Source organism: Cupressus sempervirens, chromosome 3 (genome assembly GCF_028749045.1).
Source record: "Cupressus sempervirens isolate cs-2001-9-10 chromosome 3, ASM2874904v1, whole genome shotgun sequence".
NCBI lineage: Eukaryota > Viridiplantae > Streptophyta > Pinopsida > Cupressales > Cupressaceae > Cupressus > Cupressus sempervirens.
Window position 1 is genome coordinate 367,676,026 of NC_143120.1, and position 72,089 is coordinate 367,748,114.

Genomic DNA, 72,089 nt, shown 5'->3' on the forward strand with positions numbered 1-72,089 from the left:
TAGATATATAAACTAAGTATGAAATACATATAATATAATCCAGTAACCAAGTACCGATAATCATAAAACACAATCAAAAAATTGACCTAAAAGAATTTGACAATAAAATAGAAAATTTAAGTAGGGGTAGGCATTACATCCACTCCCCCTAGACTTAAGCTGTCTCCTAGAAGCCTACAAGAAAGATAAAACTAAACTAGGGGTAGGTATTACATGCACTCCCTATAGAATTAGGCTCACTCTTGGAAGCCTACTACCATGACTAGGGTAACTAAAAGTGAAAGAGTACTATCTACAATGCCAAACAAAAATCTTATTTAACAAAATAATACAAATAAGTTAACTATGTATACATTTTTAGTCACTTAGAGCAATATGATTCTAGTTTAATAAAAAACCAAAAACCATATTGATCCAACATTCATCTTTTTAGAAATTATTGAAATAGATCGCCTAAAACACTCCAAATAGAAGAACAACATCTCTAATTCCATCAGATAACATAAAAGTTATAATGTATAGATATAAATTGAAAGTCCAGAACAACAGAAATACTCACAAAATCAATCAAAGGCATACCACCTTAAAGAATAACCATAAGCAAATATGTTTGAAATCCAACTTAAGTTATATGCAAGTTTCACCTTTTTCTATGTTTCAAGTATCAAGTCTAAAATTTTCAAGTTTCAAGTTTCAACTGTTCAAGTTTAAAGTTTCCAAGTGTTAAAGTTGCAAAAGATACATAACATTATTTACATTTAATTTTAGTAATGTTAAAGTTTGTAATATCTACACATAATAGTTCATGTTTTCTTTCTTAGTTAACTTGTTCAAATGTTCAACTTTGCAATAAATACATATAATAGTTCAAGTTTCATTTTAGTTCAACTAGTTATCAACTGGTGACATTTCAATATATCTAGAGAACCCAATATAGAAACTTAGGCTCTAATACTAGATGTAACATTCCACTAGCCCACATAAAGTTTCTAAAAGTTTGCCAAATATATATATATATATATATATATATATATATATATATATATATATATATATATATATATATATATATAAAATAAACCTAATAGAGAAAACAGAATTAACCAATTGAATATTACAATTAAATTTTGATTACTTTCCCAAATCCTAATCCCTTTTTCTAATCAATCAGACAAAGATTTCAAAGCTATAATCATTCATAGATGTTCTAGAAATAAAGAATAATAAATCCACTATGAGGTTTTAAATTAAATCATAGAAATTTTTTTGAGATCATATTGAAAAGATCATTATTGAGGGAGATTGTTGAAAGTAGATTGAAAGAAGGAGATTATTGAAGAAGATTATGTGTTTCAATCATTGTTTTTTCACTGATGTCAAACCTTCTATTTTATGGTAAGACAACTACTTATAAGATTTAAGTTTAGAAGAACAAGTTACGCAAAGTTTATCTACCAAGTTTGAACGAGTGGATAGTAGGCATCGAGCAAGGTCAGAGAAAGCTGAGTGAAAAATTAGTTGGAGCTAGTAAAAGTTCATTTTAGTGTATGCCAAGAAGAATAGTGGATGTTGAGTAAAGTTTTGTTGACATCAAGCACCAGTAAACTTTACTTCATGCTGAGTAGTTTCATACTGGATGTGAAGAAACATAGTATGTGCCAAGCATCAGAAGCTTGATAATACCAAGCTACTACATTATTTAAAAGATCATGAATTCGATGGATCTAAAAAAAAAGTTTCTTTTCTTGGAATATGTGAACCAGGTGGAAGATAAGGTTGATGAGTTGGTGGCACAAAATTCAAGGTGAACCATTTTTAGGCAAATTCAAAAAGGATTCTAGGAGAAGTTTCTAGAAGAGATATGAAATATGGGATAGATACATTGTATCCTACCTAATCCATCCAAACCCTAAATTGGATGATGGAGAATGAATGACAAAATATCTTAATTTCCTATTTATAGGAATGGTTGGTCATGAAGTAAGGTTGTCATGTGCAAGAACCTAAGGAAGACAAGGAGTCAAGGGTTTTGCTTCATCTAGTGACCTAAGAGATGAGTCTCCAATGGCATGTTAAGCAAGAAGTCTTAAGGGTATGAACACTTGAAGGGAAAACAAGCTATTAGAGTTGTAAAGTATGAAGGCCAAGAAGAATTGAGGAATGAATAGAGATCTTTAATCTACAACTAAAGTTGTAAGTTGTATTAGAGCAAAGCCTTACAATTACTCTCTAACAATTGTATTAGTCTAGGGTAAATCCTTTGGATTAAGGTTGACCTAACAGTCATATGTAAATCCTTTGACTAGGTGACATTCTAAGTGAATGGTCTAAATTCCACTAACAAGGCTCACTCCTAATAGGGTGATTGAAATCCTTTAACATGGTCACATTTAATAGTGTGTGTTGTAACCTTTAATAGGGTTGGCCTTTCATAGGCCATTACTTCATAAGAGTGAAAAGAGTAGCATGTCATTGGTGTTTTTTCCCAAATTGGATTTCCATGTAAATCGTTGTGTCAAGTGTTTTGCTGAATCTATTATGTTTCATGCTTTACATTTTTACAAGTTGATTTGATAGTAACCTAAAAGTTTTAAGTGATTGCACAATCTTATGGATGCAATCATGAGTATAAATGTTTTATGGGTTCACTAAGCTGTGAAAAGTTTTATTTATACATCTAGACCTTGGATAACTAATTCCTCCCCTCCCACTCAATTATTCTAAAGTATTGCAACACAATTCTATAACAAAAAATCATTTTTTCAAACAAGGGTTTTAATCCCAAGAAAATTTTGAAAGCACAATAGACATGAAGAAAATAGAAGATTGAAGAATAAAAACTACTATACAAATAAACCACAAGATCCTACTTGGATATGATGCTAAAATGAAAATTGCACAAAACACGCAAACAATCCTCTTTCTCTGAAAAACACCTTCTCCGAAATTACTCCTCCAATACATGTGTCATTGCAACATGAGCTCTAGATCTTTGATAAAGAGTTCTCCCTAAATTTGAGGCTCTGACTATGCAATCATGCAAGGGAACTCGATGATCATTATCTTTAATTACTTTATTATGATTTTACATTTTTGTGCACCAACTTTTAGATACTTAATTACAAAATATCTTTATTTAAATAATTAGATTCCTCTATTTAATTAATTTTTGAAGTATTTTTAATAAAATATTAATTAATTCAATCAAAACACTATTTATAGTTTATTATTAAAATAAAATTCCTTAATAATAATCATTAAATTAAATAAATATAACTACTCCAAATTAGAACCATTAGTTTATCTTTAAATTTCATCTTTTATTTAATTAATACATAAGATATTTTTAATAATATATTTATTAACTTAATTAATAATATTATTTATAATTTATTAATAAAATAAAAGATCTAAATAATTATCATTAAATTAAATAAATATAAATACATCAATAGTATAATTTTAATATAATCTTTTAAATTTAATTCTTTTATTTAATTAATTTCCCAATTAATTAAATATAGTTAAATATTGAATTTTCTTTATAAATTTCCATTAAATTAAATAATTAAAATATCTTTTAATTTGATTTAATATAATAGAAAATAATCACAGACCTACAAGATTGAATGGAAACCCATAATAAAGTATATAACACCAAATCAAACTCAAAGGTTATAATCATGCATTTACATCAATTGACAAATTTGAAAGGTATACAACTTAGATTCTTGCACTAATTTTTAGGTCAAATGATTTAGGGATAGCATTCAGATGCAAGAGTTATTTCCCCTTTCTTACCATTGAAATATTGTGATAGGTTATGCTCATTCTAGCAATTCAAGGAAGTTGATACTCAACACCTGCACTCTGCATAAAATCTGTGCATGTACAAACACAATATTTTAAATAAAACATGCAATGGCAGTAAGTGGTACGTCGTGTAGATCTTGACTAGTAGGTGACTATGACTCCCTTCCTCAACCACATTAGAAATGTCAAACATGAATAAAACATGTACACATACCATACACATGCAAGTATGGAGTAAGTATCCATAAAAATTGCATAAAAATCATTGATTTAACTAACATCACTAAATAAATAAAAGTCACTACATGAACATATATATCATCATCAAAAAATATAAACATCAAAAATAACTAACTCACATATATAAACTGAGTACGAAATACATTTTATCTAATTTGGTAACTAAGTACGGATAATCATTAAAAACGATTAGAAAATGGCCTAAAAGAATTCGATAACACAATAGAAAAGTTAAGTAGGGGAAGGCATTACAAAAAAGGTGTAGGGGTATGATTGGTGACATTATTTAGAGAGCAGACTTGGGAGTAGGTACTTATATGGAACAACACCCATAGAGGATGATCGGGGGTGAATTGGGTAATTGTAGCCATTTCTATTTAAGTCATCCCATGACCTTGGTAGAGTGCATATCCTCGAGGCTTGCTGGGATTAGTATAAGTTAATCCTCTTTCTCTATACTTTGGACTTAGAAAAATCATTTCTACATAAAATGTCCATTTCCTAAGATTTTGGCCTAGATATTTTGTATTCAAAGAAATTAATTGCCAAAAAAATTACAAAATCCCTAATCTTTCTGGAACATATTTTGCGAGAAGATAGGGTGGTTGAGGGCATTTATGAACCCTAATGACTGCATATTCTTTAAAAAGAAATACACTTCCCCAGTCATGCCCTATTTTCTTTCCCTCATCATAATAGAAATTGGGCTCAACCAATTTCCTAACACTACTAGGTACTCTCTCTACTATAGCACCTAATTGTAAACTTAACTAAACTTTGATCAATAGATTATACATTCTTATCCTTAATTAGGTGCATGAGTAGTGAGTAATGATAGAATTTTAAAATTTTCATCCTTCCCTCCTATGTTGTATTGGGACTCAAAATTGTATTCCCTAATTTGAGTACCATTTTGAAAATTGAGCCCTATAAGTGCATGTAATGCATGTGTACTCGATTTTCCTTTTGACCCCTAAAAGATGCTTATTATTTCTATCACATTTTATTTAGTATATCATGTGTCCCATATTGATAAATTTTCATACCAAGTTATTTCATGAAGCTTCGTTTTGAGCAATGCTCAAATTTGCATTTTTTAATTAAGTGTTAAACAATGATAAGAAGCCTACTTTGCAATTGAATATCTTGAACTTGCTCATGTTTCATGACTTGTTTCTTTGTGAGTGCTTAGTATGCATATCAAGGAATCTATGTTTCAAATTTTCAGTTGTTTCAATATGTGTTGACTAGGTTTTGAATCCCTCAAAGTCAGTTGTTTATTGTGGTCATCCTGATGTAAATTGTTGAAAAATTTTGGAGGCCTTGTTTGACCCAATTGATTAAAATGAGAAAATTCTTTTTGGATTACATTGTATAGGTCATAGGCTTGTTATGTTTTAGATTTGATATTTTGATGAATCGATTTGACTAGTTCTCAAATGCAATTTCAAATACAATTTGTAAAGATTTACTGGTGTCATAAATTGCAGATTGATCACTACCCCTATTCAAGATGTCATAATTTTGAATCTATGATTTCTTCAACCAAATGGATTATACCATTTTTTTCTATCCTAAAAATAATTAATATATGAAATTTTTTAAATCTTGTTGAATCCATCTTTACACTTTCCTAGGTCCATTCCTTTTGCAATACTCATTTCTCTACCATTGTTTCTAGTCCTACGATTCCAAGTACCATACTTTGACTACTTTCCAAATGCACCCATTTATTCACCATGAGCCCAATATATAGATTTATACTCTCCTCATGACAGTGAACTAATGCCCTAGATTTTGTACCCCCAAGTGTTAGTTTAACCCATTTTCAAAGCCAAAATTGAATGGATTTTCTTGTTTTCTAAAATGTTTGCTTGCAAACAGTTTCACAAAGGCAACTTTGATAGTCAATATATTTTGACTAAGAAATCTTCATGAGGTGAGAATTTTTCAAGATGCAAGAAGTTGGAACAAAGAATCAACATGTCAATTTTTAGAGCTTAGTTAGGTTTTTAAGTCAGTTTTTAAGGTTAGTAGGAGGACCTCTTGGCACGAAATTGGCAGTTTTTAGATAAGTGGTCAAATTTGATTTTAATAAGTGCCAGATGCTCATTGGATCATTTTGAGGGTTCATTTTTTCGACTATTATGTGTGACCTTGTTGAAGGATTTAAATAACTCTATTAGGAGTGTCCTAGTTAGGGGATTTTAGATCATTCCCTTAAAATTTCACCTTGGTTAAAGGATTTCAGTAGGCCAACCTTTATTAAAGTATTTTATTGTTACAATGGTTAGAAATTAACAACTAGGTTGATCTAATAAAATACAAATCACTTAAAAAATTTAGATCTCTATTTTTCTCATTCTTGGTTCATTCACTAGACTTCATCATGTTCTTCATCTCTAATCTTCTTGGCAACTCTCTATGAAATCACAAATCACAAACTTTTTAGTTTTCCTTTACAACTTCATTCTTCACTTGTCCTTCACAAATTTTCCAATCAAGAACTTAGCTAGCTAACAACCAACCTAAAAAATATTATATGACTCCTTAAATAGGAAATTTTGATCATTTTTCTCTTCAAAATCACCATAGATCTTAGAGTTTTATCACATTAAATGAATCTATCCATTATTTTATCCTCCCACTTCTTTCCTTGAAACTTATAGATAGAAACTTTTCATTAAATCCTTACCTTTGATCACTTCAAAAACTCAATTTATGGATTAAATATGTCATCTCATCAATTCTCATCAATCACACATTTTGATCAATTTAAAATTTGAACTATGTTTAACTCAAATCTTGATTCTTCCATAAATTGTTATTTGATTGACACTCTATCATCACTATGTTCTTAAACTTTGTCATCACTATGTAGCTTGGTCTCTACTAATCTTTCTTTGCTTGGTTTGCAGTAGCTTTGTCAGTTGTTTTTCCATTTCACCTTCATCTTGCTCAGCCAAAACTATCACCTAGCAAATACATTTTTCTTATCTATATCTTACATTCCTTAATCTTTTGCTTCAACTCCTTCAATAACCTTGTAATTGATACTCAATCAAGCTTAGTATTTTACTCACCCCATCCATACGTCATTCAATGATCAAACATCACATTATCTTGTCAAAGACTAACTAATCAAGTGCCCATTGTAATTCCATCATAATCACTTCTCTTTACGCAACTACTTCACTATTTCATATAGTTATCTTCTCTTTTCAAATACTCTTCATCAATTAATAGATATGGTACTCAACACTATTAGCAAATCTATTACCAATAAGGTTTGACATCAAAATCAACATAAAAATTGTTCCAATTGTAGTTTCCAAAATTGGTTGCAAAATTAGTAGGCCTCCTTTCTCATTTAGAGGTATATTTGGGACATTGTCCCATATCCAAGAGAAGGCTCTATAAATAAGAAAAATATTTCTTACCATACTTTGAGAACATGACAGTATGATATTTATCTAAAATAGTGGATAGGTGCTAAAATCTTAAAATCAACATTGCTAGTTAAATTATTATTTTATTTAACTTGTGTCTACCAATGGATCAAAATAATAATAATGCATGTTTCAAAAAAAATTCATCCTAGATTACCAAATATTTTGATCGAAACATGTTTCTTAAAAGCCATGTTTTTTAGATAATGGAGTTTTTTTAATGGAGCTTGCTAGTTTTTTCATGTTTGTGTAGTGTTCATGGCTGAAGTTGGTCTTCAAGGTATGACCAAATATTAAATCAAAACCTCAAAATTTTCAAGTTAATGAAGTTACTAAAGGTGATTTGATTCTCACTAGCAAGAATGTTCACCCCATTTTAAGAATTGTAGTTTAGTTTATCCTTGTTTTGCATGTTCGTTGTTGTCTTGCATTGGTTCATTCATTGTTAATAGTTTCCCCATTTTATTCAATAGCATGAAAGTTATCCTAAGATATTTAAAATTTCTCTAAAGAGGGCTCTAATTCTAGAGATCAATTCTCTTAAAGAAAGTACCTTTTCTAGTATAAGGTTATTAAATTTTTTTTTGGTAGACTAGAATTCATGTTTTCAAGGAATTATTGGTACTTAAGTCACTATTTTGAAAAAAATATATAAGTAGAGTGCTAATTGGATAAATTGTTAAAAGGAAAAATTCATAGAAAACTACTTCTCTGTGTCTTTTCATTGCTACATTATTAGATTTTTGAATAAAAGTACCTCCTCTTGGTGTTGAAGTAGGATTCATATTTTCAAGGTTCCATTTTTGAAAAAGATGATAAGTTAGTAAAATTATCTTTTGTATTTGTCAAAATGTTTAATTAGGCTATATTATCTCTTTATATAATTTAAGTTATTAGTAGTGTAATTCTCATTGTTTTTCTCAAATAGAGCTAAACATTTGTTGAGAGAACATGCATATGATACTTTGGAAAGAAAAGAGCCACATATGTATCAGCATACAAACAAGAAAGATTTAAGGTATATTATTTATTGAAGTGGATTCAACTAAATTAAGTTGAGATTTAATAATTTGTGTTTTCACTACACAAAATCTGATGAAATCTTTTTGTCTATAATATTGATCTACCATTGTAAACCAAGGAAAAGGAATTTTATGTCTTTTGGGATGCAAGGTGCTAATGGAAACATGTAATGTAGGAGGTGAAGCACCCTATAGTGGTCTTAATTTGGTTGATTCAACATCATCAAGCTGATATCTATATTTTTGGGTAAAAAATATATTCACTCATCTCATTCCATTCACTTGTATCAACATGAAACTATGTTTACTTATGTTTCTCTAATCAATTTGGTTTCAATTATTTGGCAAGTATTTTTTTAAGTGCATATATGTACTTCTATTGGGATTTTATCATTTAGAGGGTTAGGGTGATTCCTCCTTTGGCTATGATTGTTCAACCTATATTTTGGTTTTCTTGGAAGTGCCCCTTGCTCAACTACCTTTTAGAGATTACCAAGTCTAGAGTCTCATCTCACTATCTTTAATTGTAGGTTTATTATAACAATAGTGAATGTGTAATGAGGGTTTGAGTTCTAAAAGTAAACAAATTTCATTTTTATTTTTATTTTTTTAGTTTGAATACCTAAACATGGGGGATGATAGATGTTACTGCATGCTAACAATCACCAACATCAAGAACTAAAAGGAAACAAATAAAATATAGATTTCACAATCATGGGTAGTAGTTGTCAAATGATTGAATTTCAAGGATTAAAATATGAGTCACATTAATCAAAATTTTGTATTCTTAACAAATAAGATGCCATTAATGAAGTATATATTGAATTTTTTTGGAAATAGGAGTAGTTATATTAAATGTAATGAGTTTCCTATCAAGCAGTTTTCAATTAGGAATGTTATCTTTCTCCTAAACAATATTTTATTGTAGTTTTTCTAATATTCATTTTTTATAGTTCTACCAATAACTACTCAAATAGAGCTACTATCATGTTTTCTACAAGATTAAATTTCCCTATTTGCACTTGGGAGGAAGTATGATTTCATGCTACTCTTTCTATTTAGTGAAATATTCTTAAGCAATCAATGATGTTATTGTAGGAAAAAATTAATTTCTTATTTCATGTTTATGCAATCATATGGAATCTATTACAAGTTAGTTCAATTTTATAAATGTATTTCTTTCAGTCAATATAGCCACAGATCCTAATAATATGGTGGAGTCTTTCCATCCATTCTTCTCCACAATCCATGTACATATTAGACTAGTTAAGAAAACTTGATTGTAGCTCTCTTATTGCCCACATTGAAGATAGTTAGTAAATTTACTTGTACTTCAATTGTGAAGAACTCTTTATAAATAATAGGCATTGTACTGTTAGTAAATTTACTTGTACTTCAATTGTGAAGAACTCTTTATAAATAATAGGCATTGTAAGTTATTTTAAATAAATAGAAAAATGTTGTCTTATGTTGAAGCTTATTTGTTTAGTGTGATAACAAGAAAAAATATTTTTTATGAGCTTGGAAACTATTTATTTGTCTTCTTTGCATCTTAAAAAATTAGTACCAGAGTTAGGCATTTGTTTAAGCTAGTATCATTTTCAAGTTGTAGTTCAAGGGAGAAAATTTAAAAAGTTTTAGCTCTTATATTTGATTTCATTTAAGGGATTTTATCTTTAAAGGAGTTGATTTTGCAGATATGGAACTAAGTAGCAGTGTGTCTTGACCACAAATTTTCATATTTAAAGGTAAGAATTATGAATTTTGGTCTTTTAAGATGAAGAAATTATTTTTCTATTACAATAATTGAGATTTGGTAATAAATGGTTTTGTAGAACCATAAGATTAGGTAGTACCACATTTTATCCCAAACATGAAAAGATTAGCTGAAGTAGAATAGGAAGAAGGATGCTAAGGCCTTATTGATATTGGGAAAGAAATTGATGATTCAATCTTTCCAAGATATAGAAAAAAAGTCAAAGAAATCATGGGATGGACTAGAAATTGATTACTAAGATCATAGGTTTCATCTACCAAAGGAAGAGGAAGATCCAGTTTTAGAGTAAGAGGAAAAGGTAGATCTGGTCAAGATAATATAAATTAAGGAGGAAAGTCTACCTAGTCCAATCATAATTCCAATTTCAGAGGATGAGGAAGAAAAAAATTTCAAGAAAAAGCACAAAGGTTTGATAAGACTCATGCTCAATGTTATTATTGTAAGAAATATGGGCATTTGGCAAATGAATATAAGAAGAAACAATAAGATATGGATACACAAAATAGAAATTATTCAGATTTATCTGATAATAACTCTGAAAGTTTTTTCACAACTTGTAATATAGGACAAGAAAGCACTAAAGATATATGATTTCTAGCTAGTGGGTGATTCTATAAAATATGAAGTAAAACTAGGAAATGATAGTGTGGTTTTTGATATTGGAAAAGATACTATACATGTATTAACTAAAAATGGAGAAAATAATTATGTACCTAATGTTTATTTTGTGTCTGGGTTAAAACATAATCTGATGAGCATGTAATAGTTAATTGAAAAAGGCTACAAAGTTTTGTTTAACAATGATGTTTGTACAATTATAAATAAGAATTCTAATGACAGATCGATTGTAAAAATTGAGATGACTAGGAGTATGTAGTTCATTTAGACCAAAAATAGATTTTGGATTTGAGTTATGGGCATATTAGTTTATGCTGCTATCATTTTCAAGTTTTAGTTCAAGGGAGAAAATTGCATAAAGTTTTAGCTCTTAAATTTGATCTCAATTAAGGAATTTTATGTTTAAAGAAGTTAATTTTGTAGATATGGAACTAAGTAGTAGTGTTTCTCAACCACAAATTTTCATCGCTAAAGGTATAAAATATGAATTTTGGTCTATTAAGATGAAGACATTATTTTTTTATTATGATATTTGAGATTTGGTAGCAAATAGTTTTGTAGAACCACAAGATCAAGCAGTACCACAATTTATCTCAAACAAGAAAAGATCAACTAAAGGAGAATAGAAAGAATGATGGTAAGGCCTTATTTTATATTGAGAAAGAAATTCATGATTCAATATTTCCAAGAGTTTCTATAGAAACAAAGTCAAGAAATCTTGAAATGCACTTGAAACTGATTATCAAGATCACAGGTTTCATCTTGCAAAGGAAGACAGAGATCTAGTTTTAGAGTAAGAGGAAAAGGTAAATCTGGTCAAGCTAATACAAATTAAGGAGGAAGGGCTGCCCAATCCAATCATAATGCCATTTTAGAGGACAAGGAATAAAGAAATTTCAAGAGAAAATATAAAGGTTTGATAAGATGTATGCTCAATGTTATTATTGTAAGAAAATGGCCATTTGGAAAATGAATGTTAGAATAAATAAGAAGATATGAATACACAAAATACAAATTATTCAGATTTATCTAATGATAATTCTCGAAGTTTGTTCATAACTTGTAATATAACACAAGAAAGTAATAACGATATATAATTTCTAGATAGTGGGTGTACTAACCATATGATAGGAAATAAAGATTTATTTGCTTGTTTGGATGATTCTATAGAATATGAAGTAAAACTAGGAAATGATAGTGTTGTTTTCATTATTGGAAAAGATACCATACATGTATTAACTAAAAATGGAGAAAATAAGTGTGTACCTAATGTTTACTTTGTGTCTAGGTTAAAACATAATCTGATGTGTGTGTAATAGTTAACTGAAAAGAATACAAAGTTTTCTTTAACAATGATGTTTGTACAATTAAGAACCCTAGAGATAGGTTGATTGCAAAAGTTGAGATGACTAGGAATATGTAGTTCATTTAGACCAAAAAGGGATTTTGGATTTGAGGTATGGGCATATTAGTTTTGAAGGGTTGAGATTAATGTGAAAGAAGAATATGGTAAAAGTATTTCCACCAATTAATTCTTGTGAAAGTTGTATTTTGGGAAAGCAACATAGACAAAGTTTACCTATAGGAAGTTAATATAGAGCAAGAGTTCCTTTGGAATTAGTCCACACTGACATATGTAGTTAAATGCAAACTACATCTTTAGGAGGAAGTTTCTATTTTATAACATTTATTGATGATTCTAGTAGAGAAATTTTAATACATTTTTAAAGAAAAATATTGGAACCTGCACTAAATTTAAGGAGTTTAAATCAATGGTGGAGAAGAAAAGTGGACAATTTATTAAGCTACATGGAGATCTAATAGAGGTGGTGAATACATTTCTAATGAATTTCTAGATTTTTGCAAAGATAACAGGGTCAAGAAACAATTTACAACAAGGTGCACACCATAGTACAATGATATAGAACAAAGAAAGAACATAACCATAATGGAGATGGAAAGGATATGCTTAAGGCTAAGAACTTGTCTAATGAAATTAGGGCTGAAGTAGTCTCATGTGTAATATATTTTCTAAATAGAAATCCTACAAAAAGTGTTAAAGACATAATTCAACAAGAAACATGGAATGGTAAGAAACATGTTGTATCTCATCTTATAATCTTTAAATTTTTTGCATATGTTTTATTGTAAGCTGAATTAAGAAGAAATGTGGAAGATAAATAGTGAAAATTGTATTTTCATTGGTTATAGTGAGATATCAAAAGTGTACAAATTATTTAATCCCAATTAAAAGAAAATGATCACTAGAAGGGATGTTTTATTGAAGGAGGAAGAAGCATGGGATGGAAAGGTTGATAGTGAAGTTACATCTAGAGCACTAATATTATATGGTGAAGAAGAAGTTTGTCAACTAAATCAAACAAGACCAAGCACTCCTCAAAGTAATATTTTACAAAGCCAATCATCAAGAAAATCTATTCTTAACATAAGTAATAAGTAAAATCATTCACTTTCCTCATCAAAGGTAAGAAAATAAAAAGCTTAAATGATATATATGATCAAAGTGATACTTAAGTTTTGTAAATATTGCTTTATTCTTTCATGATCTTGTGTATTTTCAAGAAGTAGCTAAGGAGGAACATTGCATCCAAGCTATTGATGTGAAGAATGATTCTTTAGAGAAATCAAATATGAAATCTGGAATACCTATCTTAAGGTAAGGATTTTATTGGTGTCAAGTGGGTGTATAAAACCAAATTTAATGTTGAAGGTCAAATTGATGTGAGAACTATTTTATTATTAACTACACATATTGACTAGAAATTTTTCTATATGGATGTTAAATCTACCTTTTTGAATGGTATTCTTGAAGAAAAAGTCAATTTGTAATAATCATCTAGTTATGAGGTATGAGGGAATTAAAACAAAGTGTATAAGTTGGAGAAAGATTTATATGGTTTGAAACAAGCACCTAGGGCATGGTAAAGTTGAATTTATTCATATTTTTTGAGTGATGAATTCAAGAAAATAAGTATTGAACCCACATTATATATGAAAATCAATGAGAAAAATTAGGTCTTGATTGTATTCCTATATGTTGATGACTTGATTTTCACAAGTAATTTACCTATTGACATGTTTAAGAAAACAATGATGAAAGAGTTTGAGACAACTGATTTGGGAATAATGAAATATTTCTTAGATATTAAAGTTTCTCAATATGATAAAGTAATCTTCATTTGTCAAAAAAAGTATGCCCAAGATATATTAATAAAGTTTAGCATGATGAATTCTAAATTTTCTATGATTCAAGTTGCTACATGAACAAATTTAAGTAATTATGAAATGGGGTCATATGTTAATCCAACCTTGCTTAGGAGATTTGTTGGAACTTTATTATATCTAATAGCTACAAGACTAGATATCACACATAGTCCAAGGTTGATTTCAAGGCTTATGGATTCACCACAAGACTCCAATTCAAAAACTGGGGAAAGTATACTAAGATACATTGTAGAAACATAAAGATATGAAATTTGATATTCCAAAGTTAAAAAATTTAATTCAATTTGTTGTATTGGTAGTAATTTTATAGGTGATTTTGAGAAGAGAATAGTATTTCTAGATATGTTCTTTATTGTGGCAGAGGTGCAATCTCATGGATATCAAAGAAACGACCAATTGTGATACTTTCTTCAGCTAAAGATGAGTATGTAGAAGCCACACCAAAATCAAGTCAAGAAAATTAGATCATGAAAATATTGAAGGATCTACTCTAACCAAAAGAGGATCCAACACCACTCTATTCTAGCAATAAGTCAAAATTTTTATTATCAAAGAACCAAGTTTTTCATAAAAGGAGTGAGCCTATTGATGCTAGATACCATTTCATTAGAGAGTTGATCCATAATGGAGAAATATATCTTGATTTTTGAAATATAAAGACCAATTGGATGATGTTTTCACAAAGGCACTACCAAAGGAGAATTTTGAGTATCTAAGAGAAAATGTAGGAATGATTCATGCTAAAGAAAATAATAGAAGAAATTAAGGAGGAATATTGGAGAAAATTAATTTCTTCTACTATGTTTATGGAACCTAATGGAATCTATAATAAGTTAGTTTAGTTTTATCTAAAGTTGTATTCCTTCTATATCATGATTATAAGAATTCATATATATTCTGGATTACATATAGGATTTAACATAAATTTAAACTAGTCCATTCAACCTATATATCAGTATGACATTTTTAATAAATATTATAGTTACCACACCTATTTTATGGATGAATGCACTACACTCACTATGTCATCTCTTGATACATATTTTCATTGCTACTAGACATTTTCTTACCTCACACATTAAAATTATTTTGTACTATAAGACAATTATAGTTTGGAAGTTCTCATATATGTAAACTAGTTCTTATCCTAGTATCAATGCTAGAGAATATTTTAGTGCAAGGTCATCCACCATGCTATTTCCTTCCTGATATATATGTGCCACATGGACATATTGATAATCTTCCTTCATCCTTCATATTTCATCGATAATTATTTTAATCAACAAGCTACATTTTCCCTCTGCCTTAGTAGCTTTGATGATTAGCATAGAGCTCCCCTCTTTGACCAGCTTAGTGACTTTGTAAGTTCTTTCCATTATTAGATCCCAAAAGCATAATCATCTCATCTTTATTATTAGAACCTTCACCATAATTACCTAAATAAGTGGCCACCAACATTTCGATGTTGTTCCAGTGCAGACCCCTCATAGTAGTGCTTTCCATCATGGTCGACCCATCAAAATTTAACTTTATTGAGGACTTAGGGGTGGTGGGGGCATTACCAAACTATTTCCTTTCTTTCTTGGACTTTGGAATTGTTAAACTATGCCACCCTCAGTCTCATGTCAAAAGCCAATGCCCAGTTCCTATAAGTGCTTAGGGGATGGGGGGGGGGGGGGTTTCCAATGCAAGATCCCACTATATTCCTTTAAGAGCTTGATAACTTGTTGAGCCACCCCCAATCTAGTGATGGATTGCTCCTTCAAAATCCATTTTTCCTCTCCTTCCATATTTTTCATGAGACATAAGGTGGGAGAATTGACCAAAGGTTTTTGAGATAAGGGTGGGTATTCAGGCCCTCCTATTGGGAAAATTGCTTCAACTCATTATCCATACACCAACTGACTCCCCATAAAGCAAGAACCTCCCTCCAGACATCCATGGAAAAGGGACAATGGATGAGTAGGTCTGGAATGGATTTAGCATCTTCAAGGCATAAAATGCAATAGTTGGCAAGTTGGTAACTACACCATTGGATGTTGTCAATAGTGAGGATCGACCCATGTAGAGTTGACCACTAAATTAAGTTTATTTTAGGTAGTATCCAAGGGTGCCAAGCTTTTCACCAATCAGCCCATGTCACTTCCCCCACCAACCCGCTAAGATAAGAATACTTAATAGAAAACTCTCCCAAGGGTGTGAGTTTCCACACCAAGGAGTCCTCAACCAAGATGAAGGGAATCTTATAGGTGTGCAAGACATCCTATAGTTCTTGAGCTAAACTCAACTCCCTTGGCTAGAGATTTTAGAAAGTGATCCATTACTTTTAAGGGGTGATAAAGTCCTAGGTCTGAGGGCCATACATTCTAGTGGATATCTCATGTAGAGGGGAAAACTTAATTTTCTTGAGGGGGTCCTTGTGGATCCATTGATCCCCCTAGAAGTCTATTGAATTACCATTCCCCATGATCTAGTGATACTGCTTTTCTAGAATCTTATAGGTGTTAACAATGTTATTCTAGACCTTAGAGCCCTAGAGTAGAGCCTGTGCCCCTATAAATTGGTGGGAAGACAATCCCCCAAAGTATTTGGCCATTATGATGTTACTCTGGCTACCCTAGGAATTCACCAACTTCCAAGAAATTTTGGTTAATATAGCCTTATTCAATTGTCCAATCCTTCTTATATTTAATCCTCCTTGAGCTTTAGGTTTCCAAAATTTCTCCCAACTAACTAGGCTAATTCTTGCCTTCTCTTCAATTTCAGACCATAGGAAATTATGCTGAATTTTCTCAATGATATCTCTGAATCTAGCTAGAAGTTTGATAATAGATAGTAAATACACCAAGAAGCCATGTAGGGAGGATAAGAGGAGTTTAAGTTTCCTATAATTACTCAATATTTTCACTTTACAACCTAACAACTTTCTTTATAGAAATTCCATAAGACCACTCTGGAAATGGTTTGGGATCTCCTTAAAAATGAGTGGTAGACCAAGAAAGGTGTTAGGGAGGGTAATATCTTATAACCCAAGGATACCAATAACCTTTTTCCACAAACTAACAAGAGTGTTGAAAAAATAAACTTTACTTTTGTGGTATTTTATGCATAGGCTAGGGACTATAGCATACATATTTAGGGTGTCCTTGCACTCTCTAGCTTCATGGATGGAGGAGACACCAAATAGAAAAGTATCATCCACAAATTGTTCTAAGACTTGGGGGAGGCACTTAGAAGCAAGATTGATACCCTTAATTTTTATAGAGTTAGATAAAGAGACAAGATTTCTGCCCAAAACTTTCACTACAACAATAATGACATAACGGGATGGGGGTCATATTGATGAAGACCTAGAGAGGAAGATAATAAGTTACTGTGGGCACCATTAACAATCACCAAGAAGGTAAAAAAATTCACAACATTCTTAATGATTTTTAAGACCCTCTCATTAAAGCCTATTTTTGTAAGAATGGAAAATAAAAAATCATGCCTAACCTTATAATAGGCTTTAGAAATATCAATTTTAAAGTCCATACCTAGGTTTTTAGAGTTTTCCATCAAGTGTATCACCTCATGGGTAGTTATTGTTGCATCAAGAATCTGTCTTTTGGGCACAAAGTCGTTCTGATGAGGACTAATGAATTTATCTAGGAGGGGCTTGAGGCAATTCACCATAACTTTATCAAAGATCTTGAAGATAGTATTACAAAGGCTGATGGGTCTGAAGTCTTCCATCCTTTGGGGGTCCTCAGTCTTAGGAATGAGAACAATGAAGGTTTAATTGAGTTCCTTTAGTAGCTTCCCCATTCTAAAAAAGTCCCCTACAACATGAACAACATCATACTTAACAAAGTCCCACAAAACCTAGAAGAATGTGGGGGGAACGCATTAGGGCTTGGGGTTTTGTATTGATTCATACTAAAAAAACCCACTTTGACTTATTACTCTTTGACCTCATGTATGATCCCCTCATTCATCTAGTCATTAATCATAGGTTAGAAAGTCCGTAGGATATCACTCTATAAGTTACTATCACTCTAGGCTAGCGAGAGATTATACATTTCTTGGAAATAGGTGTTCACTCTTTCTTCTATTTGATCCAAATCAGTTACCTCCTCATTATTATCATCCTCTAATAAGTTTATAATGTTCCTCTTTTTTCTCCTTGAGGCTGATCTATGGGAGAGCATCATGTTTTTGTCTCCCTCCTCTAGCCATTGGACCCTAGATCTTTGTTTCCAAAAGACTTCATCCTTATTAAGGAGGGAGTTCCATTTATGTCAGTACTCCCTCTCTTCCTATTGTTGCGCCACCTAGGCTCCACTTTGTGAAATTTTATTTTGGAGGTCAATCGGCTTGTTTAATGCATCATTGTTGTTTTTGGCTACTCCCAAATGACAATTTTCACCATACCTTAACCTCCTTATAGATTCTTTCTAGTTTTTGGGCAATTTGGAACATGGCCATACATTTGACTGGGTCCTTTCACTAGTGAGAAACATAGTCTCTAAAATCATTATGCAAATGCCACATAATCCCATATCTGAGAACCCATTGTCTAGTTAGACTTTGTGTCTAGGAGAACAAAAACATAGAATGATTTGAGATGGTCCTAGGATAAGCCTTTAGGTGATTATATTGAAGAATGTTCCATCTAGCAGAGATGAGGGCCCTATCAAACTTAACCTAGATTAGGTTTTTTCCAATTCTATTGTTAGACTAGGTGAATGTTGAGCCCGTGAGGTCAATATCCATTAGATCATTTCTTCTCAAAAAATCATCCAAATCCTGCATACTATCTGAGAAGTTGTCCAGTCCCCCATATTTTTTGAGGGGTACAAATGGGTGTTGAAGTCCTCCATACATAATATATTTCCTATTCTTATGGTATCATCCATAGAGGTGACCTCATTCCAAATAACAAGCTTACCATTACGAGTATTAGGGGCATAAAAATTGAAAACAAACAAGCTACCATAGTGGTTGGTGAATTTGGTGGCAAAAAGATGGGTGTTGGCAAAGATATCCACTCCTAACACCTTATGAAGATTTCACATCATGGAAATCCCTCTAGAAGCACCATTACCCTCACAATAAGTGTAGCTAGCACCTCGCTAGACATAACTAGCCACTCTCAAGAAGACATGTGTAGTCATTTTAAATTCCTACAAAAGAATCAAATCAGCCTTGAGTTCAATATCTTTTTTTGGTTTGATAATATTTCCTAGGGTTATTTAGCCCTCTCACATTCCAAGATATGACCTTCATCTTTTATGGATTTGAGTTTCCTTAAGGGTTCTCTATTCTCCCTAAGAAATCTCCTTTCCCATTTCCTTTTAATGAATGATCTTGATTGAAGGTCGACCGACCTTCTTGTCAAATTTGACATCCAATTTCTCCCTTCCTCTATTCTTCCTCTTTCAGATTGTCCATTCAAAATCCTTGTTAAAAATATTTGGATCGCTTGAAGTGGGTGAAATAACTTCAATAATGCCTAGCAAGGGAACCACAAGAGTTCCAATTTTCAATAGTGACCTAGCTCCCACATTAGGGAGTGGGCTGCAAGCATTCCCATTTCCTATCAAAGCAATATCATTTCTCAACAATCCCTCACCCAACTACATAATCTCTAGGGTCTAGATATCCAAAATTTTCCCCTCTTTATGCATAATAATCTCCAAAGCCTCAAACAACTTACTTGTTTTCTCCTCCTCTTTCCTCTTGACTTAGGCTTTCAAAGGGATAAGTTACTTTTCTCATTAATATTTAGGGTTTTAATTATCTAAGCATCCCGCAATCCATGTGGTTCCATGCTTTTATGTTTTTGGGGATAGCTTCAATCTCAATAGTTTTTGAGCTTTCCACAACCTCAACACCCAGGGTTGAGACCTTTTTCTTGAGTTTCTCACTTGTTAGGAAGTCAACAAAAATATGTCAAAACCTATTTCATTTATGGCAAAAGGGAGCAATGTTCTCATAAGCTAGTAGTTGCAACCAGGTATCCCATTTAGATCTCAGTCCCCCTATAGTGACAAGGGGTTTATTAATTCCCACATTAACATAAATTCTAGAAAATCTAAGCTTAATCTTTGAGCAAGTCATCGAGTCTACTTTTATGAATGACCTAAAGAAGTTACCAATACTCCAAGGGAAGTCCAGGGAGGCATATCTAGTTTGGCACAAATATGAATAGATCACATTCTTGATTAAATCCTAGTTTCCACTTAGACATCATCAGATGGTGTTTACCAAAGCTTCAAGACCTAGCTGAGATTGAATCCTAGTTTAACTTAGCCATAAATCTTAATAGGAAAAGGGTAACCACCATGGCAAATATGAAAATAGAACATGTTAGTTTTCATATAGTGAAGCACCAACTTTAAACCATGTACATCATGGGCCAAAAAGAGAAAAAATTTCCAAAAAGGGTAAGGGTAAAACTTGAGGAGATCAAATCCACCATTAAATCTAGGAATGAGATTTGGGATCGAGTGGGACTTGAGCAGAATGTGGGTTTTGCATCAAATTCCATAGGCATCTTTGAACCAACAATAGCCCCAAGCCAATTTGGTTTAGAGCACGTTGATGAAGTGGCCCCATTTGAGGGGATGATCAAGATTTTGGGACCCAAGTAGCTACAGTTGTCAAGGATGGAGCTAGAATCCACTAGGATAGCAACATCCTCCTATAGAGGACAATGACTATTTGGGGATTTCACCACTAGTTCCAAATCTAGGCAATCAGGGGTCAGATTTGGAGGGGTGGTGGTGGGGGGATCCATCCCTCCCAAGATTGAGAGGGCATGGAAATGGAATGGTAGATGGTGCCATAGTTATAGGTAGAAGAGGGGGAAAGTTGTAGAGCATGAGGAGCGGGAACTAAAAATGTTAGTTAATCTACCCAAAAAATCTACTTTTCTAATGTATGTAGTTATTCTATTTACCTAATTTTTGTAATGGTTTGTGTACCTAGTTCACACCTTTAGTGTAGGATATGCAAAACTCCATTCTACACATTGAACGTAATGCACCCCCATGTGTATGCCAGATAGAGTATGTGCACTATTGTGTATTATATGTATTGTGCTCCCATCTCTATACATTTTATTTGTGTCATGCATAATGGATGCTAAAATATGCATTGACTGTGTGTGACCATGCACTAGGCATAATTTAACATAAAAAAAGAGAACATAATGATGTCTTGTTTTACCTTGGTGCATCATATTATGAATATTTGAACACTTTCTTTCTTTTTTTCCCAACTCAATTTTTTTCACAACCTAGGTTATCTATCATTCAAAGTAAATTTATATTACCCTTTTAAAAAAAAATACTTTACCATTAGGATACCTATCATGTGAAGATGGGTTTTGGTTCCTCTTTTTTTTCTTTGGTGAGAAATTTCTAGCATTGAGATGGTGGTTTACCTTTTTCTAGTTTTGAGTTATACTTTTGTTAAGGCTTTAGTGCTAGGTCTCTTGGATTTGACAATTGTTGTTTTCCCATATTTATCTCAATGACTTTCTATTGGAAAGAGTTTATAGTTCCGAGCTATATTCATCTAGGTGACATCTCCTTTTTTATGGTTGTCATCCCTATTGAGAGGGATTCTCATTGTTTGGCTTGGAGGTTGTTCTATCCACTGATATCTCCTCAAGGATGCTTCATTTATTTTCTTTTTTAAGTCATAAATACATGAAAACATACACAATTATCATTGCTTCTAAATATGCTTCAATGAGGAAGACTATGCTATAAAGCTTAGTGAACTTTGATGATTGAATACTTTGTGGGTAAGTTATTGAATTATGATGATTTAATACTTTTAGTCTACAAGTTTAGTTATAGTGTAGTTGATTGTTGACTATATGACTACAAATTGTAGAAGCAATATGAAATCTACATGCTTTCCTAATATTCTATCAATACCAAAGCTTTTTATTCAACCTAAAAATGTCTTGATATCTCAAATCAAAATAAAACTGAACCAAGTATGACCATGCTTCATCAAATGTCTACAATCTCACAAGTATCGATTGCCTTGTAGATAGAAGGGTGTGGGGGAGCTGAGCTAATTAATGGTCAAATTTAGATGATAATGTGCTAGGTATGGGCATGGCCTCCTTATATAATTTTCTACCTTCATTTTCTTTTTACAAAATTGAGTAAAATGCACATGTTATTTCTGGATTTGAAGATAGTTTTGCAAAATTCTCAAAAGTTTAATATGTTTATTAAGGAACCAATTTGAACTCTAGCATTGAAAAATGCCTAGTTCTTTAGAGGCAGTCTCAATGAGCCACGGATCAGTGATCTTTTTGTTGGGCTTTCTCAATAGTTCAAGCTTTACACAAGACATTTGTAAGCTTCCAAAACTAAACTTTTCTTATACACACACTCAAAAGAAAAATTTTGCGCTAGACATTTGTAATTTTGTAGTCCCTTCATCTCCCTTTTTGTGCACTTAGATTTTATATAAAAACATTAAGTTGATTTCTATTGAAGAGGATTTAAGAGGATTTAAGAGGATTTAAGTTGATTTATATAAAAGCATTAATTTGATATTATTTAAGAGGATTTGTACATATAGTTATTCTATGATGAGTAATTGTTATGTATCAGATTTAGTATTATTAATATGTGTGTGTGTGTGTGTGTGTGTGTGTGTGTGTGTGTGTGTGTGTGTGTGATTCAACGTCATGGAAAACTTAAGAGAAGTAATATATTTTATGGATCATTTTTATGTATGTGAGTTATTGCTTCCATTATATTATATCTGTTGTTGTTTAATTATTATCTTTCGAAAAAAATGTCTAGCAAACTTAGTGAAACCTAGGTTAATTTCTTTTGGGTTCTCTAGTAGGGTGTTACACATCGTCCTCATGTTAGCTGGAAGATGTTGGTACTTTTAGCTCAAGGGAGCAAATTAGAGCCCTAAAAATTCTATCTACACCTTCCTCTACAAAGGAACTAGAAGACAATGAAGATCCCACTAACCCTACCTCTAATCTTAAAAGGAAAGACAAGGGGAACAAAAAGGGACTTACATTGTTAAAAATGGCACAAGAGATTCTATAAGCTCCTATTAGTATAGTGTTATAGAACGTGGATAGACACTACTATTTGTCAAACTAGGATTTATAAGGCTATCAATTATGGTGAGTTAGGGAGGTGATAATCTTGATATAGTGACATAAGATCTATGATTTTGTGTGATGCTCAATAGGATCAATTGAAACCCCCCAAAAAAATCTTCCTCAAATTACATTCAATTTGATGGGGGTTGAGCTATCTGTGCCTCTGAGACTATTACCTTGGTGTTTCGTGCTTTATTCTATCTATGAACATGACTAGTAAGATAAATTGGTGTCATGGAAGTCCCCACCCTATGATTAGGACAATTTTCTATTTCTCCTAAGCATAGAAGCCTAGGTTGCCATGATCTCTTTGTGCTCTTCTTTCATTTTTGTATCTGAGAAATAATGGGAGCTTTTCTTATTGACACTTTCTTCCTATAGCCCTCTAACTAGTTTTATGTCTCTTTAATAAATTATTTTTGCCTTCACCTTTACCCAAAAAAATTAACATTGATTTGTAATCTTATCACTCCAATTTTAATATCTTAAGCTAAAGTTAAGCTACATACATACATACATACATACATACATACATACATACATATATATATATATATATATATATATATATATATATACGTCTCTTTAATAAATTATTTTTGCCTTCACCTTTATCCAAAAAAATTAACATTGATTTGTAATCTTATCACTCCAATTTTAATATCTTAAGCTAAAGTTAAACTTTATATATATATGTGTGTGTGTGTGTGTGTGTGTGTGTGTGTGTGTGTGTATACACATACATATATGTATAACACACACACACACACACACACACACACACACACACACAATGCTTATTGTGTTCATCCTATGTCTCTATATATGTGTGATGAGTATAATTGAATAAAAAAAAATTAAATGTATAGTTGTATAATATATGATAACAACTATAATTATAATATAAATAATATGTAAGATAAGTAGATAATAGAATAAAATTTTATTGTTAAATTATTTAGATAATAAGTTATATACATTTATACTGAGAGACATTCTATACAATCACAGCACAGGAATATGCTAAAATAGATTCTTTGTCAATAAAAAGAAATGGGAATGGTTACGCACTAATTTAATTAAAAATAATTTTATAAATGCATTTTATTTCATTATGGCCATGTGGCATCTTATAAAATAATAAAACAAAAATTTATTCCCAAAATAATAGGGTGATATATGGCAATCCCAAAATAATAGTGTGACACATAGTCATCCCGAAATAATAGGCCCCAAAATAAAAAATAAAAAATATTTAATAAATCTATAAGAAAAAAGAAAATTCACCTATGTTCATTTAAAATTTTATAAATTAATTAATTTAAACTTTTATTGCTTTGTCAGCAATATTAACCTATATTCATTTAAACTTCTAAATTAAATATTAAATTATTAAATCATAAAATAAAAATATTCTTGAAATAATAGCTGGCAAAAATAATAGGATGCCAAATGGAGGCTGAAATAAAAGGCCCAAAAAAATAGGGCCTAAAAAGTAGGAGCTAAAAAAATAGGCCCAAAAAATATGCCACTAAAAAATAGGGCCCAAAAAAATAGGGGTGAAACAATTTCAATATGATTTATTTTTTGTTAAGTATAATTTTTCATGTAGATTCATGCTTATTTTTTGTGGGGAGAGGGGGAATTTGAAATAAATTTGTGGAATGTGAAGAGACGTCAATTGGGGGAGATAAAGAGTCTCTCACAAGCTATAAAACAAAGGCTCCTCATTTCATTTTCATTTTATGTTTTTTGCAGGAAGGAAGAGGTGGAGATTATTGGAGAATTAGATTGGAGTTTTTGAATAGGAGTAGATCAAAGTTTTCAAGTAATTTTTTTGCTAGTGAGATTTCTATTTTTTATTTAGATTTAGATGTAGATGTAGATTTAGATTCAAAATTAGTTATAATATTCTACTTTGATTTAAATTTCAATTTTAAATAGTTCCATTTAGATTTAGAATTATATTTGAAATTGTTTATGCTTGCATTTAATAGTTCAGTCTTGCATGTTTGATTTAGATTTAGACTTGCATTCAAAATCTTTTGAGTTATAGATTTTATAATACTTTTCATTTGCATATTTTAAAAGTGAATGTTTCAAATTAGTTTTAGATTTTCATATTTCAAAATAATTTTAGTTTGCATGTTTAATATTTGAATGTTTCATAATAGTTTTACATTTGCATGTTTCAAAGTATTTATATTTTCATGTTTCAAAGTATGATTTTATCATTTATGTCGATGACAATGCCACCATATCAATAAAATTTATATTTTATTAAAGTTAATGATTTAGTTAAAGTACATGAATCATATATTTAGTATATATTTTATCATTATTAGATTATAAAATATAGAAAAAAATCTTGAAATAATAGCAGGGCAAAATAGTATGAAGCCAAATATATGTTGAAATAATAGTGCCTGAAAAAAGGGGCCAAAAATAGGACCTGAAAATTAGGACCAAAAAATAGGACTCGAAAATAGAACCCAAAAAAAAGAAGGCTGAAATAATTTTATTAAATTTTTAAATATAAAATATTTTCTTTTTGTTATAATTATTTTTGCATGCACATTCATGCTTATTTTTTGTGGGAAGTGGGGAAATTTGAAACAAATTCGTGGAATGTGAAAAGACATCTGTTGGGGAATATGAGGAGTCTCTCATAGGTTATAAAACAAATTCTCCACATTTCATTTTCATTTTGTGTTTTTATAGGGAGGAAGAAGTGGAGATTATTGGAGTGGATTAAAGTTTTTGAAGAGGAGTAGATTAAAGTTTTGGAGTAATTTTTTGCTTTTGAGATTTCTATTTTTAATTTAGTTTTGCATTTAGATTTAGATTTAGTTATGTATTTAGATTTAATTTCAAAATTAGTTATAATATTCTCCTTTGATTTAGATTTCAATTTCAATAAGTTTCATATAGTTTAGTCTTGCATGTTTGATTTAGATTTAGAATTGAAATTGAATCAAAATCTATTTGATTTAGATATTTGATAAAACATTTCATTTGCACATTTTTAATGTGCATGTTTCAATTTAGAATAATATTTGCATGTTTCATATTAGTTTTAGATTTGCATATTTCAAAATGCTTTTGGTTTGTATGTTTTAGATTTGTATGTTTCATAATAGTTTTATATTTGCATGTTTCAAAATATTTATAATTTTCATGTTTCATAATTAAATTTTATCATTAATGTGGATGGCAAGGTCACCTTATCAATAAAATTTGTATTTTATTCAATTTAATGATTAATTTTAAATAAAAAAATCATATACTTAGTTTATATTTTATCATTATTTAATTATATTAATTATGTATTTTACTAAAATATTTGTCATAGTATATATAATTTTTTATTACTATTTATGTTTGTAATGTTTGAAAAGTGGAAGACAATGCCACCATATTTCAAGCATTACAATCTAACAATTTGATTTGAAACTGTTTTAATTTTTATTTATGTTATTTTAAAAATTATTCATTTGAAAGAATTTGTGTTAATTATGAATACTTTTTTATTCTGATAATTTCTATATGTTGATGTTTGTTTATAACTTTCCAGGTTACTATTTGAGTTATGGATGCCTCAAACAGAGAATCAAACATTAGTTAATACTAGCTTGACTACTTGGATGACCTCAAATGATTTCTTTGAAACCAAGTTTGACAAATGCCTAGAAATAATTATAATTAAAGAGATGTGCACAACTATAATTAAAGTTGTGGAGAACGCAATATTTCCAATTGCCTATGTTGAGGAAATGGAAGTAATGCATATGAAAGATGCATAAAAATTCATGTGTGACACATCTACAAAAGTGGATGGGTTTCCCTCAATGATGAAAGAAGTCTTTCATGATCATTGTTCAAAAAAAGGTCACAAAAGAATCCTAATCATTGAAGAATGTGACATGTATTTACACCATTAAAAAGATTTTTATTTTTTTGTATATGTTTCATTCTTGTCTCCAGTTTTAGAATTTTACTTCTAATTAGTTGTATTGGTAGTTTGTTTCCCCATTGTTCTATGTAACTTTCACGAAGAATAGGACAAGAAAAATAAATATTATTGTACAAAATAGTTCTTTAATGGATGTGGCTACTAAATATTTTAATTAAGAAAGAAAATCATAAGCCTAAATAGATTTCCTTAATGATAAGTATATTTATTGATTACAATTCTTAATCATTGCAATAAAAATTGCATTAGCATTATTAAAAATTTAACAATCTATAATGTTCTCACATTATCATGGAGAAATAATTTCAATAAAATTGATTCTTATATATTCTTTCACACTTTTTACATCATCTAAATAGTTGTGTTGGGAGCTATAATCTCCCTTTCAAGAATTAAAAATTTTCCACTATTTGAGTCATTTGTATAACCTATATCCCAAATGTGACTATAGTTGTACTCCAAATACTCCAACACTACACCTAAATCTCATACTTCCCTTAACCATGTCCCTTATTTTAGTGTAACATTTAACCACTTATTAACCCTAACCATAACATCGAGTGTCATATAAATGAAATTGTAAACCTTTAATCTGAACTCTAACTCTTACTCTATATATGATTGTATTAAGCATTTAATATAGAAACTAGAAATAATATTATATTTTTTATAAGTGGAATATATATATATATATATATATATATATATATATATATATAGAGAGAGAGAGAGAGAGAGAGAGAGAGAGAGAGAGAGATTACATTATTAAAAAGGATAATACCTTGTATCACAATAACACTAATCATGGCCACTATAATAGAACTAACCCACATAAAAATTTAACTTGACAATTACCTTAACACTAAAGCAAACTATAATAATAGTACTAATATAAGCTATAATATGATTAATAACCTATAAATAACCTTAATCACAATCATAACACAAATCCTAACTCTAACTCTAATTCTAACCCTAACCCTAACCTTAACCCAAACTCTAGTTCTACCCCTAACCCTAACCTTTACCCTTTCTAACCCTAACTCTATACCTAATTATAACCCTAACCCTAAGCCTTACTATAACCCTAATCTTAATTGTTATTCTAACTCTAATGATAATTCTAACCCTAAACCTAACCCTAATTTAAGCCCATATTCTAACTCTAACCCTAACTCTAACTCCAACTCTATCTTTGATCCTAACCCTACCCTTAATTCTAACCCTAACACTAACTCTAAGTCTAACCCTAACTATAACTATAACTCTAACTCTAATTGTAACCCTAATCGTAACACTAACCCTAACCCCAACCCTAACCCTAACCCTAGCACTACCCCTCATCCTAACCGTAACACTATATATAACACTAATCCTAACCCTAACACTATATGTAACTCTAACTCTAACCCTAACACTAATTCTAATCCTTACCCCAACCCTAATTCTAACACTAAATCTAACCCTAACTCTAACCCTAAATCTAACCCTAAATCGAACTCTATCTCCAACTTTAATTGTAACTCTAACTTAATCCCTAACTCTAACTCTAACCCTAACCCTAACCCTAACCCTAACCTCAATTCTATACCTAATTCTAACATTAACACTAACCCTAACACTAACACTAATAGTAATTATAACACTAACCCTAATGCCAACCCTAACTCTAACTGTAACCCTTGTGCTAACCCTAACCCTAATTCTAACCCTAACTCTATCTCTAACCCTTCTTCTAACTCTAATTCTAACTTTAACTCTAACTCTAGCTCAAACATTAACTCTAAATCTAACCCTAACCCTAACCCTAATTCTAACTCTAACTTTATTTATAACTTTGATTCTAGCCCTAACACTAATTCTTACTTTTACCCTAACCCTAACTCTAACTCAATCTCTCACCCTAATTATATTTGTAACCCTAATTCTAACCCTAACCCTAATCTTAATTGTAACTCCAACTGTAGCTCTAATTCTACCCCTAATCGTGACCTATATATCCCTAACTCTAATCCTATTTCTAACCCAAATCAATTTCTAGCCTTAACCCTAACCTAATTTTATCTCTAACTATAACTCTAATCCTAACTCTAACCTTAACAATAACTCTAATTCTCACCCTAACCCTAACCCTAATCCTAACACTAATTCTAACCCTAACTCTAACTCTAACTCTAATGCTAATTCTAATCCTAACCCTAATTCTAGCCCTAAATCTATCTCTATCTCTTACCCTAACTCTAACTCTAACTTTATCTCTAATTCTAACCCTATCCCTAATTCTAACCCTAACTATACCTCTAACTCTAACTCTAATTGTACCCCTAACCTTAACATTAACCATAACCTTGACTCTAACTCTAAATCCACCCCTAATCCTAACCTTAACACTATATATAACTCTAACTCTAACCCTTACCCTAATTTAATCCTTATCCCAACCCTAACTCTAACCCTAACCCTAAATCTAACTAGGTAACTCTTACCCTAATCCTAAATCTTAACCCCAACCCCAACTCTATCTCTAACTTGAACTCTAACTTGAACCCTAACTCCAACTCTAATTCTAACCCTGATCCTAACCCTAATCCTGTCCCCAATTTTAACCTTAACTCTAACTCTAACTCTAGCTCTTATACTAACACTAACACTATCACTACCTCTAATTTTAACTCTGACTCTGATTGTAACCCTAACCCTAATGCTAACCCTAATGCTAACCATAACCCTAACACTAACCCTAACCCTAACTCTAACCTTATTTTTAACCCTAAATATAACCCTAACCCTAACTCTTACTCTAACTCTATTTCTAACTCTAACTCTAACTCTAACTCTAACTTTAACTCTAACCATAAGTGTTTTTGTAACCCTAACCCTAGTCCTAACTATATTTGTAACCCTAATTCTAACCCTCGCCCTAATTCTTACCCTTACCCTAACCCTAACTCTAACTCTAATCCTAACTATATATGTAACCATAATTCTAACCCTAACCCTAATCCTAACTCTAACTCTAATTCTAAACCTAACCCTAACTCTAACCCTAAACTCTAAGTCTAGCCCTCACCCTCACTCTAGCTCTAATTGTAACCTTAACCCTAATAATAACCCTAAATCTAATCCTAACTCTAATTCAAACCCTATCCCTCACCCTAATTTTATCTCTAACTCTAACTCTAACCCTAACCCTAACCTTTAAACTATCCCTAACCCTAATTCTAACCTTAACCCTAACACTAACCTTAATCATAAACATAACTCTACCCCTAACTCTAACCCTAAATCTAACTCTACCATAATTGGACTCTAACCATAACCCTAACCCTAACTTTAATCCTATCTCAAACCTTAACCCTAACCGTAACTCTAACCTTAACCCTGACTCAAACCCTAACCCTAACCCTAACCCTATCCCCACTATAACCCTAACCATAACCATAACAATAACTCTAACCCTAACCTTAATAATGAGCATTACTCTAGCCCTAACCTTGACCATAAACATAACTCTACCCCTAACTCTAACCCTAATTCTAACTCTACCATAATTGGACTCTAACTCTAACCCTAACCCCACCCCGAGCTATAAGTGTAACTCTAACCCTAGATCTAACTCTACCCTAATTAGACTCTAACCCTAACCCTAACCTTAATTTTAATCCTAACTCAAACACTAACCCTAACTCTAACTTTAACCTTGACTCAAACCCTAACCCTAACCCTAACCCTAGCCTTACTATAACCCTAACCCTAACTCTAGCCTTAACCTTGACTCAAACCCTAACGATAACCATAACCCTAGCCTTACTATAACCCTAACCCTAACCCTAATCATAACCATAACCATAACTCTAACCCTAACCTTAACCATGACCATAACTCTAACCCTAACCTTAACCATGACCATAACTCTAACCCTAACCTTAAACATAAACATAACTCTAATCCGAACCTTAAACCATAACTCTATCCCTAACCGTAAACATAGCTCAAACCCTAACCCTTACTCCAACCCCAACCCTAATGCTAACCCTAACCCTAATTCTATTTGTAAGGTTAACATTAACCGTAATGATAACTTTGTCCCTAACCATATATCTACGTATGACTATAACATTTTACATTACAATATCCCAAAGATAAAATACATTTTTTAATCTAAATTAAACTCCTTATATTAAATTTGAAAAAAATATTTGACTCAAACCCTAACCCTATCCCCACTATAACCCTAACCATAAGCATAATGATAACTCTAATCCTAACCTTAACCATGAGCATTACTCTAACCCTAACCTTAACCATAAACATAACACTACCATAATTGAACTCTAACCCTAACCCTAACTATAAGCATAACTCTAACCCTAACCTTAAACATGAGCACAACTCTATGTCTAACTCTGCCATAATTAGACTCTAACCCTAACCCTAACTCTAACCTTAACCTTGACTCAAACCTTAACCCCAACCCTAACCCTAGCCTTACTATAACCCTAACCCTAACCTTAATCATAACCATAACTATAACTCTAACCCTAACCTTAACTATGACTATAACTCTAACCCTAACCTTAACCGTAAACATAACTCTAATATGAACCTTAACCATAACTCTAACAATAACCATAACCATAATTCTATCCCCAACCCTAACCATAGCTCAAACTCTAACCCTAGTCATAATGGTAACCCTAACCCTAATTCTATCCCTAAGGTTAACATTAAGTGTAATGGTAACTTTGTCCCTAACAATATATCTACGTATGACTATAACATTTTACATTTCAATATCTCAAAAATAAAATATTTTTTTTTATCTAAATTAAACTACTTATGTTAAATTTTAAAAAATATTTTGAAGCATAATTTTATAGTAACCTTATCAAAATAAAAAATATAAAGTAAATATTTTTCCTATTGCGTTGTGACTACCACTAGCTTATATATACCTCTATATATATTATGCTGAGAGTAATTGTTCTCGAGGCACCTATTTTTATTTAATCCCAAGGTTATTTTAATCACAGTTGGGATATATGAAAATAAAAATAAGTGTCTTGAGAATGATTACTCTCGACATAATATATAGAGGCATATATAAGCTAGTTTATTATAATGAAAATATTAATTTACAATGAATATAATTTAATATATTTTTGAAATAGATGATTTTTATTATCTTAAAATATATAATGTATTAATTATTTTTATTAGCTTAAAAAAAGTAATGTATTATCTACTCCCACGCTATGATCAGGACAATTTTCTATTTCTTCCAAAGCGTAGAAACCCAGGTTTCCATGATCTCTCTTAATGAGAGGTTTTCTTTTAAACAGTTTCCTCTTGGAGCTCTTTAACTAATGTTATGTCTCTTTAGTAAATTATGTTTGCCTCCACCTTTACCCAGAAATATTAACATTGATATGTAATCCTATCACTTAAATTATAATATCTTAAGCTGAAGTTAAATTATATATCATATATAAAATATATTACTTATGCTTATTGTGTTCATCCTATGTCTCTATATATGTGTGATGAGTATAATTCAATCGTAATAAATTTAAATGTACAATTGTATAATATTAATATATGATAACAACTATAATTATAATATAAACAAGTGTCAATTTTGATTTTATATGTAAATTTAGATGTAATTATATTATATATTTATTACATAAGTGGAATAAATTTTTTTTTTTCATAATAACACTCAGTTAAGAATTATAATAAATAATTAGATTAAACATTTAAAACCTTTATTTATTTATTTCAATCTATTTATTTATAATTAAAAAAAAAAACTATTTATAATGATTAAAAGTATGAAAATCAAATTATTCATTATATTATTATAATGTATTCATATTCAATAATTAAAGTTTTAAAATAGAAATTTAATGTACATAAATAGATAACAAATGTGCAACATTTCTTAAAAAAACATATCTCGTGAACTCACAAATCTCCATATAACACTCTAATTGATTCATCCAATCAAATGTTAGAAAATTATATATATATATATATCACAAACATAATATTTATTAAAAAATATCAAATGAAATGTATTTTAATTGATAACAAGTTAACTTGGGTAATCTGGCACAATATTACTTAGCCTACTAGTTAATAATATGTAAGGTAAGTAGATAATAGAATAAGTTTTTATTATTAAATTATATATATATATCACAAACATAATATTTATTTAAAAAATCTCAAATGAAATGTATTTTAATTGATAACAAGTTAGCTTGAGTAATCTAGCACAATAGTACTTAGCCTATTGGTTAATAATATGTAAGGTAAGTAGATAATAGAATAAGTTATTATTATTAAATTATTTAGGTAATACATTATATATTTTAGTTATAAGCATAAGTTATTCATATATATATTCATGTGTGTGTGTGTGTGTCTAAATATACATATATCTACATATACATATGTATATGTAGATATATGTATATTTAGACACACACACACACACACATAGGATAGCACCCTTTATTATTATTTTCTAATGAATAGTCCCTTCTTTATATTAAAAAAAATATGATAAAGTTACATATTCACAAAAAAGGGGTCTAGGGGAACATGATCACCCCGTGAGTTCATACAGCCAAAGGTCAGATATCAACTATTCATCAAAAAAACTTTAGAAACCATAAAAAATCATCAAGCTACCAACATAACACTAGCCAAAAGAGGAGGATCCTTATCATCAGAGCAAGATCTAAGGGTGGGGTGAGTAGACAACTCAGGGGGAGCTCATCCGCCATTATCAACAACATCATTATCTTCATCTCTCTCTCCCTTAGGCTTGGGAGGAGAAATGGTTAAGTCTACCAAGGGAAACACCTAATTAGGGTCTAAGTGCATAGAGGGCCAATCAGTAGAAAGAGTGGTAGGAGGAGCCATTGCAGACCACCTCAAATTAGATCTTTGATGAGTCGCAACAGAGTGGTGCTAACCACTAGATCCTTGAGAAGAGTGGCACCGACCAAAAGCAACACCATTGGGAGAGCGGTGCAACTGAGAGTGAGGCATGTGAGAGTCGTGAGTAGAACTACTATGTCCTCGATGATAACCATGAGGAGGAGTATGATCATCAGAGGCTAAATCTAGTGGAACACGAGCTACCATATAGGGGACATTTCCACAATGAGCCAAAAGCTCCTATAGGTGAGCCACCTCTAGAGCCACTTTATCTATTTGTATTTGAATCTACAACATGACATTGTTATAAATATGTGATTTAGCATACATAGCAACATTAATGTCAAGTGTATTGTTAGCATAAATAACTGCATTGTGATCTTTCCAAATAGTAAATAAGATCGCCAATCTAAAAGCATGCCATATCTAGCAATACTTGAAGGGTATTTGAGTATTATCACCCAATAAAACCATATGCCAAGAGAAATATTTTGGGTGGAAGGGGTGAAAGAGATCATGGATCCATCGCCAGCAACACTAAGCCCATCTACAAAACAAAAAAATGTGCAAAAAAGTCTTTGGTTGACCACAGGAAGGGCAACGGGGTTACGAACACCTAGGTATTGTAGCTAGGGGCCCAAAGGTAAGCCTTGGAAAAGAATACATCAAGTGAAATGCATAATTTTAGGCTCAGTAATGGCTTACTAGATAGTGGAGAATCTATGACTCCAAGTATGGTGAGAAGATTGCAAATGGCATTGTTGGTTGAGAACTTCAACCATTGGCAAGTGAGGAACCAGCCATCGGTAGCCTAGCTTAGGCTCATAGTTGGTTATAGGGGTGTCTAGATACCACTTCCAATATTTCCATCGAGGGTGAGAGGATTGGACACCTAGTTTATGTAACAAATGTGGAGGCACTGTAGAAACTAGAAGATCAAAAGTTTGTCAATTTTGATGAGTGAGTGAGAATTGTACTTTCATATCCTCCCATGAGTGTAAGCTCATAGTAACTCTGGAGAAAATTTATTTAGGAATTCTTATGCCACATTTTAAAAAAATGTAGTGCACTAGCCCCATGCACCGTAGCCATGGGAATACCTTGAATAGCTTTACAATTATTTCAACATTTCATATAAATTTTATCCTATGTATGCATGTGTAGCTTGCTCTAAGATTCTGTATTTTTCTCTTTCCTATTTGTTCCTAAGATCCCTATACTCTACTTCTTTCACTCTTGCACCATTCATTTTCCTTTCATCTTTCATTTCCCATGAGTTTGCTTATTCTTTTCTCTACTAGGGACAAATGTGATGATAAAGGGACCTTATTTAGTGTCCTACTTTCAATAGCTATAGGATGGAGTTGAAATGAAAACTAAGGTACTCACTTCCTTTGAAGTGAAAACCCTACTTTCCTTGAGATTCTACCTTTCCATACCATTTGTCTCTAGTTGGTTATGTTGTGATCCAACATTTATACTCATTTTTTGCTAAGAAGTTTCTCTCTATGAGCCTTATTTTCCCTTTCTTTTAATCTTCAATGAGAATGGTTGAGACTTTCCAAGTGCAATGTAATGAGAGATTTCCTTTCCACCCCCAAATTTTCCAACCAGTTTATTACCTTGTTCCTCTCTCTAAGGGTGTGCTAAAAATTAGATTCTCATAGACTTTCTCATAGACTCTGTACTATGTCATTGATTTTGCAGTACCATTTTTTTATGCTTCCAACTTCTAAAGTGGTCCTTGGATATTCCACTTAGGATCACTTGAAAGTCTTCCTCTACTACCACTCTCTAAAAGCCTTTCTCCATTGAAAGGCCATCCTCAAATTCTTTGAGTTTAGCTTCCTTAATTTTTCTATTCAATGGGGACCAACTATTGAGGACATCATTTTTCCTTCTTGTTTCTAATAATCTAGCACCATATCTTGTTCTACCTCAGTTTCTCTTGCTAGTCCCATCAAAGTTCATTTTGACCTACCTGGGGGAGGGAGGAGTATATACTACATCATCTTTTGCAGTATTCATTGGGGGACCAATGGACAACCTTCCATTTCTACTAGCCAATTATTCTCCATCTCTTTGTCCCAGCTTGAGTACTGTCTAAAGTCTTGATTTTTATTAAATACTTGAAAAATGTCTTTAATGTAAGCTAGCATATTATTGAACACCTACTTCACCTTACCTTCTATGTTGGTGATAATCTTATTGTTTCTTTCTTTCTAAATTTTCTAGAGCAAAAGAGATGGGCATGTTATCCATAAGTCTCACCAATTTGAAGAGTCTTTGTAAGGTGACCGAGATAACAAGAAATCTAGTAAACTTTCATTTCTTAATATTTGGATATTACAGCTAGGCAATAGCCAATCCCAACATTAGGTTACAAAATAGAACCATAGTAATAGATGGTCAATCATTTCTTCATTTTGTTTTCACATAAGACACCTACTCAGACCTGTAATGTTGATAGTTTAATGTCTATCTCTATTGGGGATGTACTTATGAGGAGAGATCGATAAGAAATCCCCTATCATGGGAAATAATTTTTTGTTCTAGCATAGTTTTGATGACCATTTACAGTTCTTTGTTCTCTTTCTATGTGTTTAGTATCTCAAACTAACTTTATATTCTCCCAATATTGTAGCACAAAAAATAAGAGAATTATATTCTCACAAATAGTAGCCCCTTCAATTTATTAGAATGTTTGCTAGGATCTATTGGTTGCCTTTGTTAATAATGGAAATTTCTTTCAAGAAATATGTAGGTTGATTTGGTAGTTCAAACCTGTGTATATAGTCTAAAAATTTACTCCCTATGCTTCCTTCTAATTTATTTATCCAATCTTTATCTTCTATTTAGTTTTCAATAGGCTCTTTGAAATTCTAGGAATCCTAAAAGATGCTTTCTCTCCTCCCATTACCTATCTTCCAATATAGGTGGTCTGTTATAATGAACCTACCATCTCGTATGAAGTTCTTAGATGGAGATCCAAAAATACAATTCACAATAGTGAATATTCTTTTAGGTTCACTAGAGTCTACATAATTTTTCTTCTAAGGATTCTACACCATAATTTATTATGATGGTTATACTTCTTCCATGATAGTTTTGCTCCTAGGGAAAAATTTTGTAGCTCTATTTTCTTGAGACCCACTCCCCCTTTCTCTTTGATAAGGAAAGTTGTATCCTAGTTTATGAGTGTGATTCTTTTTCCTTTCATGGACACCTCTAGAATAATATTTTCAAGATTCTATCAAGAGTACTAGCTACTTTGGAGAAAGTTTGAAACACAACATGAAATAGATGGGTATTGTGGATAGAATTGCTTTAATCATCTGGATTCTCCCTCCCTTAGATAGCTACTTATTCTTCAATGTTGCAACTTTACCTTTGTATTTTTTTTATTTCTTCATCCCACATTTGTGTTTATATTAGATGAACAAGGGAGTGCCTAAGTATTTCATGGGGAAGGAGTGAATAGGGAAATCCAAGATGCTAGTATTAATAGTATTAATGAAAAAAAAAGATTTTTCACTATTCAGACATTGTTCTTAACTTGCTTGATAATATACAAATTTTTTGTTCATTGTTCTAGAAAAAATATCAAAGGGAGTCGTATGGGGAAACCTTGAACATGAAAAAGAGAAGACCTTCACATATTGGTTCATAGAAATCCCATCATGAAAGCAATCACTACCCCCCTAAAACATCCCAAGCTCTCTAAATACTTCTAGAAACAAAAGTACTTTGGATCTAAGTTGGCTCTATCAAAACAAGGAAGGATTGAAATCTAATCCATTTCCACAAAGATCTATGAATAAGAAATATTAAATAAATAAAATGTTGTAGATAAGTAGTGTAGGTGTCTTCACTAGTAAGATCATGAATAACTAATTTTGTGCACAAATCTAATCATTGTTTCTAGGTAGATAGTAGGCATGGACCTCCAAAATCATTGGGCAAATAGTGGAATTCAAATGAGACTCTATGGAGCCTACAATGGTATTATGAAATCTGTCAAAAGCTTCTTTAACTTCAAATATGAAGATTTTGAGGGATATCAAAGAAAATAATAATAAACATGGTTAGTAGTAGGGACTTGGGAAAAAATATAAAATTGCCCTACAAAAGAGAGGGGCTTGGTAATCCAATAGTTAATATTATTCTCTATTTGAGAAAGAACCACATTCCAAAGATCCATAAGATTCGTCTTATTGGTGAGGGGAATACCAAGAAACCTAAAAATCTCTTTGTGTTGGATCCATTTCCAGCCAAATTATTGAATCCAAGGAGATGCAAGAAGAAAATGATGGAGCTAGAAAAGGGTCTTGTGTCAGTGAATAGCCAACCCAAAAGAAAGAAATTTTTTTTCCATAAATTGAAAATCCATTTTCACATTATCTTCATCCTCTAAAAGAGTGATGAAGGAGTCATCTAATAAATTCTAGTTAACAAGTTGATAGGGTGACTTGCATAAAGAAATCCTTTTGATAGAACTATAACATATGTAATGAGAAAGTATTTAAATTAATTTCTAGTAGGAATATACAATGTAGAAGCTAAGGTGCATCCCTAAAAGTACCAAAATCTTGGGATGGTCAACCATTAATGGTAATACAAGAAGAAGCATCTTCAAATACCATCCTTATAGAATGTATGAATAAATAAAAAATATTTCTCACCATAATTGAGAACAATCAATTTCAATTTGTAAGATATAATATAAATTGATGTTTTCAAAGAGTCATATTTATACCTTACTTTATTTTAAAAAGTATGAGATCAACATTTAGGCCTTTCCTTTAGTAAAATTCTGATACGATATTTAATGAAATGGTAAATAGACATTAAAAAGAGAGGAGATCTATATTTAAACCTTATTTTGAGAAATTGAAATGGATACTTTAAAAAATAAGAGCGATACATTCAAATTTATCTTTAATAAAAATAACATCCACAAAATAAAATATTGAAATTTTTAAATAAATAAACATTAGACAAGAGCCTACAACACAATGGTAGATGGTGAGCCTCTATAGATATTTAAAAAGATATTTATATAATTGACTCTTTATAATTTTTATCTTGTAAAAATTTTACATCAATTATGAATAATCATGTATGTTATACTTAAAAATGCATCCACTACTTGATTGTCATGATTAAATTTCTTAGCTTAGACTTAAAAACTAGAAATCCCCTCTATGGGTGGAATAGGTACCCAAAAAAATATCATTCTTATTTTTTCTTTCATTCTAAGTGCTCCAAAATAAACTTAGGGAATGAAAATTCTCTTGTATATTTTTATTTGTGTAAAATTGAATAGGAATCAACTTTTTCTTTTGTTTGAATAGTAGATTATATTTGTGTATAAAATTTAGAATTCAAAAATACTTGATTAAAATCATGATTGTACTAATTTTATATTGGAATTATAGATGGAGTAACTAAGAGGGGGGGATGAATCAGTTACTACAAAAACAAATCCACAGATTCCTTAGATGTCTTAAATAACTAGTTACTACTGATACTCAGTAAACACTATAAAAATGTTGTAACTTAGTAGATTAACTTGTTACTGATCTTCGAGCATTCATAATTATTAACATGCATGAAAAAGTAAATAAAATAAACACAAGAGACACCAGATTTAATGTGAAAACCCAATATGGGAAAAACCACCAAGTAACTAGCTAGCAATTTTCACTCATCTGAAGTGAGCCCTGTTAGGAGCCAACCCTATTAAAGGTTACAATACACCCTGTTAGAAGATTTAATCACCTTGCTAGGAGTTGCCTTGCTAGAGGTCTTTAGAAAAATTCAACTAAACTGTCACCTTGTTAAATGATTTATGAAATGGCAATTAAACCAACTCTATTAAGAGATTTTGAAATCACTGCTACAATGGTTAGAAAGTAACAATGAATTGACCTGAATAAGATGCAACTGAATTTTCTGATTAGAGATCTCTATTCTGCACTATTAGATCCTTTTTTATCAAATATAGATTCGCTGCTCCTCAATGATGTCTGATCATCCTTCCAAATTCCCTTTCACAATAATCAGTCCTCCTTCATATTCACATTACATCAAATCCATCACTTACACTTAGAATTGGCAACTTGACCTCTTATATATACCATTCAGATTATCAAGTCAGCTCATTCACAATTTATATTTACCAATAAACCATACATCAATTAGCTACAAATATTAAATTAAACAAATAAACTTTGTTTCACAAAATAATTAAATCCTTCATTGACCGACCTTGCTCGATAAATACTGCTTCTAGAAGTAATTTTTTTAGTTAACCATCTTAACTTGATTAACATTGCAAAATCTACAAAATCCTTTGGCTGTTGAGTTAACTCGATAAGAACTAAATTTTCTTCACCATCCATGAAAGCTTGGTTAGAACTATTTCCTTCTCTATTTTCTCTTGATGACCGAGTGAGCTTAGTAACAACTAAGTTTTCTTTCCCAAACTTGAAAGCTTGGTAACAAGTGAATACACAAGGTAAAGCCTGAGAATGCTCAGTGGACATTGTGAATGTTCTTTTCTAACCTTTTGAGCTCGATAAACTCTATCTTTTGCCTTGCTAACCAACTAAGCTCGGTAGACTCTATCTAATGACTAAAATGACATTTGTGTAACATCAAAGACAACACACAATTGAACAATTATATCCAACAATCTCCCTCTTTGGCATTGATGGCAACACAGTATGTCATAGTAGAATGAAATTTGAAAACAAGTCTTTACTGACAAAATACTTCACCCTCTTCCTCAAATACAGTAATCTCCCTCTTTCATAATAATCTCCCCCTCTTACACAAAATCTCATTTTCTTGCAAATTTTAGAAATATATGACAATAAACTCTCCCTCTTTGACAAAACATGCCAAAGACAACACAAATTAAATGAATAATGTTATACATGATGTACTAATCCATATGCAATGTTTTCATTACTTTGTTGCATCAACTAATAGATCTTTAATTCTATTCCTATTGATGCATCACTGAAACTATATTTTAGTGAGCTTTAGATAGGGGAATGACCCCTAACTTACGTCTTAGATACAAGAATGAATCCTTCGGTAAAGTTTTTTGAATATGTCAGCAATTTGTTCCGTTGCATGGACATATTCCAATCCGATTTCCTTTTCTTGTACCAATTCTGTAACAAAGTGATACTTTATAGCAATATGCTTGGTTTTTTAATGCATCATTGGATTCTTGGATATGTTAATTGCACTTGTGTTGTCACAAAACATAAAAATAGCTTCTTTTATTTCTTGCTTTATACCTTCTAATAATTATTTAAACCATACAATGTTTGAGTAGTTTACTACTACTGCAACATATTCAGCCTCTACTGTGGACTGGGATAAACAGTTCTACTTTTTACTTGTCCAAGAAACCAACCTCTTTACAAGAAAGAAAGCTCTTCCACTTGTACTCTTTTTGTCATCAACATTCCCTACCTAATCTACATCAGTGAACACTTTTAAATCCAGATTTTCTCCAAGTTTATACCATAATCCATAATTTTCAGCTCCTTTTAAATATCTCATGATCCTTTTGATTGCCATCATGTGATTTTCTTTTGGTTTTTCTGATAATCTTGCTAAAATTCCTACTACAAGGGTAATGTTTGGTCTTACGTGCACTACATACTACAACTTTCCAATCATAGATCTATACAATGTCTAATCCACTTCTTTTGATTCATCATCCTTGGTAAATTTCAATCCAGTATACATATGAGTTCCAACTGGTTTGTAGTCTTCCATACCAAAATTTTTCAGTATCTCCTTTATGTATTTAGATTGAGTGATGTAGATACTATTCTTACTCTGATGAATTTGAAGACCAACAAAGAATGTGATTTCTCCAAACATTGACATTTCAAATTCCTTGTTTATTTGTTCTAAAAATTCTTTGCAAAGATCACCATTTTCTATGAACAAAGTATCATCTAAAAATATCTTTGCCAAAATAATCTTATTATCTAGTCCTTCCTTTATGTACAAACTACTATTATCATTATTTCTTTGAAACCCAATCTGAATATGATAGTTATGCAATTTTCATACCATGCTCTAGGGGCTTGTTTCAGACCATACAATGCTTTATGAAATTTGTAGACCATGTCCTTCTTGTTTAGATCAAAAAAACCTTTAGGTTGTTCAATGTAAACCTCTTCATCCAATATGCGATTGAGAAATGTTGACATGACATCCATCTCATAAACTTTAAATCCTTTCTATGCAACCTATGCAAGTAAGGTTTTGACACCTTCTAACCTTGCAACAGGAGCAAAAGTCTCTCCATAGTCTACACCTTCTTCTTGAGAGAATTCTTTGCATACCAATCTAGCTTTGTTCCTTTACACCTTACCATCTTCATTTAACTTGTTTTTGAATACCTACTTAGTTCCAATCACATTTTTGTCTTTAGGTCTAGGTACAAGAGTCCATGTTTTGTTTTTTCCTATATTTTATATCTCTTCATTCATAGCTTCAATCCAACTTTCATTTTCTAATGCATCTTTGACATTTCTAGGTTCAAATCAGCAAGTAAACAAGTGCCTTTCAACTTACTTCTTATCATTGTTCCTTTTGATTTAATTCCAATGATCTAATCTGGTGCATGATGCTTCCTGATATACTTAGCTAACATAGGCTCCTTGTCTTTTGAATGACTTGTATTGTTATCCTTTTGTGCTTCAATTTTTGGTTCTAGTTTTGGTTGCTTAGGCTTGGTAGTTGTTGATTTGTTATCTTCTATTTACAACTTGGGTTCTTGCAACTCAGTAGGTATTAGCTTGGTTTCAACTTCCTATGACTCAGTTACTAAAGACTTAGGATTTGAAGATTCCTAATTGACAAGTGTATTTGGCACTGTATTAGGTTCAATGTAAGCAAATCTCCTGTAGTCTATAGATCCCCTTTTTCTTTCTTCTTCAATTTTTTTTGCAAATTCATCAGCTTTCACATGTGCATTTTCTATGACTTTGTGAGTAGAAAAATTCAACATCTATATGCTTTACTTTTGCAAGAATATCCCAAAAATATTCCTTCATCACCCTTTACATCAAATTTAACTTTTCTATATTCTTTCAAAATGTAACATTGGGTTTGTAGCCATACCATAACTCATAGGGGGTTTTGAATGAGTCATTTTTCAGCTATACTCGGTTCAAAGTATGAACTACAGTGTTGATAGCTTCCTTCCAGTATTTGATAGAAATTCTTTTCTCAATCATTAAGGTTCTTGCACAATCCATGATAGATCTGTTCCTTCTTTCAACTATTCCATTTTGTTTAGGAGTTCTAGGTGGTGAAACCTATCTTTTCATTCCCCTTTCAATTTAAATGTTATTTAACTCATGTGAAATGAATTCACCATCTTTGTTTGAACTTAAACATTTAAGTATTTTTTTTGTTTCCTATTCTACTCTATCCAAATACCATTTCAACTTTTCAAATGCTTCTTTTTCTCTCTTAGGTACATGACAGACATCATTCTTGAATAATCATCAAGAAAAAGAATGAAGATTTTTTCACTAGTATAAATTTCAATGCCAATAGGTCCACATAAATTAGTATGCACAATTTCTAAAATTTCTTCAGACTGATATTTCTTGCTTTTAAAGCTAGTCTTTCCCATTTTGCCAATTTGACAATTCTTGCATATAACAACATCAGCTTTCTTTATGTTAGGAATGCCTCTTACTTTCCTAAATTTACTTATTTTTACCAAGTTGTCAAAGTTTACATGACATAACCTCCTATGCCATAACCAACTTTCTTCAACTTGAGCAATAAAACATGAACAATCACCAAGTTCAAGATAAAACAAATTACCCTTTGTTTGAGTGCCTGATCTAATCAGCTTACCTTTTCCATCCAACAGTCTTGCTTTTCCATGCATTAATTCTACTTTTAATCCATTATTGAGTAGCTTTAACATATTGTGCTTTATTCCTTCTACCCAATATGCGTTATCGCATACAAGTTCCTTGGTCAGTGAGATTCTTCCTTTTTCTTTTATACAACAAGGTTCATTGTTACCAAATCTTACATTGCCACCATTATAGTCTTCAAAATGTTCAAACTTAGTTTTATCACTAGTCATGTGATGAGAACAACCACTATCTATAATCCATGTATCATTTCTGCTCACATGAGAAACGAGTGCCATTTCTTCATCATTATCAAATCCATCTTTTACAGCAATGTAAACAATTTCATCTTCTTCTTCATCATCAAAATCATTAGAATCTTTAGCCATGAAACATGTTTTCTTACCTTTATTCTTGAATGATTTGAAATATTGCTTTCCATTACACTTGTGACCTTTCTTCTCATCCTTGTTCTGCTTATTTGTGCACCTAGCAGCAATATGTTCAATTTCTCCACAAGAAAAATAGATTAGGAACCTTACATTTTTATTTTCCTTTGCCTCTTGAATATTTCCTTGCTAGAAGAGCTTCAACCACTTCAACATTAGTGTCTAAACTCTATTTTGATTCTTCATCACTATCTGACTAAGGATCCTTTATCTTCTTTCCTTTTTCTTTGAGTGAAAGTTTGGCTTCAAATGTTGATTCAATGTTCTTAGTAGCTGGAACATAATTATCATAGTTGTCTAGCTTAAATGCAGTCAATCATCCAACTATGGCCTCTAAATTTATCTTATGATTTGCTTCACATCTTCTTTCTTGAATTGCAGAAACTTTGATTGCATAAATAGGAAGTAGAGTTCTAAGAACTTTACTTATAACTATATCCTCCTTGATATCTCCTCTAGATGCTTTGGTTGCACTAACACACACTTTAACTCTTTCAACATATTTTGCAATGTTTTCATCCTCTCTAATCCTCATTTGATCAAATTGTTCTCTCAAACTTTCTGCTTTGGCTCTTCTCACATTATCATCTCCTCCATAGATCTCTTTCAGCTTGTTCCACATTTTGAAGGTAGTTTTGCAATCCTTGATGTCATCAAATTCTTCATAACTTAGAGCAGATGCAATATCTATCATCATGTTGTTGTGAGTCTTCTTTTCAAAAATATCATTGATAGATAATGTACTAGTAGGTTTCACATATTTTTCATCAAGGTACTTTAGTCCTGAATCACCAATAGAAGCTAGATGAAGTCTCATCAATCCTTGCCATGCTGAGAAGTTGTCCCTATTAAGTCTTGGAATTTTCCTCTTGTAAGACAACCTAACCTTTAGCTTAGATCCTTGAAATATTTTCCTGCAAGCACCAAGATCTCTGATACCAATTGTTGGATTTATAGATGGAGTAACTGAGAGGTTGGGTGGGGGGGTTGAATCAATTACTACAATAACAAATCCATAGATCCCTTAGATGTCTTAATTAACTAGTTACTGCTGATACTCAGTAAACACTATAAAAATGTTGTAACTTGGTAGATTAACTTGTTACTGATCTTCAAGCATTCATAATTATTAACATGCATGAAAATGTAAATAACATGAACACAAGATACAAAAAGATTAACATGGAAACCCAATATGGGAAAAGCCACCAAGTAACTAGCCACCAATTTTCACTCTTGTGAAGTGAGCCCTATTAGGAGCCAATCTTATTAAAGGTTACAATACACATTGTTAGGTAAGAACTTGTTAGATGATTTAACCACTCTGTTAGGAGTGGCCTTGCTAGAGGTCTTTAGAAAAATTCAACTAAACTGTCACCTTGTTAGAGGATTTATGAAATGGCTATTAAACTAACTCTGTTAAGAGATTTTGAAATCACTGCTACAATGGTTAGAAAGTAACAATGAATTGAATTGAATAAGATGCAATTGAATTTGCTAATTACAGATCTCTATTTTGCACTATTAGATCTTTTTCAGTCAAACATAGCTTTGCTACACCTCAATGATCTCTAATTATCCTTCCAAATTCCCTTTCACAATAATCACTTGCACTTAGAATTTGCAACTTGACGTCTTATATATACCATTCATATTATCAAGTCACCTCATTCATAAGTTAAATTTACCAATAAATCATACATCAGTCGGCTACAAATATTACATTAAACAAATAAAATTTGTTTCACAAAACAATGAAATCCTTCACTGGCTGACCTTGCTCGATAAATACTGCTTCTAGAAGTAATTTCCTAAGTTAACCATCCTAACTTGGTTAACATTGCAAAATCTACAAAATCCTTTGGCTACCAAGTTAACTCAATAAGAACTAAATTTCCTTCACTTTCCAGGAAAGCTCAGTTAGAACTATTTCTTGCACTATTTTCTCTTGATGACTGAGTGAGCTTGGTAATAACTAAATATCCTTTGCTAACCTTGAAAACTTGGTAACAACTGAATACATAAGGTAAAGCTTGAGAATGGTCAGTAGACACTGTAAACTTTCTTTGCTAACCTTTTGAGCTCACAAGACTTTGTCTTTTGCCTTGTTGACCAACTGAGCTCAATAGACTCTATTTGATGACTAATATGACATTTGTGTAACACCAAAGACAACACACAATTGAACAATTATATCCAACATTTTCATCTAAAGTAAAATATGGGGTATATTATTTGGAATATATAGACAATAATATATTTGGAGCTATTTGGAAATTCTACAAAGCTATACACAGTATTGAGTTTTAATGTGAAGATATGAAGTGATTTTTTGTCTTGATATAAAATGTTGGACTTTGCCTCGAGAACAACCCTATTTAAACAAGGGTTACAGTTACATAGACATGCATTTCATCTTTCAATTTTAAAATATCCTATAAAAATCTTATGAGGTCAAGCGATCCTTGAAACCCATATGCAAGTCATTAATGTTTAGAGAGTTTTCAAAAACCTTATAATTTATTATGAGGATAGCCATATGAAAGACAAACATAATGTACTTGGTCTAGCTTTAGGGGATTGTAGTGAGCATTTGTAGTTTACCAATATGGGAGAGATCCCTTCCAAGTAGCCATTTTTAATTGAATCTACTCTAGAAAATCTAACTAAACCATATTTTCCACTTAGAAGTGGTTAAAGGAGTACCCATATGTGGAAGTTGAGAAATTTGACACTGAATAAACTTAGCAATCCATCTTTAGAGCCCATCTAGGGTGTTCAAAAACTTAATGGCACTTTTTTTTTAATTCTATTTATTTTGATAAGATAAATCATACTCCCCAAAGATACTCTACCTCTCTTTTTCTTCCATCACAGTGACTTCTCCAGCCATCAAGGTGTCAATCAAAAATCTAGCTGCAACTATCATAGTAAGATTTATACCAAGATAAAATAACTAATATGATAAAGATATAAGGAAAAAGAGGGTCACCTTGTCTTAAACCTCAAGAATCCTTAAATAAACCCTTCAAAGAGCTATTAACAAAAACATAGAATATGGTCCTTTTGAAACATACTTCCAAAAATTGAAGGATTCTACCTTTGAAACCAACTTTCTTCATAACCTCTAAGAGAAAATCCCTGGAGACCATGTCATAGGCTCTGGAGATATCCAACTTGAGGATCATACTTTCCTTTATCCCTTTTTCCATCAAATGGATGACCTCATGGATAGTGAAAATAGCATCTGTTATTTTACTTCAAGGGACTACGCGATTTTATTGGGGATGGGCTATATGGGCTGGGAATTGTTTGATCTTTAAGACCAATAGATTTGAGAAAATCTTATAGATAGTATTATATAAGATGATAGGACTAAAATCCTTTATATTTTCAGCACCAACTACCATGGGAATGAGAATAATGAAATTGTTTTTCAATTCCTTAAGAATAGCCCCAAAAGAGATAAATTATTTGCCTCCCTAAACAACAACTATACCAATAATATCCCAATATTTTTTAAAGAAAAAAGGAGAGAAGTCATCTAGCCTAGGTGACTTATGAGGGTTAAGGGAAAAGATAGCGTTCTTGACCTCTTCCACAATGACTCTTTTTCCAAATTTAATATATTGTTAGGCATAGTGCAAGTGGGAACACATTAAACCTAATATTTCATTCTAAAAACAAAGATAGGTCTAGTAGGAAATTGATTTAATAGATCCTTAAAGTATGTGACAACAACCTACTTAACCCCCTCTTTCTAAGTGACAATAGTTTTTTTAATAGTTAATTCTTTGATCAAGCTCCTCTTTCTATGCTTCAACTTGATTTGATGAAATAACCTATAATTTTTATCACCCATAATTATCCTTTGAATCCTAGATCTTTTATTCCAATAACACTCCTCTTCTAGAATAATAAATAACGTGGTAACAAATTTTCTTTTTGATCTCTATCATGATTCCAATAGAGAGATTGTGTTTCATTTTGAAGAGAATGTAGATTATTCTTGATAATGTTATTTTTCTCAAATATGTTTCTAAAAGGATACTTATTCTACTATTTGAAACGTTCCTTGACTTTCGTATGTTTTCCCACCAGATAATAAATTTAAGTGCCAATAAGATTGCAATTTTGACATTCTTTAATTTGAGAAGAAAAATTGACGTTAAGGGTCCACATTGTTTCAAATAAAAAAGGGAAATTATCTAAAGATACTTTTTGTGGCTAGATCCATACATGATAATAGAAGAAATGAAAATATCATGAATATGATATTTTAATTTTAAGATAGCAAATATTTGTGTACACAACCTGACATAAATCAAATTGTTGCTAGAGGGCATATTATACCAAGTAAAATTGCCAACTTGTAGCTCTAGATCATAAAGCTTCCCATTAGTGACAAAGCTATGAAGCTCCAACATACGATCTAAGAAATCATCTTTACCACCTTATTTTTTCAATGGATATAAAGCAATGTTTAAGTCCCCCATTACCATGTAATGACCAGTTCTATTCACCTATTATTTTGAAGAATTTGGTTCCAATAGGCCTTCCTAGCTCCCGTAAAGTGTGGAGCATAAACAATAATCAAGTTCCATTCAAGATCAAAGTTGGTGTGAGTAAAAATCATTTGTTGGACATACTTACTATGGGAAAAATCTAAACGAGTAAGGAATGTTCACTTTCACAAAATATCCAACCTATTTGATGCACCATCAAAATAAATAGAAAAGAATAGAGAAGTAGGCTAGATAGATTTATTGGCCAAGGCAAAGCGTGAAGAAAATATTTTGATTTTTTGAAGAAGCACAATATCTAAGATAATATCCTTAATAAGATTATTTGAACTAATATCAGGACATTAAGAACATATTTTTGAACTAATACGCTTGAGAGTGCTCTTTCTCCCATTGGTAATATCCTTTTTGGTTAACTTATGCCTTAAATTTATACTAGAACACATAAACATGTTCACTAGGACAAACCCACATCAACAGACTTATGAGTAATTCAAGAGGGGGGAAATGGGTGGGGAATACAGTAGGGGTGGGGGGAGGGGAGAGAAATTTGGATGAGGAGAGTTTAGGGACAACCAACAAGGGAGAGGGAGGGTGCCAAAAAGGAAGAAGCCTAGAATTAGGAACACCTTGAAGGGGAGAGATGGTAATCAAGAGGGGTCGAGAGAGAGAAGTAAAGGAGAGAAAATGAAGAAGAAAAAGGGTTGGCAAGGACCTAGAGAGGGAATTAGAGATTAGAGCCAGATCCTATCCAATTCTAGGAGAAGGCTTGGGCTTTGGATTAGCACCCAAGATACCACTACCCATCTCGTTGTCTTTAAGAGGAGACTTGGTATGAGGAAGCTTTAGAAAAACATGGAAAAGGTGTTCTATAGAAGAAAGGAATTGATAGAAAGAAATGGAATTATCATAGAGAAATTTTTTGGAAACCAAACCTAGCCTAGATTTGAGGACTACCAAAATAGGGAGAATCATTGCAAGGACCATAAAAAAAAAAATCTAGCATAAATAAAGTGGCTTGAGTTGTTAGTCATAACATTGACTCTATGAAATTCAACACATGAATTAGAAATCACTTCCAACATCTTTTCATCCCAAGGCTCCATGGAGAGGCCGTGAAGGTCCAAGTAGAAACTATTCCTAAGAGATGAGTGATAGGATCAAACCCCAACCTCCACTTGCAAAGATAAAGAGGAAGTTTAACCAAGAACCACACACTAGTTGCAAGGATTCTTGAAACATCCTCCCTGAGAAAAAAAGAAAAAAAGAATCAACCCTTTCGAAGAGCCAGATTAGCAATTTGATATTTTAGATAGAGATAACCCACTTTCTAATAAACATAATATCAGGCCACCCTCACTCAGATTTTCCAACCAAGGAGGTAGCCATCCATACTAAATTCGTAGACAAAGAAGAGTCCTTAAGAAAAACACATGTATCTTCATAAAAGTTAGAGACATATGTTCTTCCTACAAGAGCCCTAGGAAACTCCCCAAATAGAGCTTTAAGTCTCCCTTAGGAGGCTAAGAACCAACTAGATCTAAGGAAGGAGCGCTAGGGGGTGAACCTACAAATTCACATCCCCAACAATCTTTGGGAACAACATAGCAGGGAAGGAGGCACTCAGGAAAGAAGAATCACCAACAACAACCATAATGCTATTCTTATAAAACCTTTCTCATCCAGCATGACACCACCTACACCCACTGCATCAACTTAAGAACCTAGGTTGTTAAAAATAAAGACAAAACCCTTATCTAAATAACATGGAAATTTATATAAAATCAAATTTAAAATATATAATAAATTCAATAATACATTTATATATGCTATAAAATACTTATATAATATAATATATCTTGAAAAAATATATAAAAAATTGTCTTACAAAATTATAAATTAATAAACAATCTTATATTGTTTTTTATTTTTAAACAGTCCCTTGTTTGAATGGGATTTAATGATTTAAAACATATATTAAATTATTTTAGAAATATTTTTAAATAAATGATTAGATAATACATATAATTATGATATAAAAATATTTAAATTATACATGACATAAAATTAATTTATATTGTTAAATTATTTATGTGATACATCAAATGTCTCAATTTAATAAAATAATAAATATAGTATAATATTGTTGATTGGAGATTTCTATTCAAACACTAGAACCCTTCAGATTCTCTCACTAGTGGATTAATCTCATATACCAATGCATTTCAACAAGTAACATTTTTTTGCTTATGTATGAAACTCCTCAAGGCTTCTTTGATACTTCACGAGGTATTAGACAAGGATATCCCCTACATCCATTCCTCTACATCTTTATGGCAAAAACCTTTGGTAGAGAAATTAACAAAGCCCAATCGAATGGTAAAATTAGTGGTATTTCAATAAATAAGAATGTACCTTATATAACCCATCAACAATATGTAGATGATACATTCTACCAGGAGAAAGTACAATAAAAGAGGCCTGAAACTTCAAATCTATCATTCAACAGCATATGAAAGCATTTAGACAAAAAGTAAACCTAGACAAATTAGGATTTTTTTTTTTTTAATGAATAGTCCCTTCCTTATTTAAAAAAAAAATACAAAAAAGTTATTTATTCACAAAAAAAGGGGCCGAGGGAAACAAGATCACCCCACGAGTTCATATGGCCACACGCCAAAAATCAACTATTCATCAAAAAACTTTTAGAAATCAATAGAAAACAAAGAAATCCTCATGCTACCAACATAGTACCAACTAAGGATGGAGGATCCTTATCATTAGAGCCTCACCTAAGGGTGAGGTGAGTAGATGGCTTAGGGGGAGCCCATCTATAATCAGCAGTAGCAGCATTATCTTCATCTTTCTCTCCCTCAGGCCTGGGAGGAGAAATGGATAAGTCCAACCAGGGAAACACCCACTTGGGGTCTAAGTGAGCAGAGGGCCAATTGGTAGAAGGAGTAGTAGGAGGAGACATTGGGGACTGCCCTAAACCAGACCTCCGAGGAGGCGAGGCAGAGGGGTGCTGACCACCAGAACCTCCAGAAGAGTGTCGCCAACCAAAAGCACCACTGTTGGGAAAGCATTGTAGTTGAGAGTGAGGCATGTGCAAGTGGTGAGTAGAAATACTACATCCTTGATGGAAATCCCAAGGAGGGGTATGGTCACCGAAGGCCAAATCTGGTAGCACACGAGCAACTATATAGGGTACATTTTCCCAATGAGCCAAAAGATCCTATAAGTAAGCCACCTTCAAAACCACTTTATCCATTTGTACTTGAATCTAAAAACATGACATTGCTATAAATACATTCTTTAGCATACATAGCCACATTAATGTCAAGTGTGCTGTGAGCATAAATGACTACATTGCAATCTTTCCAAATGGTAAATAAGATCTCCAATCTAAAAGCATGCCATATTTGGGTGTATTTGAAGGGTATCAAAGTATTATCCCCTAGAAGAACCATATGCCATGAAAAAGGTTCTGGGTGAAAGGGGCGAAAGAGATCATGGATCCATCACCAATAATACTAAGCCCATCTATAAAACCAAAAAATGTGTAAAAAGGACTCTAGTTGACCATAAAAAGGGCAATGAGGGTTAGGAACTCCTAGGTGCCATAGTCAAGGGCCCAAATGCAAGCCCTAGAAAAGAATACACTAGGGGAAATGTACAATTTTGGGTTTACTAATGGCATGCCACACAGTGCAGAACCTATGACTCCAAGTATGATTCAAGGATTGTAAATGCCAACGTTGGCTAAGCACATCAACCATGGGTAGGTGAGGAACCAACCATCGGTAGCCTAGCCTAGGTTTATAGCTGGTTACTAAAGTGTCTAGATACCACTTCTAATTCTTCCAACAAGGGCAAGAAGACTGAATGCCCACATTATGTAACAAATATGAAGGCACCACAAAAAATAGAAGACCAAAAGTCTGCTAATATAGACGAGTGAGCCAAAATTGCACTCTCATGTCTTCCCATGACCGCAACCTCATAGTAACTTTGGAGAAAAAATCATTAGGGGTCTTTATGCCATGTTTAAAAAAATGTAGAGCACTAGATACATGCATTATAGCCAAGGGAAAACCTTGGATAGAAAATAAAAGTGACCACTAGAGATTATGTTGGTTCATGGAGAGCCCACCTCTGAACCCATTGCCAACCCAGTGAAGCCAGGGCTTAACTGCTTCTCAAGCTTTCCAAATACTCTTGGCAACAAAAGTACCTTAAATTTGGATAGGTTAAGGGGTAACCATAAGGGTTTGAAACCCAATCCCCTTCTAGGCTAGCTGGTGAACTAGAAAGCCTAAGGAAATGCAATGTCTTAACGAAATATTCCAAGCTTCATTGCTAGAAAGAGCTTGAATCACCCATTTGGCACATAAAGTAGTACCTTGCTTCTAGGTGGATAGCAAGCCTAGGCCACCAGACTCCTTGGGAAGATAGTAAAAATCTCAAGCAACTCTATGAAATTCCTGGTGAGAAGCATCTAATGCCTAGAGGAAGTCACATAAAAGGAACTCAAGTTTGAGGTAAGAGGCCTTTGAAGGAGCCCAACAAGAAGAATAATAAGCATGGGTGGCAACCAACACTTTGGAGGAAATCTAGAGTTTTCCTGCTAGGGAAAGAGGTTTGGTAATCCAATATTCCAACTTCTTCTCTATTTTTGAAAGAACCACATTCTAGAGTTCAACAATTGAGACTTGGAAGGTGAAGGGGATACCGAAAAAGTGAAAGACTTCCCCATATTGAACCTGTTTCCATTGATATTGCTCAAGCCACGCAGGACAAGGAAGGTAAGACTACTTGTAACAAAGGGTTTTGTGCCACTGAATGGTAGACCCTGAAGCAAGACAAAACATGTCAAGACATTGCAAAGTAGAGAAAATATTCTCTTCATCCTCTATGAGAGTGAGGAAAGAGTCATCTACAAAATGACCATTCACAAGCTGATCAAGGAAATCCTAGAGGGAAATACCTAGGACAATTTTTTTTCATAAATACTAAACCCAAAAGAGAAATCTAGATTCGTAATACTTTGGGGTATAAAAAGGGAACCTTCCCATGCTAATACTTGGGAATAGAGTTAGGAAAAGGTAGTAAAAAAAATAAAGGATGGTACAATATTATAGATATAATGGATAAGAAGATAGGAGGGTGGAAAAAGATAAATTGCTCACAAAAATGGGTAAAATTATAAAGAAGCCCTTCCAACCTACACTCTTTCTTGCTTACCTTTGTCTAAAAGTTTGAATAAGAAGATTGAGGAAAAACTTAGAAACTTCTTTTGGAATGACAATGAAGAGCATATAAATTTGTCACTCATAAAATAGGAGAAATTATGTAAACCAAGGGAACTAGGAGGTCTTGGCCTCAAAACTTAAGCTGGAAAAATGAAGCATTAGGGGCCAAATTGACATGGAGATTATTCATAGAAAGAAACCAAAATGGGCAAAAAATATATATAATAAATACCTAAATGCAACTGATCCTTATTTCTTGTTTAGAATGAGAAGCCTTCCTAAATGATCTGAGAGTTGGAATTTTATAGTTAAAAGCAGATCTCTAATTAGTAAATAACTCATGTGGGATGTTAGCAATGGGGAGGAAGCTCTCTTTTGGGAAGACTCTTGGGATGGGCATCCCCTGATAGACAAAATGAATATTGTAGCTAGTCTTAAAGAACAATTAGTTAAAGTCTAGGGATGTAAAGTCAGCAATTATAAAATCAGAAAAGATATGAATGGGAGTATAAGTTGAGAATGGAAAAAATTAGATAAATTTGACTTAGAACCAACATTTTAAAAGGTTTATGAAAACATCATTAATCAGAGGAAACTAAAAAAAATGGAGAAATGATAAACTCATATGGAAAACATCAAAGGATAGAAGGTATAATGTGAAAAATGGATATAAAGCAATTACTCAGTCTCAAAAATGGGAAGAAGTGTATACTCCCCTTAAACTATGTTGGGATTCTTCCTATCTACCAAAGCCAGGTTTCTTTTTGTGGACTACCTTTCAGGATGGGATTCTAAGTGCTGACAGACTAAAAAAATTAGGCATTAAGGGAACTTTGAGATGTGTACTATGTAAGAATGATAACAAAGACACTGATCATTTATTATATAAGTGTTCATATACACAAAAATGTTGGGAATGGCTTCGAAAGGTGTTGGGTTGGACTACACCATTACCTAAAATGCTGACCAATCTACTAAAGGGTTGGCCCACCAATAGTAGTAGCTACATCTATGTTAATCTCTAGAATATTTGTCCATTGATCCTTTTTTGGGAAGTACAAAAAGAAATAAATAAAATAATATTTCATGATCAAGAGGCAATGGTTGGTGAGATTACTAATAAAATTTAAGCATGTAAAGTTGAAAGATTAAACTCTCACCTGAGAAAAATTGTGAAAGAGGAAGGAGCACTTTTAAAATGTGATGGCCTTATGAAAAAAAGTTTGGAAAAACCTAATTAATCCTCTGATTATATATTAAAAAAAACAAAGAGGCAAGGAGCAAATATATGTGGATTCCACCCCCGTTAGGATGGACCAAATTAAATTTTGTAGGAGCATTGAGAGGAAATCATGGTATAGCTGGGATAGGATGCATCATTAAAAATGACTCTGGCATGTTGTTAGCTAAAATGGCTAAAGTGATAGAAGCAACCACTAACAACCTTGTAGAATTAGAAGCACTTCAAGAAGGTATTAAAATCTTCCTAGATCTAAGCATATCAAAACTTATTATCGAAGGAGATTCATAGATTGTTCTAAATGCTATTAGAAAAAAGGAGACACCTAATTGGGCACTAAATTCTAAATTGGAAGAAGTGCTAAACCTCATTGACCATCTTGAAGAGACTCAAATTATGCATATTTTTTGAGAAGGAAATAAAGAAATAGATCATTTAGCAAATAAGAGAGTTGATGGTGAAAATTTCTTAATATTTAATCATAAGTAATCTAATTAGAAATAAATAGTAGTTTGAAACAAAACTAGATAATGTAACTGTAACTCATATTAGATAAAATAATATAGTAATGTAACTATTAAATATAGATGCATACATTCATATCCAACCATATAAATACTTAAAATATAGATATTCATGTATACCATCACGAATAAATAAAGCATCAAATCATCTTGGCATCCAAAAGGAAAGTGGGAGATATAGTCGAAAGGTGTTTTAAAAACACAAAATGTCGAAGAAACAAATCTAACAATTATAGTAAGCAAAGGAAAAGACAAAAATTTTTAAGGCTAAGGTATAATATCTCTAATCCATCTCAATAAAGGATAGGTTTATATGTTTGGATATATCTATCTAACAAATTTGAATATCATAAGCATGTATAAAAAGTGAAAGGACTAGAATATTAACAAATTGATAAATCAAAACCTTATGTATATAGATAAGGAAAGGAAAATGATAAATATGTTTTAGAAATGGTCACTTAAAATTGTGTTAACTGTTTCATATACTTTGGTTGGTCTAATATTACTAATACTTGTGGAAAGAAAGGTTTCTTTGATTTGCAGGCAATTAAATGAAAAATAACTAAAGGTATAAGAAAGTTGAGGATAACATCTTAAGTCTAAGTGTAGAAGACAGACAAAATTTTGCAAGGAGATTTTTTCTGGCAATATTTGATGTAATTATTGGACAATTTAAGATATCATTATGTAGTAAAATATTGGGGAATGCCCCTTATAAAAACGTATAATATAGGAATTTGGCCTCAGACAAGATTGAAGGTTTTCTTAATCTGTTCTTTCCTACCAGTGCCCATTAGAATAGAGAATATTGAAACTCCTTTTAAAATATCTAATGCAATACAACGACTTTGACAGTTTACACACACACACACCATTATGCACTTTTTTAAAAGAAAAGAAATAATTTTTAGACATTCACATTGTCAAAATCTTAAATTTTAAAATTAATTATTGTTTAATTATTAATAAAAAATTTATTTAAAAAAAAAGAAATTCTTTTATTTTTGGTTCTTATTATTTTTAATATAAATCAATAAATATTAAACTTTTATTTTGTTTAGGTATATGGATAGCTATCAAAACCCGCTTCTTTTATATTGATTCCAAATAAAGCTCTTTTGTTATAACTTCACAGTTTAATTTAAAAACTAACTATAAAAACGGTGAAAACAAATTAAATTGAATAAAATGTAATGAATGTACCAACCTTTTAATTTAATCGAACCATAATGTGAGGCGGCATGATTTTTCAATTTTATCCAATGCCGACCATTGATAAATTCATCCCTAGTCCTTCTACTTAAATCCGTGCAATTCCTAGGTTTATCCCATGTCTCAATTTCTTAACTTTCATCTGTAATTCATAGTAACTGCTAACTCCATATTCTGGCCTCGAGAAAGATCCATTTGAAGTTTCTTTCGGAATTAATAGGGCTGTCCAATGGCTGAGGAAAGGATTATTAGAGTGACAAGCTCAGACAACCAAGTCTTTGAAATGGAAGAGGCGGTGGCTTTTCAGTCCCAATTTATTAAAGATGCTTTAGATATCGCAGGCGTTGATGCCATCATATCATTGGATGAAGTTGAGGGTTCAATTCTCGCTAAGGTCTATCAATACTGTAAATTCCATGCGGACGCCCGAAAAATCCAACATTCGTCAGGAGATGATGTAGAAAAGTGGGAGAAAGATTTTATTGATGTTCATCAAGATACAATCACTCTTCTTAGTAGAATATGGTCTCACTTTTCTTTATGCGCTTGGAGTTTGGATCTAGACAATCTATGTTTGTTTAGTACTGTATTGGATGGACTGTTTGTAAGTATTGAACTCTTTTCTATGTTGTGCAGGCTGCTCATTACCTTGGCATAAAAAACCTTACGGATTTGATATGTAAAACTAAACCTTTACATGAGAAAATTGCAGATGGGGGAGGCAAAACATTGTTGTCTCCTACACCTTTGTTTTATGGTATACCTTCCTATCAGGAAAGTGCAGATGCGGGATGCCAAATGTTGTTTCGTCCTATGCCTTCATATCAATATATTGCAGATTGGGGATACCATATGTTGCTTTTCCCTCCACCATTCAATGAGGCAACCCAAGATAGGGCAGGCAATTTTGTTCCTATTCAATCTAGCTCGGAGCCGGAGGCAGTCAGCGAAATGTTGTTTCCTCCTACAACTTGTGAATGAGGTGGTTCAAGTTTGGGCACACATTTTTCTTCCTTGGAGTCAGAGGAAGTGGACATCAGTGTTTCAATGCGCATGGTTAGATTATAGCTTAATATACTTCGTGGCTTTTATTGACACTTAGTAAAACCATATTTGAGTGGAACAATTCATTCATTGATTTATTGACACTTAGTAAAACCATATTTGAGTGGAACAATTCATTCATTAATACTAATATTAGGGTGTAATTTGAGCGATATCATCAGCATTAGATTTAAATCAAATATTCCATTAAATACTAGTTTTATTAGTACTTGTTAGTGGGCTAAGTATTAGTGCTTGTCAGTAGGCTAAGTACTATTGTGCCATTTTTTGGATTACTCATGTTAACTTTTTATTAAATGACATCTATTCTACCAATAAAAATTCATTAAAAAATATATTTCAATTTTTTAACTATACTAATTTTTTATTTTTTGATTGGAAGAATGGATTAGAGTCTTATATGCAGATTTGTGAGTTTGCAATAAATTTTTTTTTATAGAATATTTTTTTATTGTTTCTCTTATCCCTAACATTTAGCACATTTGTTATTATTTTGTTTAAAGTGTTTTTTAAAAACTTCAATTATTGTATATGGATTTTACAATAGAAAACTATATATTATAATAATATAATCAATAATTTGATATTTCTAATTTTCTAAAACTATTATAAATAATTTTTAAAAAATATTTTAAATATTTACTTTAATTGTTTATTACAAATTATAAGTGTTATTCCTTTCAATTCTTGAACTTTTTTTTGAATGATTTATTATATTAAAAACTTTAATACTATTGTTTAATGTTTTATATTATATTTATTTCATTCATCAACAATTAATATTTATTAAATAGTTCTTTCAATTTTTATTATTTAAATTTTAGTATTATATTATACTATTTTTAAAAATAAAATATTATAAAACAAAATTGAATACATATTTTTCAAATTATGTAGCATAGTACACAAAAAGTATTTTTCAATTATTATATTTAATTATATATTGTCAAAGTATTAAATTATTATTCAACTTATTTCATATGTATTGTAATGTGTGAATCTTATGTGAGTTAATGTGTTGGTTACAAAAATTGATGCTTCTTTAATTTGAACAATTTGTTCACAATTACATGATTGTCCAAAATGAATTATATATAAAATGTATTTGTAAAAAATTGAATATAATCATTATAAATTATGAAAGTACACATTAATATATTTCATACATATAATAAATATATAATAAAATTACAACTAAATTTATATAAAAATTAAAACTAATACAAGGCAAGTACTAAGACACTATGTGGCACTTGTTAGGTTATATATTTGTATTTTGGATGTGAATCTAACATTCGGTTACAATTAAAATTACATTTGTTTCAAAATCATAGTGTCATAGAAGCAAAATTGATGTATTAATTTTATTTTTCTGTTTAGATTATTTCTTGGTAATGGCTTTGTGATCAAATTTAAGTAGATGAGCAATTACTTTTTGTTGTTTATGGGTATGTAAGATCATGGCATGCCAAAAAGTGATGATTTCAAAAATATATATATCTAAAATAACATTTCAAAATATATTTAAATTTTTTCCCCACCTATCCTATATCAAAGCAAAAAATTAATACGTTTATAAAGTGTAACATATCTTTTGACACCAAATCTACATGGTCAACATTAAAAACGTCCTAGAAAATATGTTTTTGGGTTGTTCATGTGTTTTTTACTTCAAACATGTATCTAACAACTTTTTTCCCACCCAAATTTGATGAAACAAAAAGGATTTCTTGAGAATGTTCTTAGCTTTCCATAAATGTAATGCCTGTCAAATTAGGTAATTATTATTTATTTTCTAATGAAGTTATATATAAAGTGTTAATTTGCATATTGATTGAAAAACAACTATAACTTTCAAATGGTACAATATTTTTGAAATCCAAAAGATGCATCACATTTTATGCTTCTTCTACTCGAAAAAATAAATAAAATTATATTTTATAGAATTTTGAATTAGTTAAGGTGGTCAAATACAAGAGTTTTTTTATTTCAAAAATATTATAGTAAAAAAAATATAATTAATTATTTATTAAGAATAAATATACCAAAAAATATGCATTACATCCAAACATGAGTCTACTTCTTATATTTAGAATCTTACTAAAAAATATTATCATTTGATTTTGATTAAGGTGGTTAGATATACATCTACTTCTTATTTTTGTCTTAAATGTTTTTTACTATTGCATTAAAATTTAAAATTTTGACAATTCATTTTTAATTTTGTCTTCAGATAAGGCCTAATAGTTTAGAAATTAAATTTAATATCCAACAAATTATTTTATCTCAAATTTTTGATAGAAAGTCCATAATAAGTTAAAAATTGCATGTCAAGTTGACATAACCTTGATTTTTTAATTTTTCATTGGCACTTAAGGGTATAGTTTGGTTGACAATGATCCTGCACATACCCTTATGTATTAAATATTGAGTAGAAACATATAAGTGATCAAATTAAAAATTAATCTCTTGGCAAGGGCATATTTGTAATAAAATTTAAATAGCAGAGTAATTACTTTTAGATTTCAATTTATCTTTTCTGATGGTGCAAAAACATAAGTGAAGACCACAAATCATTCACTATAAGATGGAGATGAATAAATGGAATTTATTAAAATGCTACCCTTAAACATTACACACTAAGTAGAAAATTAAGTTGGGAAAAATAAGTCAATATTGACTATTCAACACTTTTAGTGTTGGAATGAAGGTTAGCATGTGATATTTATGCCATCTAGTATTAAAATAATATGAGATTGAAAAAGGATACTAATTTTTCTTTCCAATGTCTAGATCTTGGCAAAGCTTTGTTAGAAACATATTGCATATAAAATTGAAAGTTCTCAGGGTTCTGTTTCTTTTGTAAGAGGAATCTTTGTCTTTAGATTTGAGGAGGCAATTTCATAATAAACTGATATTTGATTATATTCATGTCAAAGTATATAATATAATATTTAAGTTGCTCTACTTTTCAATTCTATTGATTAATTTTTCATATATAGCTATATTTTATGCTAGGTTAAAGATAGAAGTTTTCAATGCCCGATAATTGCAATTAACCTCTAGATTGAAAATCTCATCATATGCTCTTCCTTGAAACAAGTAGATAGATCATGTAAAAACTTCATAAAATTAGAATCTTGTAGAAGAAAACAAGCTACTAGATAGGGTAAGGAGCTGAGCTAAAGTAGTGTTGAGTTTCTCAGCAAGGTAGAGTGTAAAGTCATAGGTAGTGTCAAGTTGCTCGAAACCTATAGGGATCAAGTTTCTTAATCACCAAAGGGGAGCTTGGTAGACATGGAGCTCCATAGAGGAGATTGACTTCTTAGTCAATGGAAATTGAGTTACCAAATTCAAGCAAAAGCTAACTGATGTGGGGATAAACAAAGGTGCTCCAAAAAATGTGTGATAGAGTTAACTACTTCTTCTCTTTCTTCCCAAATCTTACTAACATGCACAATAAAATGTAACAATGGATACAAGATTTAAAACACAATAGATTTGGAGATGAAAAATATGCTTGCTTGCTTTCTATTAAATGAATTAAACTGATACAAATCTAGGGACTAAACCATAAACCCTAGAAGAAGAAGAAATCTAAAAACTTAATTCAAACTTACATGAGCATATGACTGCATACAATAAAATTGGAGTAATCACTTCTCATACAGGACAAAACATTACTTTCACACAAAACCCGAAAAGTCATCCACATGTGTTGTTGCTAGATCTAATAGAACTTTCAAACTTTGTTATTTGATTGAACTCAACTTACACTCAAAATGATTGGATCTGACATATGGAATGAATGAACATTCCCCCCCTTTTTGTCCCTTGTTTTCAACTAAAAATCTCCTTTCATTTTAAAAATTCAAACTCACCTACCTATGTTAATATTTCTAACTATTATAGCTACAGACTATTAGACTTAGTAGGTGTAAGATGGCTCCAGGGACAACCAAAATTTTTAATCTTCCAACACTTTCCCTTTGTCCCAAGCCAACAATACCAGAATTACTATTGATACAAATCAACTACCCCAAGAATTTCTCTTAGGCACAAAAAACTTGCTAGTGAAAATGTCTACCAGCTACTATTTGAACCTTGCAATATTTCATTTTGATTTCTCCATTTTCCACTAGCTCTCTAATGAAGTGATATTTGATCTCAATGTGTTTGCTTCTCAAATTAAAAATTGGATTATTTTTCAATGCAATTGAGGAAATATGGTCAAAAAATATTTTGGTTCCATCCTCTTTCTTTTCATTCACATTTACCAAGAATATTCTTAGTTAAATAGCTTGACATGTTGTGTTTGCTACTATCTATTTAGCCTCTATTGTAGATTGAACAAAAATTGGGTACTTATTGGATGCCCATGAAATTGCACCCAAACCCATATGAAATTTATAACTAGAAGTGCTCTTACTATCATCTAGACTTCTAGCCCAATCAAGTTATCAATGCAACCAGTTAGCCTAAATTCATTATCAGTAGTATACAAAATGTCAAATTCATTGTTACCATTCACATACCTTAGAATCCTCTTTCTTGCTTTCCAATGGGAATCCTTTAGAGCTTCCACCAATCTAGAAATAAAACTTATTGGATAGATCATGTCAGGATGATTTGTTGTCAAATATATCAAGCTTCCAACCATACTTTTATATAGTATTGGATTCACATTTCTGCATTAATCTCCCGTGCTTAACTTTAGACATATTGTTGTTGGTGTTGGGACTTCCTTACTATTTTGCATTTTAAATCTCTCCAAGATCTATTTTGGATTTTTTTTTTTGAGAGATGAAGATGTCATGATGCATTTGTTTTACTTCTATGCTTAGAAAATACTTCAAGAGATTTAAGTTTTTCATCTTAAATTCACTCTTCATGGAATTTTTGAACTCACCAATTAGAAAATTATCATTTCTAGTGAAAATTAAGTCATCTACATACAAAACAATATTCAAAACCTTACCATTTGATGCCTTGATGTAGAGAGTGGGCTCACCATTGCTTTTGCTAAAGCCAATACTCATCAAGTATGAGCCAATCCTATTATACCATGTTCCTAGTGCTTTCTTGAGCCCACAAAGATCTATCTCTAACCTATACACCTTGTGTTCCTTTTCTGTAGCTTCATAACCAAGTGGATACTCCACATACACCTCTTTTTTCAACAATTCATTCAAGAAGGTAGACCTCACATCCATTTGATATATCTTCAATTTGTGATGGGCTGCAATTGAGCTATGACAACATGCATAGTTATCATTCTTACAACTAGTGCATAAGTCCCACCATAATATTTCCCATACTATTGTTTGCACCCCTTGACCACCAATTGTGCCTTAAGCCTATTTATTTTCCCTTAAAGATTGCAATTGGTCTTCATTTAACTCTAATTACTTGTTTCTTGAGAGGAAAAATAGTTAACACACACGATTCATTTCTCTCTATAACACCTATTTTCTCATGCATGGCATTACACCATTCCTTTTCCTTCATGGCTTATTAAAAATAGATTGGATCACTATGAGAAAATAAATTAAAATTAACACTCTCATCATACTTTTCATCCTACATTTCATCTTGGTATATCTCCCTTATACTGTTAGTCTTTCTTGTCAATAAGGAGGTGAAAGTGGGCTTAGAATTTTTAGTACTTTTTGTGCTACTATTTTGCATACCAATTTTGTATTGTCTAGAACTACTAGGAGTTCATTCTCTGCAAGATTGAGGATGCTTTATTATCTACAAGTTTGAGGATGCTTTCCTTTTTGCCTCTATCTAGATCTATCTTTACCTATAACTCCTTTTTTTTCTAATCAACAACTTCATCTTCTTCACCAATAGTTGACACTTTACTTGAAATTCATGAAGATTCATCCACTGAGCCATTCCATGACTAATTTTTGAGAAATGTCACATCTCTTGAAATGATGATCTTCTTGGTGATTGAATAATAAAATCTATAGGCCTTTGATTCCAAACTATAGCCTATAAAGATGCACTTCACACCTTGTCTTCCAACTTACTCATTTTTCCTTTGGCACGTGTGCATATGCAACAGACACAAACATTGTTAAGTGCTCAATTTTCTATCTATGTCTCATCCATGCTCAAGGGGAATCTTATCACAGATTGTCTTCATTAAACACATTTTTATCATAGATATTGTTGTTGCTACAACCTCTCCACAATATTCAACTTAGAGCCCCCTTTCTTTTATCATGTGCCTTGCCATCTCAACAATGATTATATTCTTCCTCTCAACCACTCCATTTTTTAGTTGAGTATAAATGGCTATAAGCTCCTTATGGATTCTATTTTCCATGCAAAAATTTACAAAAGAATTGGAGGTACTCCCCTTCTCTATTTGACCTAAGGAATTTTACATAATGTCCACATTCCTTTTTAGTCTGGGCTTTAAATTCAGCAAATTTATCAAATACTTCTAATTTTTTTTTCATAAAATACACCCATGACCTATGACTAAAACCATCTATATATGTCATAAGATAAGTACACCCCCACATATAAGTTGTTTTCGTAGGGCCAACTAAATCAGAATGCACTAGCTCTAATAGTGCCCTTGCCCTTCTACAATCACCAAAATTAAAGCGAAGCCTATGTTGCTTGCCCAAAATATATGCTTCATACTTGTCACATGACTCTACAATGTTTAGAAAATCATCTACCATTTTTTTCTCAAATAATAAATTTGAAAACCAAGATGTCCATACCTAAGATGATATAGCTTGGATGGGTCTTCAATCATGCTCTTTAAAGTTGATTGATGATGTACTACTGTATATGTATGTTTGGGAGGTGCAACAATAATTTGAGAAGAGAAACATGTCTCTATCCTCAAGAGAATCATTTGGTTCCTTGCTTGTCATTTGGATTGCTGCTAGAACATTCTTACTCCCATCTTTCTTATGAATAACACACTTGTCATTTTCTATCAACACATTGTAACCATTTTGAACGAGTTGTCCAACACTCATCAAATTGTGCTTCATGTCTGGGGAAAAATATACATTTTGGATTTCTCTCTTCTCACCTTTCTTGGTATGGGGACCATTATAGATCATTTTCCCACCATAGGAATGGTTCCATTATTTCCCATTCTAATTTCAGATTTGAAATTTTTATCAATCAATAAAAATAAACTCTCATTACCACTCATGTGGTTGCTGCAACTACATTACAAATACCATACCTCAAGGCTACCTTCTTCACCAATGTTGCACATGATGAAGTTTGTGGGATTATTTACTTCACCCACATTCACATTAGACACATATTAATTTTGCCTTGACTGATCACCTTTCTTTTTCCAGCATTCACTTGGATAATGCCCAAATTTATGATAGCAATAACATTCTATATTACTCTTGTTAGAGTTGTAGTTATTCTTACCTCTTCTAGAGTTATTTTGAGAGTTTCTTTCTCCCTCTCGATTGCTTCCTCATCCTAAGATTTCACCTCTGACATTCCTTTGTCCTAGGTTTCCACAACCTCTACCTCTAGAGCCTCTACCAAAGTCATTTGTTCCTTTCCCTTTTCTCTTGTATTGTACTAAGATTTGAAAGCTTTCTCTTGGAGATTTGTTGCTGATCTATTAATTTTGTGCTCATGGGTTTGAAGAGCACTCATCAATTCATCCATTGTCAAAGTAGTGATGTTCTTTGTCTCTTCAATAGTTATCAAAAGATTATCATACTTTGGAAGAAGACTCCTCAATATCTCCTCCACTCTTCTCGGCTCCTCATAATCTTCTCTATTTAATTTCAACTAGTTTACCAAACCATCAATGCTTGAGCTAAATTCTACAATAGACTCATTATCCTTAATTTTAAGGTTCTCAATCTCCCTTTAAATCATTTGTCTCTTTACCACGTCGACTTTATCAGACCTTTTAAAATTTGTCTCAATGATATCCCATGCTTCCTTTTAATAATTAGCTATCATTATCTTAGGAAAAATATATTTCTATCATGGTTGCCTTCATCAAGCTTAAAGCTTTTTCATCCCTTCTTCTTGACTCCTTTAGCTAAGTCCTTTGATGGTTCATGAGTAAAACATATTGTACTAGGTTAGTTACATAATCAAACCCATTTACCACAAACTCCCATAGGTTATTTGTAACCATAATGATTGTCACGTTTCTTCCCTAAGTGTCATAATTTATTCCATTAAAGGACAATGGTTGTTGTCATGTCCTTCATGCATCTCCAACCATGTCTCCAACACAACAATGTCAAACATATAGAAACAAAACCCAAACTCACAAGGATGTGGGGCCTTATAGCTCTGATACCATGTAAAAACTTTAGAAAATCACAAACTTGTGGAACAAGTTGAGCTCCTCAGTAGTGTAAGGAGATGAACTGAAGTAGTGCCAAGTTGCTTAGCAAGGTGGAGTGTCGAGTCATAGGAAATCATGATTTTCTTGGCACCTATAGTGACTGAGTTTCATGATCACCAAAGGGGATCTCAAAAAATAGGGAGCTCAATAGGGGGATCAAGTTCTTGGTCAGTGGAAGTCAAGTGATGTGGGGAGAAATTAAGGTGATCTAGAAAACACATGATAGAGTTGATGATTTCTCCTCCTAACATGTATAGAAAAATGTAACAATAGAGACTAGATCTAAAACACAATAGATTTAGTGATGGGAAATATGCTTGCTTCCTTTCTTTTAACTAAATTAAATTGTTACAAAGTTGGAGAATAAACAATAAACCCTAGAAGAAAAAAGTATCTAAAAACTTAAATCAAACTTATAGTAACATATGGCTGCATATTATAAACTTGGAGCAATCACTACTCATACATGACAAAACTTTACTTTCACAAAAAAGCTAGAGAGTCATCCACATGTTGTGCTATTGGATTTGATAGAGTGTTTTGGCTCTACTATTCTACTAAACTTGACTAACTCTCAGAATGTCTAAATCTATCCTACAAAATGAAGGAAAATTGCCTCCTTTCACTTTTGCTTTCAACTTGAAATCTCCCTCTCATTTAAAAAATTCAAACTCAACTACCCGTATTAATGTTTTTGACTATTGTAGCTCTGGACCATCAAACTTGGTACATGGACACAAGGCCCTAGGGACAACCAAAAAAATTAATATTCCAATAGATCATTGGTTGTTGTTATCTTTCTAAATTTTGTAAGAAATTTTTAATATAAAAAATAGAATTAAAGGTCAATGACTGAGCATTTTTGGAGTGCACTTTCACATTTCCCTAGGCATAGGCATTGTTGAGTATGTATAATAATATCTTAAAATCTAAATCTTAGGGTTTTATTTTGGTTATTCTACTCGACTATATAAAAATTATGAGGTCTCTACATATTTTAAGTTTAAGGTTGTATTTTGGTTACTCTATTTGATGATATAACAACCAATCATCTTTGTAGATGTTTCAACTAATCATTTTCATATTTGTTAAAGACATATTTAATAGTAGGGCTGTTCTACGTTTCTCCTGTATACCCTATCATCAAAAGGGAACACTATTACCATTATGAATTGTTCAGTAGATGTATTTTACCACTACCTTCCTTAAAGACATCATTGAATCTCATGTAGTTATTTGAATATTTCTATTGCATGATCCTACACTAGTTGCTATTCATTTTTGTACACATTCACCATTCTAATTTCTATCCAAAGGTTTTATTCCTAAGAGGTAGATCATGGATTCCTATGCCCCAATAGCTTTTGTTAATACCATCCCTTTGGAAGAAATTAATGATATCTTATTTAGCCTCATAGTCTCCCTTTCAAAAAGAATTCTCTACTTATCTTTTCAATCTATTTCACAATTAGGGAAGGAGGCTTATGAACATGAAGATAGTCGTTCGATAATTGTTACCCAGTAACATGTTTTGTTTGTCCTAAATAAAAGCAATATCAAGGGTACTTTTAATTTATTTGGCTTCTTCAATATTTGATACTCTAAATAAAAGTGTGTTATCAGACAAATAGGGAGTGAGTGATTATGACTAAAGCGATTAGGATATGAACCCCATGACAAAGATCCAAGCTATGCTTAGTCATAATTTTGCTAAATGCCTCATTCATTAAGATGAAGAGGATAGGTAATAACTGGTCACCTTGTCTGATCCCCATGAAGAACATAAGAATCAAGCATGAACAACATAAATAATCATGGAGAGAAATACATGCTCTTATCCATTTATTCGATTTGCCAAAGATTCCAAAATTTCCTAGGACTTTGAAAAGGATATCACAAGAAAATTGGTACATCTTAGTTCCATTTGTCTTTGATGCAAAAGTCTACCATTGCAGCAAAAGAGGATGAAAAATATGTAGATGTATGCATATACATACACACGTGCATAAATGTACATGTATGTACAAGGGACGACTTTAAAAAATATTCAAAAATGAAGATGTAAAATTATACAAAACCTTTCTATATTTTTTAAAAAAATATTAATGTTACTAGAATTTTTTTCTTAATTATAATAACTATCTTTTCAATGGCATGAATTTTTTTTTCAGATAAATCTTTTATTATTCTTGAGAAAAAAATTCAATCACTTCAAAAATGCAATTTGTTTTATAAGTGAATACCTATATTAAAATTACTAAAACATATGTATAATTATACTAACACAAAGCTTCATATATTAATATTATTGTCAAAATCAACTTAAAAACCCAATAAATAAAATGCATCATCATAAAAATTTCCTACCCATTTTATCTACACCAACCTCCAAAAAAACTTTCGTTCCAATGCACGCAATGAGTAGCTTGAGTAAACAACATGAAATAGATGGGTATTGTGCATAGAAGTGATTTAATCATGCAAATTCTTCTTTCTTAAGATATCCAATTATTTAGATTCTCCTTACCTATGATAGCCACTTGATTTAATGATCTGTATTCTCCTTGCCTGAGATGAAGAAGGGAGTGCCTAAGTACTTCAAGGGGGAGAAACCAACAGGGAAATCCAAGACCCTAGAAATCTTTTTTTTTATTTCTCTTAGTAATCTTAATGGAAAACAAAACTGATATTTTCTATTATTCATACATTGTCCTTAGCCTACTTTAGTATTCATACATATTGAGCTTCTTAGTGACCTAAGCATGTCGTGAAATTGTCCCACTATTACCATCTCAATCTTTTAATTGAAGAGATCCTATTGGGTATTCCTCTTGTTAAGTCTTATGCATGTAACCGCATATCTCTAGATTTCCTTCTCCAAAAAATTCTTCTCTATAAAAGATTTTGGCATGGCTAGCTTTTAGAAGTTTGTCAAACTCATAATAATTTGTTTTCATCCCTTCAGCCATGGTTATATCATTCAAGTTTCATAGATCTTCATCAATATTTATATTATGTTTAGATATGTTGTTGAATGATTTCTTCTTCCATGCTTTAATCCTATCCTTTAGTTAACTAAGAATTTTAGTAAAACAAAATCTACTTTTACCTGGGAAGATATTAATTTATAGCCATCATTTCTTAAGCAAAGATTTGAAGTCTTTATCTCATCACTACATGCTATGGTATATGAAATGGATTTTGTCATGATATTATCCTTTATCTACCAATGATATGGTGGAAAAATGGTTTGACGGAGATTCCATGAACACATTAATTTCAATCTATCTAGACATTACGACATCAAGTAGCAAAATATTTGTTTTTTTGTTTTTTCGTGTGTTCAAGGCATTTTTGGGGACCATATTGAAGAGGAAGGTGGCTCTAAATCAAAGAAAAATGAATGTTCATGAACACCTATTATAGTTTAGCTAGGAGAACAAACAATATATCTAGATTTTGGTAGAACAATATGACACTACAAATTTGGTCACATGAGTTAGAAAGGTATGAAATGAATTCATTTAAAGAAAGTTTTACTAGGTCTAAAATGTGTCAATATGGATTTTTGCAAATGTTGTGTGTATGGAAAATAAAAGAGAGTTAGTTGTGTGAAGAGTGAGAAGAAAAAAAAATGAGAAATTAGTGCTTGTACAAATAGGTGTATGGAGACTAGTTTAGGTATCTTCTCTTGGTAGCTCTTAGTGTTATGCTATATTAATTGATGATGCAACTAGAAAAGTATGAGTTTATTCCCATAAATAGATATCTGATGTATTTATAACTTTTACGAAATGTTAATGTTTAGTTGAGACTAAGATTGGTAAAATGATAAAATATTTCAGATTTGATAATGGTGGTGAGTAATGTAGCAAATAAATTGAAGATTATTGTTTCATTAATGGTACTCATAGATAGAGAACTATTTCAAAGACTCCATAGGAAAATATAGTTGTTGAATGCATGAACAAAACAATAATGAAGCATGCAAGGAGCACAGGTTTGCATGTTAGGCAATCCTTAAACATTTGCATTGAGGCTATCAATAATGTTATGTATTTGATTAATAGAAGTCCATCTACCACTTTGGGTTGTCATATTCTAGAGGAAGCACAAACTTGTAAGAAGGTGAGTTATTATTTTCTAAAAATCTTTAGTTGTAAAGCATTTGCACATATGAATTCTGAAAATAGAACAAAGCTAGAAGGAAAGTCAAAGAAATTTGTATTTGTTGGATATTGCATTGATGAATTTGGTTATAGGCTTTGGGATTTCAAAAATCATACAATTATAAGAAGTAGGGATGTGATATGCAATGAGAAATTATTGTACAAAGATTTTGTGCAACAACATCAGAAGAAAGAAAATGATAATGTACTACTAGATGCTACTTAAAACAAAGATGTTCCACCAGTTACTCATGCTCTAAAACAACTGCAACAACAAAAACCACACAACCTAGTGAATGTAAGATGGTCAACAAGGCTAAGTAGGTATCCATAACTATTTTCTCCCCCTTTGTACTCTATTTTACTAATTGATGTTGGTGAAGCTGAATGTTATGATGAAGCTTTGCATGTGGATACAAAGATTCAATAAGATTCTTGAATGAAAGAAAAAATGGACAAATTGTATAAAAATCAGACATGAGATTTATGCAAGTTGGCTACAAATAAAAGGGATCTATAGAAAAAAAATAGTTTATAGGTTGAAAGAAGATGATGGAGGTAAAAAAATTTAAAACAAGGTTAGTTGTCAAAATATTTGGACAGAAAAAAGGGCATTGATTTTGATCAAATATTTTCTCCTATTATTAAAATGACTTCTATTTGTATCACTTTAAGTATTGTGGCTACTAAATATTTACATTTGGAGTAGCTTTATGTTAAAACAAATTTTCTTCATGGTTTTTTAGATGAAGACATATATTTTGTACAACCACATGGATTTGTGGTCAAAGGTAAGGAGAATCTAGCACGCAAACTGAGAAAAAGTTTATATGGCTTTAAGCAAACACCTTGGAAATGGTATATTAAATTTGATATTTTTTTGCATAAGCATGGATACAATAGGTGTCATTCAAATCATCATGTTTATTTTAAGATCTTAGATGATGAAAACTATATTATTTTATGTTTATATGTTGATGATATGCTTGTAGTTGGGTTTAACATGGATCACATCAAGGGGTTAAAAGAACAGTTAGCACATTCATTTTCTATAAAGGATTTGGGTGTACCAAAAAAAATTCTTTTTATGAAAATTCAAAGAAATAGGAAGATTAAAAAATTGTCATTATCTTAGG